Source organism: Chenopodium quinoa, unplaced genomic scaffold (genome assembly GCF_001683475.1).
Source record: "Chenopodium quinoa cultivar QQ74 unplaced genomic scaffold, ASM168347v1, whole genome shotgun sequence".
NCBI lineage: Eukaryota > Viridiplantae > Streptophyta > Magnoliopsida > Caryophyllales > Amaranthaceae > Chenopodium > Chenopodium quinoa.
Genome location: NW_018742577.1, coordinates 4,039,787 through 4,111,875, shown reverse-complemented (window position 1 = coordinate 4,111,875; position 72,089 = coordinate 4,039,787). Strand labels below are relative to the sequence as shown.

General features: G+C 40.2%; 1 protein-coding gene, 1 long non-coding RNA gene and 2 pseudogenes across 4 annotated transcripts; 1 reads left to right on the top strand and 3 right to left on the bottom strand.

The window, feature by feature from the left end:
* Window positions 1–20,161: 20,161 nt before the first annotated feature.
* LOC110721040 lies at window positions 20,162–28,998 on the bottom strand (annotated as a pseudogene).
* Window positions 28,999–29,813: 815 nt separating this feature from the next.
* LOC110721038 lies at window positions 29,814–30,663 on the top strand. The gene has a single exon (XM_021900162.1). It carries the CDS (start codon window positions 29,889–29,891, stop codon window positions 30,576–30,578), a length of 690 nt encoding a protein of 229 aa, XP_021755854.1. The 5' UTR covers window positions 29,814–29,888; the 3' UTR covers window positions 30,579–30,663.
* Window positions 30,664–30,755: 92 nt separating this feature from the next.
* Window positions 30,756–54,950, bottom strand: LOC110721037 (annotated as a pseudogene).
* Window positions 39,483–41,537, bottom strand: LOC110721039. Of its 3 annotated transcripts, none has more exons than XR_002511390.1 (4): window positions 41,332–41,537; window positions 40,150–40,184; window positions 39,841–40,060; window positions 39,483–39,744 (listed from the first exon to the last, which is right to left on the bottom strand). It is a non-coding gene; the product is annotated as an uncharacterized LOC110721039 (long non-coding RNA). The 3 variants fall into 3 exon arrangements; XR_002511391.1 differs by having other exon boundaries at window positions 39,841–40,038; XR_002511389.1 differs by lacking the exon at window positions 41,332–41,537 and having other exon boundaries at window positions 39,841–40,515.
* Window positions 54,951–72,089: the final 17,139 nt, after the last annotated feature.

Below are 72,089 nucleotides of genomic sequence, written 5' to 3'. Positions count from 1 at the left end.
TCTATCAGAACACTGGCGGTACGTTTTTTCCCAGGAGGAAAAGTCGGCATTGGGGAAGAGGCGGCCCCAAGTCATGCGCTGGATTTGAGCAGAGTCTTCCATCATCTCCCGGACCAGCTCTTTCTTTTCTTGCTCGGCCTTTTTCGAGAGCTCCTGAGTAAGACTCTTCTCCTGGGTCACCAGGCGTTCCTTTACGCTCGCCAAGGATTTCTCCAAGGTTTCGTATGAGAACATCTTTTGGCGAAGAGGTCTCAGCTCGGCCTTGAGGTTGTTGATGGTCGCCTCCAGCTCGCTATTCCTCTTTTGGGCCGCCTCTAACTGAGCCCGGATAGCGGCGGTAGCCTACGCCTGATAATAAAGAATATCAATTGTCAGAACTTCATTTTGGGCAATTTGAAACATTGCCTTATCACAGTCAGAGGCGGCCATAGCTTTTGCAGCCTTTACCTCTTTGTTCTTTCGGTCAAGCGGCTTGCGAAGGCCGTTCACTCGGAGCAGGGCCTAAGTAAAAAGGGAACATGCGTCAGTTTCCAAACAAAAAAGAAAACAGGCGTCCTGGAATTCAAATACTCAAAAATATGCTAAGTATACCTCAGCAAGGACCCCTGCAATCCCGTCTAGGTCAAGGGTGCCGACACCCCTGACCGCCTCCCTTTCAGCTGGAGGAACGACCTTGATCATAGACTTAGCCACCTCGACCAAGTCAGGCTCCTGAGGGCCGGCTGCATCAAGCATAAACAAACGGATTAGACCTAGTAAAGAAGGGAGCAAGTCTAAAATTTACAAGGACAATTTCATACTTCTAGGGGGCCCAGCTGGAGTTTTAGAAGAAGTGGCCGGCTGTTTCTCAGCCGCCGCATGTTTCCTGGCAGAACCAGGAGAGCTCGCAACAGTAGTCCTCCGGGCCTTGGGGTCCGGCTGTTGGGAAGAAGAAGCTCTTGGAGCGCCCGTCTAAAAAAGAAGAAAAGAGTCAGTATATACATAAACACAACTCCAAAAAGAGGGTGAAAGGTTCGAAGCCCACCAAGGGTGCCCCCTTGTTGGGGGAGTCGGTTGGAGACTGTTGCATGATGGAGGCCCGCAACATGGCCGCCGCAGTCTTGGAGGCGGTAATTTTGCTCATGGCGTCCGCTGCAAAAACAAATAGCAAAGTTAATAAAAGTCATAACAAGAAATGCACGGAACAACAGAGTATTCGACAGGCCGGCTACCTCTTGAGCACCGACTGTTGAGGCCACAGGCGGCCAAAAAGTACTCGTCGTAGAGCCATTTGAAGCTCGGGACGCAGTGCAGGGGTACTTGCTCTCGTACCCCTGAAGTAGAGTTCACCTTCGACTCTACTTTGAAGAGTCCTTTATCTAGGATCTCTTTCTTAGCCTTGGGGGGAACAGGCGGCATGCTGCGGCCGCCAGCAAGAAGGGGCGGATTCCTGTTCCACCTGTTGAAGCGCTTGTTCAGCTCTGTGTCTGAACTCTCAATGATAAGGAAGGTGCTCCGCCAGTCCTTCCATTTGTTTGCTTTACTTCTTGTCATGAGGTAGCCCCTGTGGCTCGTCAATTGATACCAGTTGGTACCGCCTGCCTTAAGGGTCCGGCTGAGGTAGTTCATGTGGGCGAAAGCCTCGAAGTTCGGCTCCACCCCGTGCAGTTCGCACCCGGCCACATAGTCGAGTACGTTGACCCAGGAGTTCGGGGCTAACTGCCATAACCCCAACTCATACCCATCCAAGATCCGCTGAACAGCCGGATGTAGTGGGAAGCGCAGCCAGCCTTGATGGCCGCCTCGTAGCAGCCAAAGCAGGCGCCATCATAACTGGTACCAGCCGGCCAGACGACTGTGTCTTCTGGATCCGGCACGGATACTAAAAAGCCGGGGCCCATTGTGTGGTTTGCGATAAAGCTCCCCACTTTCTCTTGCATGGCCGTGATCCGGCCCCGAGGTACCGTGCAGTAGTAGGGGGTATTTTGCTCTCGGTGAGAGGCGGATGGCTCCGCCCAATCGTCCCCCTTCTCAACTGCGTGAGAAAGCCTCGCCTCTTGTAGGCGACTGTTTTTCTCTTCTGTGTCCAGAGAAGCATGGCTAGAAGAGCTAGACTCGGATTCGTCCTCTGACGAGTCCGAAGAGGACGACTCCTCCCCTCTCCCGGAGGGGCCCGCCTCCTCTCCTTTATAAGGAGCAGGAGAGAATGTAGAATTGTCAACTGTAAAATGGGAAGGGGTCACTTTGACTCCTCCCTCAGCACTGCCGGCTTTCAAGCCGCTTTGTTTCACTTCCACATCTGGCGCCATGTTTCACTAATCGGCACCCTGTGGGAGGAGCCGTCTGAGTTTGAGATCCTGGCAGTCTTTTTTGTTCTGGCCATCATGTTCTGCATAGACACAGATACAGTCGGACTTTGTATAAAGGGCAAAGATGGGTCCAGAAAAGGGCAGGCGGCACTCCTAGTCCTAGATTCAGCCGTCCCCGGTGACCGGCTAATCACTAACCTAGGTCGTGTCGTGTGCTTCCGTGGTGCCATTTCAAAAAAGAATAAAGTAAAGAGAAAATTAAGAGTAAGAGAACCGACGGTTACCTGAACGAGTGACGATTGATGAAGTTCTGAAAATACTTTGCAGTCGGCTTGTCAGAGCAGGCGGTAGGCGGAAAAGGTCCAAAATGTCAGAGCAAGTTCAGGGATCCGAATGTTCTCTCACAAAGTTTTCAAGTGTGAAAATGACCGAAGTCAACACTCCTTTATATAGGCAAAGTGAGAAGGCGAAGGGTCACTTCCAGAATTCAAAATTTTGGCGGGGGAATCTCTCGGCCTTTCGCCGAGTGACACCTGTAGCAGGCCGTCGCCTGTTACAGGGCGACACCTGTCACAGGTAACACGTGACCAGTCACGTGCCACCTGTGAGGGGCAAATGATTAGGGGATTTTGCTCCCACCAATCGGAATGCGCCACGTGGGCCAATCAGGTCCTGCCAAGTGTCCCCCAGTTGGACCTCTCAGGGCTTGCCACGTGGCACACGCTTATTCGTCCACCCTGGACCTATTATGTCATGACACGTGGCATACTTCATGCCTAATGGAGAAGTCGGCCACCTAGGCCCAACTTCCGAGGGAAGCCCAATCAGCCCAAGGTTAACCTAAACCTAGATTGGCACGTTTCCCGAGGTTATAAATACCTCCCTTAATCCTCATTAAGGGAGATGACGCAGATTACACACATTAAACACTCTCACCTAGAGAGACCCAATCACTTTAATTTCCGCATTAATTACTCCTTAATCAAGTACTAACTTGACCGTCGGAGGCGGATCTCCAATCATCCGGGGCATCCGTTTGTTTTGCAGGTACAAGCGTCCAGTTTCAGTCTCGGAATTGTAACTCTCCCGCAGGACATCAGAAAACCCCGAAACATAATTGATGCAGGATTATGGTGGAGACGGAAATGATTACAGTGGGATATTTGGACATGATGGTCCATTCGAAGATGCTCAACAAGCGATTGATTGGGCAAAACAGGTTGCAATTACAGCTGGATTTTGCTTGGTAGTAGTAACTCATAAATCTCAACGGGATGGTAGAATGGATCACATTTTGAGATGCGACCGTTATCGCAAAAGAGAAGAAAGAGATTTTCGTACAGCCACTCGGTTTGATACAAAGCGGAAAGGTTGTGGGTGTGAGTTCAGAGTAAAGGTTCGACAACTACGGAGTCGTGACGGTTGGGAAGTGATTGGTTACTCTAAATGGGGGTATCACAACCATGAGATGATAGTATATGAAGAGGGTCATCGACAGCTGAGCGGCTTAAGTCCTGCTGCAAAACTAGTTGTCAAAGAAATGAGTGATGCTCAAGTCAAGCCTGCTAAAATATTAGCATCTGTGTTAGAGAAATTTCCAGAAGACCATCCAAACCGAAGACACATCTACAACGTCAGACAACAACTCAGGTTTGAACGGTCAGAGGGAAGGAACCCTATACAGCAGCTGCTACACCAGGCACAATCACGTGGTTACCTGTTCTGGTTTGATTCTGATGAAGATACAGCGGAGGTGACTCATCTTTTCCTTGTGCATCGTGATTGTGCTGATATGATCAAGTCTTGGCCATTTGTGATTTTGATCGACTCAACGTACAAGGCAAACAAGTACAAGTTCCCACTGTTTGAGATCATGGGGATGACTCCAACGAACCAGAACTTTCTGATTGGTCATGCAATCATCAAGGATGAGACGACTTCAAGTTATTATTGGGTCTTGGAGAAGCTGAGAAACTACATCGGGCCTAATGTTCATCCAGCAGCCATCGTCAGTGACTGTGAGGTAGGTCTCTTTGCCCCCATTAGGGAGTTGTTTCCAGAGTCGAAGCACTTGTTGTGCACATGGCACATCAACAACTGCGTGAAAGTGAAAGCCTACAACCTTTTCAACAAGAATTTGGAAATGGCAGAGACATTGGTGAATGGTAAGTGGCGGAAGATCCTACAAGCTACCACAGAGGCAGTGTACGAGCGAGAATTGGCTAACTTCAGGGATTCGTACCAGTGGTGTCCGGCACTGGTGGACTATGTGATGCAGCAGTGGGTCCCTCACAGGGAAAAGTTTGTCAAATATTGGACAAACCAAGTACTTCATTTCGGGAACACTACAACATGTAGAGTTGAGAGCTCTCATAGTGCTACCAAGGACTGGATTGATTCTTCCACCGCTGCTTTGGATACACTGTTCGATAGACTAAACAAGTCAATTGAAACTCAGAAGAACGACATCAGGAACTCTCTAGAGGACTCTAGACGGCAACATGGTACGATGTATAGCCATTTCATAGTTAAGATTCTCCATGGTCGTGTGTCACACTACTGCTTGGGGTTGATTCTGACTAAGGTCAACAGGATGAGGGACTTGGCTGATGAAGTGTATGTTCGGTGCGGGTGTGCTATTTCAGTAACTCATGGTTTACCTTGCGCATGCACCATTCACCGCGTTATTACAGAAGAAAGGGCGTCGTTACATGTTGATCAGGTTCATTCATTCTGGAGGACGCTCGTTATTGGTGAGCATGCAGATACTCAAACGGTCGACCATGAACAGGAGGAGTTGGACCAGTTTCGTTCGATGTATGACCGAGTGTCCTCCAGTCATCCTTCTATTATTCGTGACGCTACTCATGTACTTCATGACATGTTCAACACGTCTTGCTTAGATTATGAGGAACTCGAAGGGGTTGAGCGTCCTCGAGGTCGCCAACGGCGAAACAGGAGTGCGTTTGAGTACATTCGTGGTCTTGGTCGTGGTCGTGGTCGTGGTCGTGGTCGGACATCGTCATCTAGTCGTAGTCATTCTTCTTCGTCTGTGAATATGCCCCTTAGAATTGGTACGGTTGCTTACTTTAATTTACATTGTACATTGTTTTTTAGGTTACTTATGCCTTGTTAACTGTGTTTAATTATATGTTGAATAGGAAGAAACGATATTGATCAGTTTCCGTACAAGGACATGATACCTAACATCATCATGCCGTACTTGGAAGGGTGGAATGATGTAGTCGGAGATGGTAACAGCGGATTCCGGGTCGTGGTTGATGTTTTTCAAATGGGTGAAGACAACTACGGTTTAGTGCGTCAGTTGATGTACAACGAAATTGCCTCTAACCGAGATGTTTATCGTCATGTGTACCAGGATGACTTGGATAGGGCTCTGCGGCGTATCCGGTGGGGAGGTGGACCTTGCGGTCAAAATCATTATTTTGACGCGCCACTAGATCTGTTTGCCGTTGCAAACATTTACAAGTGTACAGTCATGCATTTCGGGCTGGGATTGCATAGTCGAGCTTATTATCCTTGTACCACGGTTCTCCCTTGGTCTTCGCGTGAGACTGTCACTACACCGGTCAGAGAGGTAGCTATTGCTTTTCTTGTTCGTCATACAGACACTTCATCCGACTAGACCTATCATTCGATTTTCCTGTGCCACCGATTATACCTCGGTGGTACACCATTCGCACAGCGAGCGTAGACGGTTGGGATGCGCTATATCATGACCGGATCCACGAATGGAACACCTAGCTGCCTTTTAGTTTTTCTGTTTACATTGTTTCTATGTAACCTTATTTTTACGTTGCTATTTTAATGAGAACATTAATTTTTTATATTGTATTGCTTACTACATTTATATGTTGCATGGGTAAGTTGCGCGTTACAAAGTTGAAAGGTAATGTCAAAATTTAAAAACAGCAACGACAATGTTGTCAAATGTTGAAAGCTAACACAATAATCTAAAATGTTACAAACTTAAAACATAATGTCCAATTTAAAAAACTGAAATGATAATGTTTAAAATGCTCTACAAATAAAATGCCAAAAACATCAGTAATCCCTCTTGGACGCCGTTTCCCAATGCGCAAGGGTCTGTTCCAAACTATCAATAGCAGCTCTCACTGTTGCACTCATGATGTCCTTCTCCACAGAGTGTTTTTGTACGTCTTGCATTATCTTTCTCATCCACTACATACAACAAAAAATAAAAAATGAAATACAATAACAACATATAAAACTTAATTAAAAAAACAACGATAAATGTTTTATGAGACATACCACTTCCACGGCAGTAGGTGGTGGCATATAATCAGCATCGCTGTGGTCGAGGTCTGCAATCAACCTCGGGTGCGAATACCGGTTGAACCATTCCATGTAGTAATGGTCACACATGGGAGGAACCCCAGATGGCGGCCTCTGCAACTCCGCAGTCCATAAGCGGGCAACCATCGGAAACTGGTCCCACGTCCCAGTCATGATATCCGGCCAATGCACGACGTAGTCCTTCGACGATGTAGATCGGACCGCCTTCATCGGGCATGCTGGGGGAGGAGGGACAACTTGGACAAATCCAAGCTGGCGAAGACAACGCTGGGGCATGTACGCCTCCACGATCTCACGATACTGAATGAGTCCCGTGTACAGGGTCCTAGGTACCCTATTACTAGGGTTCGGGCCGAAAGGCATCCAGTTCACCTTCATATAATTTTAAAATTTAATAACATTCATATAATAAATGCATTACTGAAAAATTGTAGAAATAATTTATAAACTTTACCTCTAAGGGGGACATCCTGTCAAGCAATAACCGTATCGATCAGAGGCGGTCAACGGACTTCTTCTCCGAGCGCGGACTCCACGCACAAGCACGCGGCACCCCCTCATCAATAGGAACCGGGTCACGATGTGGTCGCAATGTAGGAAAGTACTCGTATATCCAGGTCTGCAATAAAGTCAGACACCCAGTGATACCTGTCGCGTTAGCCCGACTCGCAAATCCTAGTTGGCGATACAAATACGCCAACGTAGCCGATCCCCAAGAAAACTGGCCTACACTGTCGGGGTCACACGCCTCAACTATGTCGCGTGGCCTGAGCTTGTTTCCGCCACTCTTATCCGGAAACAAGGTACATCCGAGGAGTAGAAAAACATAAGCAGCCAACTGTGGGTCGTGAGTCCTACGTGCACTGGGGTACAAACACCGCTGCAACACGGATGCGATCTTCACACCGCCGTGTTCCCAAACACCAAGCGCCTCGGTGTACAGTGCAGCCCTGTCCACCGCCAACAACTTCGCCAACAAATCTGCCTGACCTGCATCAGTCACAGCACAAAGTCGTTTACCCTCAACACGAATCCCAAGAATGGCCTCGACTTCATGTAACATAATCGTCATCTCACCGAACGGAAGGTGGAAAGAGTTTGTATCCGGCTGTCATCGCTCAACGAAAGCCGTGATCAGCGTAGTGTCAATCTTATCGTGCATGGTGGCATGAACGTGATTCACCCCAGTGCCCTGCAATCGCTCAAACATCTCGCTCTCCACCGGCCAAGCCTCAGCCCATGTACGCAAAAAGCTACAAGTCTTTTCCCGGGTATGACATTTCAACAAGCCCGTCACTGAAGGCCTATCCTGGTCCTCGCAAATACGGGTAGCTATGTGTCCTAGAAAGCTAGGAACCACACTCCCGTCTACAGGCCCACCAGGCACCTCACTCCTAACAACCCAAGAATCATTAACGGCCCTCGATCGTTTCCTGCTTGACCCAGACACAGTGGACGCAGATGATGTGCCAGATCTACAAACAAACCTACCACCCCTACCCTTACGCACCTCTACCATATGTGTCTCGTACATGTCATCAACCCTCTGACTGAATGGACCGTAATCATCATACGGTCCACTCCCATCGTCCACATCCTCATCCTCATATGCGTCCTCCTCCTGCTCCTCCTGGTCACCCTCCTCAACATCATCATCGTCATCCTCATCCCGACGGTGGATCCGTTCTCTACGAGCCGAGGCCAAAATACCACGGGATCTAACATGTCTATGCCCCGACCTCTCCACTGAATAGCTTCTACTAAGAAGGTCTAGATTTTTCCCCGCACCATGACGACCTAGTGAATTCTACAAAAAATTAAAAAATATATAAACATACAAAATTTTTTTAGAAAAATAAATAACTACCTACACATACAAAATACCAATACTTAAAACATATCGTCATGTTTATAAACATAAAATTAATAAAGATTATAAAAAATCAAACACATAATAAATAAATAGGACACAAAACAAAAATATTTAAAGGGGATACAAAATTTCTGATTTTCAAAAAAAAAAATTATTTCAAAAAATTAAACAAAAAATAAATAAAATATATTACATATACACAAATACACACATAATACCCTAATGTATTACACATTTAAAAAAAAAACAATTACACATTAACACAAAGAATTTCCACATACTACATAAATTAAGACAAAAAAAAATTTTACACATCAAACATAAAAAAATTAAACATTAACACAAAAAATAAATGTGATTTTATAAAAAATATATATATTGGATTTATAAAAAATAACACATAAAATTAATAAATATTAAAAAAAAATCAAACACATTAAAAAAAAATTGTTAAACATCAAACATACTATATAAATTAAGACATAAAAAGTTTGTTAAAGTGAAAGCCACATACTACATAAATTAAGACATAAAAAAAAATTTACCCATCAAACATAAAAAAATTAAATATTAACACAAAAAATAAATCTGATTTCATAAAAAATATATATACTGGATTTATAAAAAATAACACATAAAATTAATAAATATTAAAAAAAATGAAACACATTAAAAAAAAAAATTAGACATAAAACAAAATTATTTAAAATTAACACAAAATTTCTAATTTTCCAAAAAAAAAATTAATTTACAAAAAAAAAATTAAAAAAAATATATACGGCAGGTGGGGCGCCTGGCCAGGACGCCCACCCACTGGCGGTGGCGCCAGATTCGGCAGCCATAGCCAGTGGGAAGGCGCCTGAACTGGACGCCCACCCATAGGCAGAGGCGCCAGATCTGGCAGCCAGAGCCTATGGCCTGGCGTCTGGTTTGGACGCCTCTCCAGTGGCTGGGCTTCCAAGCCAGACGCCACGCCACCGGCTTTGGCTGCCGGAGCTGGCGCCCCACCTTCGCCCCTTATTTTTTGTTTTTTAAAAAAAAATTATTTAAATAATTACCTTGCCACCAGGTCGCCGCCTTTCCTCCGCCGCCGACGCCGCCACCTCTTTCCCTTGCCGCCTCGACATTGTCGTAAATAATTTTTTTTTAGAGATGTAGATTTTCTGATTTTTTTTAGAGAGATGTAGAGAGTGGTTTTTTATAAAAACGAAAAGGGCAATAAAGTCACTTCAATACAAATTTGTGGGCTTTATGTGGAGATTTGTGGGCGATGTTTAGCGATTCAAATTTCTAGACTCTTCTGAAAACCACCAAACAGTAACCCTTCAAAATTTTCCATAATCAATTCCACCGTCACAACGCACCCTGTATGGCTACTGACCCAGCCACCTCCGCCGGCAAAGCTACCCGATCTTCTTCCGACCAAAACACTAGAACAGCCACAAAGGAAACCACCACTAAAATTTCCCGTGTAACCTCCTGAACCGCTGCATCCGGCGCCACCTTTCTCTAATATTGCACCCGGCAGACCACCTATAGAACCACCTGTCTTATTTCTCAACCAACTACTTTCAAAATTATTGATAACACCACCAGAAAAAAACGCACCACTAGTTTCGCCGGTGTGATCTCCTCGACCTCCACCGGTAAATCCACCTGCAAAATCGCCACACCTTACTCCTATCCATGGCAGTGGGAAGTCATACCTGCTGCTAGTGCCTACAAAGCCACGCCAAACCTTGCCAGTGGCTACAAAAAAATGAAAGCCACCGAGTAAGCGGCCTTCTCCAAAATTATTGAGAGTGTAACTGCCACTTGTTCGCTTAAGATCTTTCAACTCCGCCTCCTCTATTGTCTCCGGCCCGGTTGAGGTAGCCACCACGCGAAGGTTGAATATGCCTCCCTCACCCATGGGAATGGTGGCTGTGTGCAACTCTTTGACGACTTGGTTGTGCTCTGGCCCTTCCTTCAGAAAGTCTGCTTGGTTCTCTTCTTCCTCAAGCTCCTCTTTCATTTCCTTCAACTCCAATTTCATGGAAGAAATCGGAGAAAAAGCATTATCTTCTCCAGATATCGTTGAAGGTTATCAACAATTCTCTTCGTGGTCTCCTCCATCTATTTAGAGAATTCCTTCATTATCTCCTTCATTTTATGCTCAAGTGATTGTGACAAGTTGGAGCTCCAACAACCACCATTTTTTTTTCTAAAACAGAATTTCAGTGGCTTAATCTACCAGGACAGAACTGCTCTGATACCAATTTGCTAGGAACTGAATTCTAGCTACTGGAAAATCAGAATATTAAGGATTATAAAACTGGATATTTGTATTGAAAAGCTATTAACCGATCAATACAATGGTGGATTCCTTCAATTCGAGAAGAAGGATGATCTCCCAAAATAAGCCTAAGATTAACAACACAATTCTCTGGATATCCTACTCTATACCCATGCACCTATATTTATATTATTTAGAGCTTCTACAAGCTTCCATTCTACACTCTTCCTCCTAACAAACTTAGATTCCCTTAATAACAGAATTATTGAATTATGAACTAATTAACTAAATAGAAATTATTTAAATGTAATTAATAAAGCAACCATCTAACTATTAGAGTAGCAATTGTCGTGGCCTTGCATGCATATGACGCCACCACCGAGGACCTGATCTCTTGCAATCCAGGAATAGTAAGTCTAGCAGCAAATGTATGTAAGAGCCGCAGCAATAGCTCTGTTGCTCGTGTTATACTTCAACTCTCATGTTATAAGGCATTAATAGGTCTTGTTTAGTTGTAAAAATTGTTTGGCTCCTACGATTTTCAATTTGAAATAACTAAGGTATAAAACAACAAATGGTAGATCACTAAAGCTCCAGTAAAAACATACAATGAATGGTGAAAAGCTCTTTCTAAGGTCTTGTTCTATTGGCTGGAAAAAAAAAAGATTCGAGTCTTAGACCATGTTCTGAGTCATTTTCTAAGAATAAATTGACTAGCAAAACTCTTTGGCAACAACATTCTTATAGAGACCAATATAATTCAAACATTCCTATTCTTAACACTCACTAAGTCACCAACCATCTTCCCTCACTCCTCACCCCTCACCCCACCCACCCTCAGAAAACATGTATTTATAACTACCTTACAGGTGGGGCACACTTAACACATAATTTGTTTAAATAAGACAATAATTAGTCAGTTATATGATCCCTTAGGAGCATAATTTGATACGATCTAATGAGAAACAAGAAATAACCTTAGTTGATAACAATAAGATATAACCTTGACAAAATGAATCACTTAGAAAATTTTGTCTTGTTAGCATCCATGAACATATTACTGAGATATTAGATAGTTTTAAGCCTTTCAATAACCATACCAAAAGAAAAACTTCTGATCCTCACTACTAACCATGCAATACAAAGAATATCTAATAACAGTCCTTTGAACAAGGACTAACCACATGATTAACTTTGTAGAAAAAAGATGAGCACATAATTTTGAGAAGACGAATGATGACTTCTTTGCTGTTTGTGGATTACTCTATTTAATGCTAATGGTTTAATGGAATGTCACTTGACACACTTGAGCTTAATTAATCAAATTTTTCATTCTGAAGGAGCTTGTTTAAAATTGTAGATATATGTTGGAAGGGTCGAAAAAGATTATCATCTTCCCAAGCTTAGCAATGGTTTATGATCAGACTTTTCAAGATGCCCCTACTCAACTGTTAGTGAGGATGAAAATAAATAGTCCAATGCAAGGAATCGGCCTAAACCTAATATCCGCTTCACTTATGCTAGAAGGCCCAAGAATTAGCTGGAAGAATGCTCAGTTGTAAGGTTGTTAAATTCAGTTTGGGGAGAAGGGTAAAATAGTAATCTCTAGATAAGTTTTTTATGAGTTTGTTATTTTTTGGCTGGCATGCTTAAGGTGTGTTTAAGTCTGTTTTAGGGATTAATTTTGGGGTACTAATAGGTGATTGGTTAAAGGGGAATATATCAAGAAATTATTTAAGAGATTTGTGTTGGGAGAGCTCCTTCCTCTCGAAAGAAGGTCTGTATTGTATTCTCTGTTCAATAATACTTCTATCATTCCCTTGGTTGCCATTGATTTTATCTCTCTAGCTTGCTATCTTACTGTTTCTCATACTAATATCTAGCAAATTGGTATCAGAGCAGTGACGTTCCAAGCCGAGAAAGAAGATGGCCCGCTGAATCACGGTTGGACTTGTTGGAGCAAGAGGTCGCGTTGCTCATGAGATCACCACTGCAATGGCAGCATTCAAAACAGACATCAACTCCCAGATCACGGCTAGGCAGGAGAGAATCCGTTCTGAATTTCGTTCTTCTCTAGTGAATGGATCACAAAATCAATGGGATAATATGTTCTCATCTCAGCCTCACTCAGATTACGGTGACGGTGGCTATCAAGGTGGGCAATCGAATTGGAAGTTGAGGAAACTCGATTTCCCTATTTTCGATGGTACTAATCTGGATGGGTGGATCCTCCTGATAGGTTCTTCCATTTTTACCAGCTTACTGAAGATCAATCGGAGGTCGCCGTGGTTGCGCTAGATGATGATGCGTTGCTGTGGTATCAATGGGAACATAGGCGTCAACCCTTGCTGACTTGGGATGCGCTTAAGAGACTCCTTCTCCGCCGTTTCAGAACCACCGCGACCGTTTCCTTACACGAGCAGTGGCTCGCCATGGCGGAGTATCGTCGTCGATTTATTGAGCTTTTAGCTCCGATTGATGGAGTGCCTGAGGATATTGCGAAGGGGCATAATCTCAATGGGTTAAAAGAGGATATACGGGTCAAGGTCCGGCTTTTGGACCTGGTTTCCTTGGACCATGCCATGGATTTGTCGATGCGGGTCGAAGAAAGTTTGAAACTCAACCCAAAGCCCAAACCCACTAAAAGCCTACCCACTTGGAGAACTCCTAATCCGTTCTACCGACCCAACCCAAATACCAACATAAACACCAGCAACCAAAACACAACAACCCTAAACACAAACCTGAACCACCTTAACCTAACCGAACCACCTTAACCTAACCGAACCACCACTAACACCTTCACACCGGAGAAATCAGACGGTTGTCGGAAAAAGAGCTGGAACAGAACCGGTGCTTCCGTTGTGATGAGAAATGGACGATGAACCATCGCTGTCAACGCCGAGGTTTGAGTGTTGCTCACGGTGGATGAGGAGAAAGAGACAGAAGCCGGTGATTTTTCCCCGGTAGTGACGAACCCAGGTGACCTCGTTATACCTCTACCAGACCTGCATTAGACCCCAGAAGTTTCCCTGAGCTCGGTCATGGGACTTACGAGCCCGAAAACAATGCGTTTGGCCGGAGTTGTAAGCGAAAAATCTGTGATGGAAATGATAGATGTCAGGCGACCCATAACTTCATTTCCACTTTAGCAGCATGGAATTTGGGTATTCAACCCACGGAGTCGAAGAGTTTCGGTGTGACACTTGGAACCGGTGAGGCGGTGCAAGGCGAGGGTGTGTGTAAGGGGGTGTTGTTAGATCTTCAAGGTGTGATGATTTTGGAGGATTTCCTCATTCTTCCCCCGGGTAGTTCGGATTTAATCCTTGGCATTCAATGGTTGGAGAAATTGGGTACAACCACCACCAATTGGAAGACACAAACTCTCAAATTCCAATTGGGTGGTGATATGGTCACCTTGAAGGGTGATCCTCACTAAGCCATGATCAAAAATTTGCAAAAGGAAGGTCAGGGGTACTTGATTAAATTGAATCTGTTGGACAAGTCAGAAGAGATGGCGCCAGATATCCCAGTGGCCTTCCAGCCCTTAATTTAGGAATTCAACCATATTTTTAACATGCCTGAGGGACTTCCCCCGCACCGTCAGATTGAGCACACTATTGTGCTCCGTAGTGGCACTAACCCAATTAGTATTAGGCTATACCGGTACCCACAATCACAGAAAGATGAGATCGGGAATTTAGTCTATCATTCAAACGCAACCTCTGTGAAGAAAAAGGATGGGTCATGGCGATTCTGGGTGGACTATAGGGCATTGAACAAAGAGACAATTCCGGACAAATTTCCAATCCCTATCATTAATGAACTGCTAGATGAATTGGGTGGCTCGGCTATATTCACGAAACTTGATCTGAAATCTAGGTACCATCAGATTCGGGTCGGGTCCGACCTGATGATGTCCATAAAACAGCTTTTTGCACCCATGAGGGCCATTACGAGTTCCTCGTAATGCCCTTTGGGTTGACCAACGCCCCTGCTACTTTTCAGTCACTTTTGAATGAGATATTCAAGCCGTTCTTGCGGAAATTTGTTCTCGTCTTCTTTGATGACATTCTAGTTTATAGCCCTTGTGTGGATACTCATGTAGCACACTTGAAATAGGTGCTACAGACCCTTGCAGACCATCAGCTGTATGCCAACTTCAAAAAATGTGAAGTGGGCAAGGCTAAGGTGGCGTACTTGGGCCACGTTATTTCAGCAGGATGGAAGTGGACTTTTCTAAGGTCCAAGCATTGTTAGATTGGCCCCCTCCCTCAAATTTGAGAGAGCTCCGAGGCTTTCTTGGTCTTACAGGCTATTATCGCAAGTTTATACAAGGCTATGCGATGATTGCACAACCCTTGAGTGATCAATTACGCAAGGACAATTTTGGATGGACCGACTAGCACAGCTTTCACAGCCCTCAAGTCTGCTATGGTGAGTGCCCCGATCTTGGCTGCTCCAAATTTTTCCTTGCCCTTTGTGGTGGAAACCGATGCTTCGGGGCATGGTTTGGGTGCAGTTTTGTTGCAAGCAGACCATCCGATAACCTACTTCAGCAAAATCATAGGCCTAAGAAATCGTGACAAGCCTATATATGAAAAGGAGTTGATGGCTATAGTATTTGCCGTAGAGAAATGGAGACATTACTTATTGGGTTGTCACTTCATTGTTCGTACTGATCAGAGGAGCCTCAAGTACCTGTTGGAACAGAGAGAAGTGGGTCAGGCTTACCAAAAATGGATAAGCATGCTTTTGGGGTATACTTTTGAGATACACTACAAACCGGGTCCTACCAACAAGGTTGCGGATGCCTTATCCCGCCAATTGAGCTCAGATGTGGAGTGTTATTCCATGGTCACTTCATGTGGCTTGCGTTGGGACTACGTGCAATCATTTATACAGAAGGATCACTAGACGAAAAGGCTAATTTGGCACCGGTTCAAACCCCTCCTAAGGCACCGGTTTTGAACCGTTGAGGATTTGAGGGGTGCCAAATCCCCAAAAATTTGGCACTGGTTCAAAACCGGTGCCAACTAAAGCAATTGGCACCGGTTAACCGGTGCTAACTACACACTTTGGCACCGGTTAACCGGTGCGAAATGTTAATGCGCGCTGTTTTTTTTTTCAATTTAAACTTCAATACGCCTTCAAACAGTAAAAAAAAAATTATTTCAGCATAAAATTTATTCATCAATCCAATTTATACATTCAATCCAAAACTTGAAATCGAACAAGCTAAGGCAATATTCATCAAATAAATTGTTTTTTTTTTACAGTTTATTAAAAAAAAAAAAAACAGAAAAATTGCTGAAAAATAAATTACAATCCAAAACCCAGAAACTTCGAACATCAACTCAACAAATTCACGTCCTTCAAATCTGCATCAATTGAAACAATAAAATCAGATAAATTCAACAAAAATCGAACAAATGAACCCACAAAATCGAACAAAAATCGAACAAATAAACCCCAAAAAAATCGGAAATCAATAGAACAAATTAACCCAAAAAATCGAACAAAAATCTATCAAAAAAACCCCTTAAAAACGAACGATTAAGCTAGATAAATTGAACAAAAAAAACCAAAAATAAATAGAAAAAATAAACCCCACAAAAATCGAAAATAAATCGAACAAATAACCCCAAAAAATCGAACAACGCACTAAGATTCAACCCAGATAAATTCAACCAAAAAAACAAAATATAAATTGAACAAATAAACCCAAACAAATCGAAATACAATCGAACAATTAAACCCAAAAAATCGAACACAAATCGATCAATCAAACCCCATTAAAAACGAACGATTAACCCAGATAAATTCAACCAAAAAAACAAAAAATAAATAGAGCAAATAAACCCCAAAAAATCGAAAATAAATCGAAGAAATAAACCCAAAAATCGATCAAATAAACCCCTTAAAAACGAACGATTAACCCAGACAAATTCAACCAAAAAAACAAAAAATAAATAGAACAAATAAACCCCAAACAAATCGAAAAAAAATCGACAAATAAACCCAACAAATCGAACAAAAATCGATCAAATAAACCCCTTAAAAACGAACGATTTCGCACAAAAACACCCTCACAGATTCAACCCACAAAACCCATAAACCTAGAATCGTGAAAAACTGAGCCAAAATTGTGAAAAACCCAGAAACCCTAACCTCAAATTTGACGGCAGCAGCTTGGTTGTTGTGTTGGCTGTTGTGCTTGGTTGGAGAGAGAAGAACAGAGATGAGAGATGAGATCAGAGATAAGGAAGTGAAGGAGAGAGGCATGCATGCATTCAGAGATAAGGAAATTTCAGAGAGCTAAGAGAGAGAGAATGAAAAATAAATTGAAGAAGAAATGAAGGAGTTAAAACCCAGAAACTCGGCATATATAGCTTTGTTTTAAACTCGTTTTATTTTTTTAAAATAATCGGTTGGCACCGGTTAACCGGTGCGAACTCTATTCTTTTTTTTTTTTTTTTTTTTTTTTTTTAAAAAAACAGTTGGCACCGGTTTGAACCGGTGCTAATTAGCGTAATTGGCACCGGTTCAAGTAAGAACCGGTGCCAACTCTGAAATTTTAACTCGCGCTCGTTTTAGTTGGCACCGGTTTTCATGATCCGGTGCTATAGGGGGGGTGCCTATTTAGTTTTTTCTACTAGTGGATGGGGTGCTTCAACGCTTGATTTCTCAGCTTCAAAACGCAGGTTCACCTTTGAGAATGAGGTGTTGAAGTACAAGGGCCACAGGTAGTGATTCCTAGGCATTGTGAGCTGACTAACAAATTGCTGAAAGAGTACCATGACTCTCTGGTTGGGGGGCATGCGGGTGATCTTAAAACTTACCACAGGCTGGCTGGTGAGTGGTTTTGGTTTGGGATGCGTAAGGATGAAGCTAAGTATGTGCAGCATTGTCACGTTTGTCAGCAAAATAAAAATTCAACCCTGTCTCCTTTGGGGCTTCTCCAACCATTACCAATTTCGGAAGAAGTGTGGTAGGACATTTCAATGGACTTCGTAGAGGGATTACCCAAATCTTTGGGTTGGGATACCATACTTGTGGTGGTAGACAGACTCACCAAGTATGGGCACTTTATCCCTCTTAAACACCCTTATATTGCTTAGAGCGTGGCTCATAGCTTCGTGAGTGAGGTGGTAAGGCTGCATGGGATACCAGGTGTCTGATCGTGACAAGGTTTTTCTGAGCATTTTCTGGACTGAACTGTTTAAACTTCAGGGTACTCAGTTGATGCAAAGTACAGCATATCATCCCCTGACGGCCAGACAGAGGTTGTCAATAAGGGAGTGGAGTCTTATTTGAGGTGCTTTGTGAACGGAAACCCCATACTTGGGCTCGATGGCTTCCATGGGCTGAATACTGGTACAACACTTCTTTCACACTGCCACTAATTACACCCCTTTCAAGGCTGTGTATGGACAGGACCCTCCTCACTTGCTGCGATTTTCAGCAGGCACTACAGCTGTGTCCTCTGTAGAAGAGCAGCTGCAGGAAAGGGATGCTATTTTAGATGACTTAAAGTTTCATTTGGTGCAAGCACAGGTGTATATGCAGCAATATGAGAATAAGGGAAGGCGTGAGGGTGATTTTCAGGTTGGTGAATTGGTGTACCTCAAGCTGCAACCGTACAGACAGAGGTCATTGGTTAGAAGGTCCAATAACAAGCTGGCTCCTCGTTTCTATGGGCCTTATCCAGTTGTTCAGAGGATTGGCAAGGTGGCTTACAAACTGCAGCTGCCACCAGGGTCCAAAGTACACCCAGTCTCCCACATTTCTCAACTGAAGAAAGCTTTGGGTGCTGGACATCGTCCAACCAGCCTCCCTGCTCAGTTGACAGCTGACTTGGTGCTGGAGGTAGAGCCGGAGGCAGTGCTGGGTGTGAGGAATTCACAGGCTGCAAGGGAGGTCTTGATTCATTAGAAGGGATTGCAGGAGTTTGAAGCCACTTGGGAGCATTTTGAGGAAGTTAGCCTCAGGTTTCCTAGCTTCCACCTTGAGGACAAGGTGAAACTTTGGGTGGGAGGTATTGCAAGGAATCAGCCTAAACCTGATATCCGCTTCACTTATGCTAGAAGGCCCAAGAATTAGCTGGAAGAATGCTCAGTTGTAAGGTTGTTAAATTCAGTTTGGGGAGAAGGGTAAAACAGTAATCTCTAGATAAGTTTGTTATGAGTTTGTTATTTTTTGGCTGGCATGCTTAAGGTGTGTTTAAGTCTGTTTTAGGGATTACTTTTGGGGTATTAATAGGTGATTGGTGAAAGGGGAATGTATCAAGAAATTAATTAAGAGGTTTGTTTTGGGAGAGCTCCTTCCTCACAAAAGAAGGTCTGTATTGTTGGATACTCTGTTCAATAATACTTCTATCATTCCCTTGGTTGCCATTGATTCTATCTCTCTAGCTTGCTATCTTACTGTTTCTCATACTAATCTCTAGCATCCAACTACTAAAAAATGCTCTTCAAATAAAACCATGACATATACTTACACTATAAGAAAGTAATACAATTTGCAAATCATTTCCATATAAAGGCAGTACTATCTTATATAGAAATGACCATCAATTAATCTGATAAGAGATAAGCTTACAGCAAAATTTGCACAAAAGGGTTAGCCAAAAAAAAAAGGGCAGCTTATCAGGTTTTCCCTACTGTGAGGACTTTGATTAGGAAAAAATTTAGAATTATCACTGATCAATAGAGTTAGAATGGAAGCATCAAGGCCATAAACCAGTTACTGTTACCTTGTTTTATAGGTATACAGGTACCATCTAGGTAAGAGACACGTCCCTGTATACCAAGAAGAATGCACTAGTTGTCACATTACAACATGTCTGATACACAAGAAAAATAGATGGTGAGCAGTCATTTTATTAACAGTACGCGCCAAGAAAAACCGGAAAATAATAATGGGTGTAATGGCAGAAAAGCATACCTGTGCTGTGCAAGGAAAGAGATCCTCGCTCGATTCCTTTTTGCCAAATAAAGAAGTCCAGCAAGGTTAATGATTCCATCTAGGTAAGAGATCCTCGATCGATTCCTGTGCTGTGCAAGGAAAGAGATCCTTGATCGATTCCATTTCGCCAAATAAAGAAGTCCAGCAAGGTTAATGATTCAAGAGATGGTTATGCAAATAAACATATAAGTAAAAAGTTACGACCGACATTATTCTGGACTGCAGAACCTATAAAATCCTACAAGTGAAAACTTGGCTATAAGCAAGCACCGTATTTACAGTCATCGTTGAGGAATCACAATTTTGAAAGCATTTAGTTATCACAAGAGAAAATTCACAGATGAGGGAGGAGGACGAATTAAGGATGGAACCCCTTTGGTCACCAAAGTTAAAAGGTATACCATTGTGAAATATATGAAATAATACAAATAATATACTTTGTATAAGTTGGGAGAAGTTACGAAAAACAAGAGAACAATTCCATGATGAGAAATTATAAAACACTCTTTCTGAGTTCCTGGTATAATGAAGGGGTCAGCCAGCTCTCTAATATCTATTACAATCATCTGATTCAAATCTACAGTCTTCCTAGCACTGACCCCAAACTGACCCAGAACCCCACACTCAAACTAGCAGACGAAAGATGTATCCTAATACAAGGTACAACATTGCTGCGCTGATACAAATAAGATTCAGAACATTCTCCGATTGAGCTACCTATTCATGACAGAATCACAGTAACATATGACTCCATATATCTGCTTATACATTTTGCCTCCGCAATTGTTGATCTACCGTCACAGCTCTGCCAGCCTTTGGTGTTGCTAATGGTTCTCTTCATTTCACAGAAGTGGACATATCAGACTTCGTTCAGAATCCTTCACGTAAACAGTAAATATAAATTTTAGTCATACGTGAAATGTTCTCTAAGAACATAGAGAAAATAATTTACCAGAAGTGAATAAAATAAGGTTTACTATGTTGAAAACCACCTTATAAAATATTATAATGATTTTTAAATAGAAACAATATATATATGCCCCCTCTAGCAGCTGTTTCTAAAATAACATTACATATATATTTTCATGAAAACCATAATTTATGAAGGAAACTTTTACTAAAAAATTAACAAACAAATCCCAATTAACAGGATAGAAAAGATCTCCCATCATTAAATCTCAGACTCCTGTTGGTTGATAACTTCATGTAGAATGGGAAATACTTTCTGCTTTAATACAAGTATAAACTTTAAAGACTATTGATTATCTCCAGCTCCAATACAACACCCCCCCCCCTCCTCAAAGATGAGGTTGTAACTGTTTGCTGATGACCATTGCCTGTCCTATAAAATAGCACCATAACCTCATTTTCCCCTTCATATCTTTGCTTTATTACATATTAACAGTTCAACTCTAAATCAACAGTAATGAATAATCATTCTTGCAAAAACACTTTAGCACCCACCTAGGTATATATCACATTCACATCCTTCCCAAAATTCAAGCCACAAATCCCAAGTCTTGAACCATGATGTCAATTCCTTCATGTAGACTTTTGTAGATGACTCTCAGATTACACATGCATGAATTCATTTCAGACTGTGATGTGTCCATATACTACCAGACATTTCAGATACTCCTAACCAGTGTTACCTAATTCGTAATACACTCTAATACGTGGAGCAAATATGAATATGCAATACGCTAGGTGAGAGTATTATAGTAGGTTTCAGGGTTTTTTGTAATACGATATTTTGGGGTCATAATACGCTAAATAATAATACTAATTTGCTAATTAGTTCTTTTAATAAAATTTTTATAATTCCAGAACTTTTAAAATATACCCAACAACAATCATAGCCTTAGTTCCAAAAGATGGGATCGGCCAACTTCATGTTTTTCTCAATTTTTCCCATCTAAGTCAATTTTTGTCTTCCTCAGCCTCTTTTAAGATCCCTTGCTCCCAACTCTTACTGGTGCGCCTTCCAACTATAAAATATCCCTAAATCATCAAAAATTAGATTTAAGTCATTTGTTTCATCTCCATTGTAAAATGAACATAGTTCAACAATGGATTATGTAAAACCCTTGCTATATCCTCCATTCCTTATTTCAGGATGTAACAGGTCAATCAAGGCAAGTGTATTACTTAGGACTAGGAGTATAGTTGCATACATTTGACATCCCCATCCAATTCAACTCTCAATGTAAGCCTAGTGACTGAATTAAACGCCGGTTATGATAACGGAAATAATACTTACCCGTTGTGTTATTTTTTTATTCAGCATTTATCCTGATCAAAATACTCAATATTGCCACATTTTTAGGATATTTAGGTCTGAGTACCACAACCAAATTATTGAATGTACACTTCTAATCAAAACTAAACAGTAAAATCTTATAGCACATGAGCAAGTAATACACAGGTCATATGCACTGGAAAGCGGGCTAACCTTTTAACTTTTATGGTAGATTGGAAATATTTTTACAAACAGCTTGCTTAAAATCTAAGAAGATACTGCATCCCATCGCCAGATTGTTCCATCTTCACAGCAAGCTAGAATAGTGCTGCAGATGAAAGATCATTTTCAGCATATTTCATACATAAAATATATCAGGAAGTCAATTTTTATTAAAGATTTGACTACGAAGTTCTCATTACCTTCCATCAAATGACATGGCAGTTTGTCTAATAGGTGATTTTGATTGGAGATGTGAGAGCCTGATAGAAAAAGAGAATGTTGATGATGATGAAGAACCAATAACTAGCACGATAAATTCATCCTAGAAAAACCAACATCAAATCTACAGAAAAACATACTTTGCAATCAGAACAGGGGGCAGGATTGCAGCTCCCAGATGTAGATCCTCCCTTCCCTATTGCCTGGAAAAAAATATTATTAATGACCTAGAAAAACAGAATATGATACATAAAGACTATAATAGAAATAAATTAATATCAAATCAGCAAAACTGTACAATCTGTCAACAATAAGCACTTGAGTTATCATCTGTTTATTTGTAACTATTATCCTACGCACCCCCTCCACTTCTACCTCCCCCCAACCCCACCCCCACCCCCCGGCGGCAGGACGGGGAGAGGGGAGGAGGTGAATTCAATAGGAAGAAAGGACAAGACAAAAACTTGTTAGGTTTGGAAGGTAAGGAGAACGGTTCAAGGCATAAGGATGCAAAGATTTGAAGTTAAGCTATGGGTTGATTGCTTGGTGCTAAGCAATGATGGATAGGGCAAAGGGCTGACTTCAAATTAGCATATCTCAAAATCTAGAAATGATGTTGAGAAGATTCAAGTTGGAGGTGATAGCTTCTCTCAAGAGCTTTCCAACGATTGGTCATAAGCTCGATTTGAACAAGAAACAAGAAAGTATGGCCGTTTTATGAAGAGTTGTCTGCCTGCCAAAAACTTTGGCCCAACCTGTGGGAGGCTCACCCAAACTGTAAGAGAAAAGCGAGTTGAAGTCACTAGAAATAGATTCAGCCTAACCTGCTTGGTGGTTTGCCCGAACTAAGCCAGGTTCGCCCGAACCCACCTGCCCCTGTTTTACCTGGTTTGCAATTTCGTTCTTTGCGATTTAAGGATGTAGATGCTTTATGACCGTAGGGATGTTTATTATGCCTTGCACTGTATATACTCATGTTATATCATTAATTAGGTCATGATGTTAGATTGATTAAGAGCAAAAAAAAAAAAAAAAGCCTCTTGCATTTATTCATACTTTTAGGGTTTAAAAGAGGTAATAGAGAGAGATGTGAGCTTTCATGGTTGTTTGGGAGCTTGTAATCATCTTCATCATCAAATTACTTCATACTGGATTGGTGGGTTTTCTCCCGGCACTCAGGTTCCCACGGTAAACTCTTTCTTTTTTTTGTTGCTTACTTGTTTTTGCTCTTCGTTATTGTTGATTGTCATTAATCACATTCATGTTAGCACAAACGTTAATCCTTTCAAAATTATGCTCCAACTCAAATAAACAAATTGATGAAAAGAGAGCTAAAAAAACCTGCTGCTACAGCATTGTAATGAAAATCACATGAGAACTTTATGAACCAAATATCACAGTCGGGAACAGGATATTTCTGAAGAATGTCAACTGAACCCTACAAAATATTGAAAATCAATCATTAATAATTTTCATCAAAAGTCAAAATCAGGGTCCGGTCAAAGAACATCAAGCTATTTTAAGAACCAAAGAATGTCTTGCAATAATGATAGATAATAAATGGTGGACAAATCAGCCTTCTGCAAATATCACATTACAAAGAACATCAGCACATATACTGACCTCGCCGGAAGATTGCTCCTTCATAATTGGCTCCCACAATATAATCTCATTGTCAACACTCTGATCAACAAATAAACAACATAATCAGCAGAAGATTCGCATTACAATATTACATGCCTATTCCAGCCAAGATAACATTATAGTTGAACTTCTCACATCATGTATGATTGGCATATTTTAAAGAAGTTTGTCAGATCCCTTCATCCAAAAAGTCTAATCTCTTTTTGTTATTTTTTTTAAGATTGCAAAGGCTAATTAGAGGAGAGAGGGGAAAGCACTAAAATACATTAACAGAATGTACATCTACAGTGTCATCAATACATAATTTCAGGACAATACTATTCATTCATCCCTGTAGAAGATTTTTTTTTAGAAAAAAAAAATAATAATAATAAAAAAAAAATTAATTTTACAGTCAAAATTGACTAATCAATATTCATAAAATTTACGATTAACTTGGTACTTGACAGAAAGGAGAGGGAACTGCTAAAAAAAAGAGAGGAACAGATGGGAAGACTCCTAAAACTCGTAATTTATTTCTTTCCAATTATTGGGGGAAAAAACCTTCATTTTCCTCCGATTTCTTTACAATTAAAAACCAAACAATGCAACCCTTTCAGTTCCTAGTCCTTCTAATTATACTATACAATTCACTTTCTTTCCTTCACTTCACTTTTATATATCCTATCCAACATCCAATTAGATCTAAACTTACACAAATTGTTAGAAAGATGAAAATATATGACATATACAAAACACTTACCTTAGAAAGGACAAAATCACCAAGCCACCTTGTACAGTCAACATAATTTGTATGAACTGAAGCGATAAAGATCTGAGAAAAAAAAAATGTGATCATGTTAGGTCAAGATGGAAACATTCAGAGATGACGGGGAATAAAGCAAGGGAGGACACGTATAAATAACAGCAGGTAGATGAAAGACAACAGGGATTGGAGACTGGGTATACAGCAATGATGGGAGGGAGGGAATCATCCACTTACAGGGAATTGCACATATTTTGTAGGGAATTTTGATGGAAGATCTGTCCATGTGAAAGATTTTTCCACATATGTCCAAAACTCTGCAACAAAATCAAAGGAAAAGAGGGTAAAAGAACTAAAAATAACAGTTTTGGAACAGCAAAAAATATATGCAACAGTTGACAGACAGAAAACACCACACACACTTATGTTCTGGTTCCTTCTGTTTTGCAGAAGCACAAAAGACTTTGTGAAAGTAGATTACTATCATTATTTTGAGCAGGTTCTAGCTCTAAATTTTCCTGTCCTTCCTTCTTCACCTAATAGTCTTTTATTTTATCAGCCAAAAGTCCAAAACATATGCCCAGCAGACAAAACTAAAGATAATACCAGGCCGAGCTGGCCCAAGGTATGGCATGGCACATTACTGAGCATGTTGGGCTGTGGGCCAAACATAGGCCACTTTTTGTTGAAAAGTTCAACATGGCACAACTATGCATGGCAAAATAAGAACACCGCATGTGCTAAACCTAAAATCAGGCATCCAAGCCCGGCATAATGGCATATGCCTTTCAAGGTAATTTGTCTGTAAATATATCACACACATACTTCAGGTTGACCTGATATCCCATAATTTTCTATTCACTCTCCTAATCCTTCTACATTATTTTTTTTAACCAATAAATGGTTCAAAATAATGACATGCCCAGCAAAATCTCACACCCTTGTCCACATGTCAAATGTCACACGTATATTTAAGATATAATGAAGAGTTGGGAAACCTTATCACATTTTATAACTTATTCGCCTATAGGGGAAGGGAGGAGACACATAATAAAACTATATCCGTGCTATAGATTACAGGAGATGCACGTGCTTTCATATTACATAGCGTCAAGAACATAACTGAAAGGAACTGGAAATGATGAAATAAAGTGGATTATCAAAGTAAGGATGAATTAAAGAATGCTGTCCATGTTTTGCAGAAGGAGGTATTAAAACTGGTACATTGTAATATGCATCATTTGCTGAAAACATAAAAATTGGATGAAATAGAGAAAATTGTGGTTCTTTTCTAAGATCAACAACCGTAAATGACCAAGGAGCAAGCAAGCAGGCTACAAGTGTGCTCACTAAAGCAAATCTACAGTGGTAGGTCAGCAATTGTTTGTCTCAAATACATCATCGAAATATCCTTGGTCAGCACAACTTCATCTACCACAGTACCACTATCCACTAAGTACCAAGGACCTGTTTCAAACAGACAGATTCTGAGAATGCCGACGCTCTGGAGGAAAAGTATGCCTTAAACCAGCTCTAATTATATCATAACAGAAGAAATAAACACAACCACAGTGCTCCTACAGTCCTACCACAGAGAACAAACAGTAAGATACAATGTGAAAAGAGTATGCGATTTTTCTCTATTATTGACTCCTCTCTTCTCTTCTTCCCCCTTCTTATATCATTATTTATCATAAACTTTGATTTCTTTTCTTCAAATTTCAACTATCATTACCGATGGAGTGCAAGAAATGAAGAAAAGCTCCATTACCATTCAAGAAAATTGGTTCAACAGTTATACACTTATACTACTTAAAATTATTACCATAATAATGTCATGAAGAGATAATATCAGAGAAAATTCCATTACCCTTCATTGACCAGATCTTAATAGTGTTGTCCATTCCACAACTTGCAATCCGATAAATATCAGAAGGGTGGAAATCCTAAGCAAAGAACAAAAGAAAAAAATCACTACGAGAATCATTTGTTTCATCATCACAACAGAAACTGCAAGCCAATGAAAGAGGGAAACATGTGAAAAGAGAACGGTCCAGATCATCACACCAAAAACTCACCACACTCAAGACTTCATTACGATGACCCCCAGCTCCAGCAAATACCAAAATGCATATTCCAGTATGAACATTCCACAGACGAACTGATTCATCCTGATTCAATTTTATAATAAATTATAAACTCTAACCAAGTCAAAAATTTCAACTTTCCAAAGTACTCACTTTGCTGGCTGACAGTATAAGCGATGGTTTCAGGGATTGAGTCTTGATTTCATTGATGGAGTCTCCATGACCAACGTAACTCTGTAAACATTCAAGATCATTGAAAAAATTAGCTTGTGAAGAATATCTGAATGAGAATGTCTAGTGAGATAAACCTAAACTACAAACATACCACCCCCAACACAAATAACAGCAAAAATTAGATATATTAAGGGAAAATTTACAAATAATTAGGAAAATTACAAAGATATTGGCATCACTCAATCCAAGCAGGCAAATTTTCACAGTTGAAACTGTAGAGAAAAACCAATGCCCAGCATGCAACAGATCATGATCACTAATCCTTATAAAGATATCTTTCTCCAACTCCTAGTACAAATCATAAATTATGACCAATATCAAAAGCAGCACTTCATGAAATCGAGTTAATCAACCCACAGCATATAAAATTAATTATTGTTGCACGGGGTCAGGTTCAAGTACTAGTGTACTACTCCAAATATTAAAAAAAAAAAAAGCCTCACATTCAGTACATAATACCTTATGTATCTTCTCATGTGCAACATCAATTACACGAATTACGCCATTGCTACCACCAGCCACTAACAATGGAGCACGATCAACATCACAAGCCCAGCTGACAGTATAGAAAGACTCCTCCTTCTGATCAATATGGAATATTAGTTGAGAGTTAAAATGGATAAAATAATCAAGTTAGGTGCAAAAGAGTGACTGTTCTTACATCATCGTCAACATAGGATTGGAGAACAGCAATTGTACCACCTTCAAGGCATCTATAAATAGTTACCTGGAGAAGTATATGGATTTAACACTCACTGTTAATAAAGAATAAACTACAAACTGCAATTGTGAAGTGTATAAAAGACCAACTACAAAGATTCTCACAGTGGTCAGTCAAAAGTAAATCTTGTATAACATTTTAAAAACTAGTTAAAATTACATCAATAAATAACGTCCTATTTATTTTCCATACTCTTCCTTTATGCTGAAATTGCCAAAATATATTAATTAACAACCAACAGATTAGAATTTGGCAAATGTGTTTCCTATGACAAAGACTAAAACTTATGATCAAATTCATAACAAAATATCCTAAATGGAATTTTCATCATGAATCACACCATAATTAAAGCTTTACAAATGACTTACATTAATTTTAGAGTAAAGGCCTCTCTCCATTATTACAATTTATTATCACCTACCAAACAGGCAGTCCTCAAGTTGATTAGGCCATCGATAATTTCAACCCAAAGTGGGTAAAAATAACCTCCCTTCCTTACCACCATTTATTACCGCCTACCAAACACTCAAACCGGCGTTAGCACCGGAGTCGGTGTTGCCATCATAATTTGAGCTAAAAAATAGACTAAAGCAACCTATGTCCCTTACATTACCACCATATAATTAAAGGGTCAGTTCAACCAATAATTAAAGATCAATAATATCAACCAATTCACTAATTCAATCAAATCAATCAAAATTGGGTAAAGGGGTCTAATTAATTACAAGAAAATACAATTACACAAAAATCAAAATCAAATTTTAACAAATCAAAAAAAGTAAAGGGTTACCCTATTGCCACCAACAGTGGCGAAGACATTGTAGAAGCGGGAATCGATGAAGTTGAAAACGACGGCGTATAAAGGGCGTTTGCCTTCTTGAAGTCTGTTAGTGACTCTGTAATCTTTCTTCTTTGGAGTGTTGAGAGAACCTACCACTGGTTCACACCCTACTGGAATTTTAGCCATCTCCAAATGCAATAATTATGATTATTACCTTTAATTTTAATTGAATTTTTGTTGAAAACCTTTTTGCAATGTGTTTCTATGAAATTGCAATTGGGAAGAACAGGAAGGAAGGAGAGAGAGGGAACAAGGAGACAGGAAATATAAACTTTGAAGAGCATGTATTTCACTTCACTTAATGGTCAATAAATTGTCAATTCGGGTATTTAAGTAATTGCCCTCTTTGTGGATTTAAGTTCTAGAAAATGGGTCAATTTATTACTTACCGTACGAAGTATTACTTTTTCTATTCCTATTTTTAAGTTTATAATAATGATTCTTTTTTTTTGGGAGGAACTTTTCTCCTTCGGAAGAAAGGGATTCTGATCTCCTTTAAAAAAACAAGGGTTTTTCGACCTCCTTCGAAAGACAAGGTTTATCTCCTCTTTTCGGAGGAGAAATTTCTTACTTTTGTATCCATTATATTAGATCTAATGGATTGTCGTGAAATTATTTCATTGGTGAAAAAGTTATCAAGTTTTCGAATACAGACAGATGAATCAGATAGAAAACATCCTCACGGCTACAAAGGATCGTTAGATTGTCTCTCCATTAAGGCTGTATTTTCCAGCAATATAAGCGGGAGATGTTGCACAGTGCAAGATTTACTCGACGATCGTAATTTTTATGAAGGAAAATTTTATTTGATTCAATATCTTATATATTTGTTAACGTCGAATCTCTATTTTAAATGTCGTATGACTTTAAATTAATGACATATTTTGCTATTCAAAAAAAGGAATAAATGGAGTAACACATTTTTTGATATGCAGGTACAAACCTAATACGAAGATTTTTGTGCATGAAGGAAGCATTACGTAATGTTTAGAAGAATGAATATACACCCAGTTAATGCATCTTCTACCGATTGCATCATACTACTACAATAGTATTCTGTATGTATTGGTTAATTTGAAAACATATCAGTTTGGCAATTAACCCTTGGCCCACAAATAAAAGCATATGGAGATATACAAATAAACCTTATCTTAGCCAATTACTATTATGTTTTGGTGCATTTCATCAACAAACAATGGCTTCCTCCACTCTCCAATTCATCTCCCAAGCATCCACCCTTCATATAAACCTCTTTCAACACCCAAATCAAATTTCCCATAAATTTTCACATCTATCACCTTCATTCCCAATAATACATCAGAAACTTCATTCATTTTCAATAAAATGCTCTACAAACTCCTCACCATCACCACCTGAACCGGTAGCAGCCGACGACTTTCCAACACCAAGCCCAGAGAATGAGGCCACGACACCTGCAGACAAGTTTCCCATTGAGAAGAGAAGACGGTCTGAGATAATCCGTGATCGAAAGGCTCGAAAAGAACTCGTAAAACCGGAACCTCCCAACTTTGAGATAGGGTGGAAGAGGACTAAACCCATCAACCTAGAGAAGCCTACAGGATATGTGATCATGGATTTTTTGGACAAGTTTGAAGGGTTGATGAGTCGAGAATTCGGGTCGACAGAGCTGCTGGCTAAGGCAGGAGAAATTGTAGCAGAAAGAGCAAGAGAAGAGGCAGAAGACTTGAGAGATGAAGGCAAAGTTGAAGATAGGATGGTCACTGAACTTTTCAGAGTGTTGAAGTTAATGGAGATGGATTTAGCAATGGTTAAAGCTGCTATTAAACAAGAAACTCTTAATGAGAGGCTTGAACAAGCTAAAGCTAGGTGTAGGCAAGCTATTCTGGTTGCCAAATCTTTTTGATAATTGTTTCAATAGCTAGGAGAAATTATGTAAATTGACAGTTGTAAAATACAATTTGTCAGTTAAATTACAGGAAATTGTTGCTCCGATTGTGTTTTCCTTTGTTTTGGACAGTAGGTAATCTTAGGGATTACATTGCATCTCGACATTTTAAGTCAGAATATGAATTAGGCAAACATAGTAAGATGGAGATATGAAGAGCTGCATGCCAGTTTCATACCCAAAACGGGTGAGGACCTTTGAGGTGGTAGAACCACAACATTGCTCTCCTCACCTTGGATCCGTTTAACGAGCAATGGAACCTCATTAGAATCACTCGCCAGAGGGGAGGGGGTGAATACCTGTACAGATTTATGCGAAGAATGAAACAAATGATCATTTTTACTGATCTCAATATGATGTTACACTTGCCAAATTGGCTTCAAGGTTACAAGACAGGAACGTTAGCTTGGTAAACAACTAAAGACCTAATTGGCTATTTCTGTATTTCATCATATGTTGATGATGATACCCCAAAAAAATGAATTTTCACAAGTAGAAAACACTTCAATTATCTGTGTACCTTCTTAAGGATACTTGGACAGAAGCCAAGTTCACATTTTTGGAGCTTCAACAGGAAATAGTCCCAGCTACAAGACTACAGTATGAATTAGTACGTATCATTATCTGTGTGCGACGTGACACCATTTGGATGATGAATAATAGTATTAGTTCTCCACACAATTGAGGCAGCCTCAAGCTGGAGCTAACTCAAAATCTGGATCAGAGCTCTTCTCAATCAAATCAAGCCATGGAACCTCTGTAAGAGCAAGCAGGACAAGAAACAGCCTCGGGTTATCTTGACCAATCGCTGAAATTTTGGGATCTTGAAATGAGATATTAACAAGCAACAGAGCTTGACCTCATGCTGAATTATTTCAATTGGACATTTTTTATGATCCAATTCATCCCTCTATTCTTCCTCTTAAGTTTTCTCTTTCTTATTCTTCTTTTTCTTCTCCTCTTTGGGCTTTCCATAAGTTATACGGCATGCATGGAGCACAGACCGAACATGGGGATCATCTTTTGGTATATTACTCAGAAACGCGGTGGCTGCTTCCATATCTCCTGCAGCTAGATATGCCTGGTACATCCTGTGTCAGTCAAACCATTCATAAGATGCATGGTAAGCATAAAAACATGTGTATAATAAAGCTAGTAAAACTGGGAACTCTATGTAAATAGTCTGTTAAGAATGGGGCAGGAAACTGTTCTACATAATTTTGCATGGCATCAGAAGGAATTATGTTGGGGCAGTTTGATCACTAATTGCCTTCTTGATACCATGATAGTTCTGACAAAGACACTGCTCAGTGGTCATCACCATCTATCTGTCTTTCTCACCTTCTTGACCTCATACCACCTAAATGCGGCATGTAGAACATTTGGAATGGATCAATACCATATTTTGAGTGCAAAATGTGTTACACACTTGTACTTTCTGCAAATAATCATTGGTGGAACTACACAAACATAATGCTCTTTATTTTATTTTATTTTATTTTTCTTGAAGTTGGACATTTGATGCATCTGATCCAAATTCAATTGGTATAAATATTAATGACAAATGAATACATAAATTGACAGAGCATAGCAGTTCTCAGCAAAGTGGACAATGTTACCTTAAGTAACTTAAAATGTTGTAAGGTAGGCCAGTTATCTCATACTCCTTCCAAACCAAATGAGCTTTCTGTAAATCCTTTCCCTTGACACAAGCACTAAGGAGAAAATCCAGACATTTCCGTGAAGGGTGCAACTTCAGATCTTCCTTGATAGCTTTAAGCAAGCCTAGGCCAATCTTCAAATTGGGACTTTCCATGTCAGCAATTTGTGAAAATACCTGAATAGACATAAACAAGATTAATAACATCAGATAAACTCTAGGCTATGGTATTCATTTGATTGGTTTCGCACTCTTTTCTAACAAAGTGTATAGGGCTAGACATTTTATTTTCAGCAAGATGCTTATGGAGGAAGGAAAGACCTCATCGAATATAACTTCTCTAGCAATATCATCATCCCGGAAATCATTTGAGAGTTTCTTTAGCAAATCAACAGCAGGCCTACGCAAGAGAAAAGGAATTTGGCCATTAATCACAAGTTTTCATGAGCTTGATCAGAGGAAGGTAGTAATTCGGCATCAACTGACCTTAAAGCCTTGTTCCTAATACAGTATAAGATGACTCTGCAGCAACCATCAGTCCAATAGTATGGATCATTCAATTCCTCAAGTAGCTGAAGCAATAAATCCAACTTTCCTTTAGAATGCTGGCGTTCCTGCAATAGCATGCAAACAATAAATTGTTAGATAAGTTCAACACTTCAGGAACCTTAAAACATTGTAAAAACAACCAAAAGAAATCTAAGAACTTACAATGAGGGCTATAACAGCCTTTGGCTCCAAAGAACAACCATTTTGTTTCATTTCCTTGTAAATATCCAGGGCATCAGATATTTGGCCATGTAATGCGAGGGCTGAGATAAGAGAACTTTTGATTTCATTTAAGAACTTTACAGGTATTCCTTTGTCTAAAATAACCTGACACAATTAAGACAACAAGAGGAGTCAGCAAGTATAGTTAGTAAGAAGTTCAAGTCGCAGGAGAAAGTGATACAAAAGTGCTGAAATCTATATCATTTGCTTGATATGCAATAAGAAGACTCCATATCTCAAGTTTACATCTGAAAATCACAGAGAGAGAGAAACTGATAGAATGAGACAAGAGTCACAAGAATCAAACCCTGCACACCCACAGCCCCACAGAGATGATGAAAGAACACCATCCTTTTGCTCCGGAATATTAGCAGTGATTACCTATTGCCCAATCATAAACAACAATGGAATCCTATTCTTTCTTTAATTTTTGGGTCTCCAATCCAAAATTTGTTTCACCCAAAATTTTAGATACCATTAATATAACAACCAGTCAATCATGCCCTCAAATCCAAGAGCATCATGAAGACATGAATGACAAAATACAGTGACATCTGACATGAACCATATTATTACGTAATCTGACACATTCTGATACTAGCTCAAGGAACCTTGCACTTGCAGTATACTCTGGGAAGCCAGCACCTGGATTGATGCATATAAAAAAAATGACCAGCATATTCATTTTTCTTCCAAATTACCCCATTGAAAAAAATAGATATATTTTTTAAGTTTTAAACTAAATACTTGGTTCTTATATCCCACCCTCAAGCTGTAGTTTCTATGTGCAACAAAAATTATAAGCTAGCACTTAATACTTAGATGTTCCGATGTTCCTAGGAGCACTCATACTTAAATGTCCATATGTTTCAGAGATCTCTTTAAAACATACAGTAAAGAACTAATATTTAATAACATGTAAGTACTAATATTCAAATACGTATCACTGCAAATAACATCCATTGACATTATTCTTAAGTTTACAGAGCAATAGTCAGTTAATTAAAGTTTGACACCTATGTCAGGGAGTTCATGATTGCATATAAACAAAGTATATTACTTTGTATAAATTAAACATTAGAAGATCAAATTTAAATATAAGTTTACCTCCTTGGCCTTCTGATATTGGCCAGATGCAGCATATGCATTTATTAGTGCCATAAAAATATGCTTTGTAGCTTGAACACCAGTGCCCTTTAGCTGTTCATAATACTGTATACAGAATAAATAGATAATGGTGAGCAAAATCAAAGTTCAGGCATACACAATAAGAGAGGAAAAGATTAATCATCTTGGCAAATGTTTTAAATTCTCCCTCCCCCGCTCCTGCCTGGAAGACTTGAATGTAGTAAATGCTCGTAAAATGGACAAGGACAGTAGATGAAAATATCACATTAGATTGTGATCGGTTACCATTACACACCTAGATGCTCTTACTCGACAACTAACTGTTTTTACTGAAGCTCCATAAGGTCCCCCTGTTAGGTTTGACTTACGAAGATTTATATCAGACTAAATAAGTTAAGAGATACAGATATATTCAGATAAATACAGTCAAAATATGTTTTTTTAACGACAAAATAAGTTTTTATAGACAAAATAAGTTCACACAAGATAAGTTAGGACAATATAAGTTGAAAAGGCAGAGCCTAAGACTAAGTATATGTCAAAACACATTAAAGTTAAAATCTATGCTCACATATACAGCTATTTTTATTATTAAAAGACGAAAACACGAATAAATAACATTATATGGGACAGCAAGAGAAAAATACAAACACACACATACATAGGAGGAACATTGTGGGAGGATAGTTTGCCATCTCAGCATGTCATATTTACAAATTCATGATAATAAAATTACATCGATTGAGGGAAAGATAATAATTTAACACAACATTCACATTTTAAACTACACAACACATAAGGCAACACTAAATCTTTATTCACCCGTCATGCCAGATAGATCACAAAGCATAAAATAGCACTAAGCGACCAAATTCTTTATGGTGATATGTGAGAAAAATAAATTTTGCACTACAGCATGAGACAACCTTCATAATATCTTCTTCACTTGAGCAGTTGCTTATCAGATAGCCAAAAGTCTGAGAATTTGGTTTGACATCTGCATCTTTCATTTCTTCGAGGACCCTCAGCACACCATCCATGTTTTTCTGCAGAGACATAAATGAGGGTTATTGGCTTATTGCTTACATCCTTCTGTAGTAGATGGACATCCATCATAAAAGTTGTAGCTCAACAACCAAAGAGAGTTAGAAATTCAAAGGAAAGAAGGTGAATTTGGTCAAGTGATGCATACAAAGAAATTACCATTCAGGAGAAGGGGGCTGGAAGATAGGTCACTTAAAAGTCAAAGACAAATCAGAAAATAGAGCACAAGCATCATTATTTCTACCTCCCCACAATACAATTATAGTCAAGACAACTCAAATTATTTCACTATTAGACCATGGTATCTTCACCTGATTATTATTGAATAGATTTTTTTTTTAAAAAATCAAATGTTATCAAGTAAATATTGTTGAATTCGTCTCATATTTTATAATATAAACCAATTTCTCCACTTCTTTTTAGTTGTTATGTTTGACTTTGGGCACTATTCACATAAGTTAGTTTGACTTCTTTTCATTGGACCGGGGGTGTGTGTGTGTGTGTGTGTGTGTGTGTGTGTGTGTGTGTGTGTGTGTGTGTGTGTGTGTGTGAGTTAGATTCATCTCAATGTCATGATTTACAAGAAAGACAGAAAAACTAATTAGAAGATTGACTCCAACTGGACGCCTCCCTTTACAATGTAATGCATCTAATTCTATATGGATTATTCATAATACCCTATTACTTGTGTCAAACACTCTGCATTCACACTTCATTTCATTACTATGTATGTTACATTAATTCTTCTATTTGCCGTAAACACTTATGTAAGACACTCTAACAAGGGTACAAATTTCGCCAAATGGTTCAATTTTCACCCAAACACCTCAATTATCTTGATCCACACATTCTCGAAAGAAAGACTATCAAAGTAGAAGGAACGTCAAAAGTAACATATGTATTCACTATTGGCCTAGAGATAAAAATAACAAGGTGCAGCAATCAGGTCAACCTATATCATACACTACGTGTCCTTTAACTGCTAAGTGACATATAGGTCTTTTTTATCAAGATCGGGAATATGCTCCATCAGATATCATGTTCTTACAAGTTACAACCATGTCCAATATTGGGAAAAGGTCAATGTGTCTGAAAATCTGAGCCTTGGCATGTTTTACATTAGAGATCTACCCGTATCCAACTGAAATAGACCCAAATATAGGCCGACCCATACAAGTGTATACCCGGAGGGCTAAGAGGGGCAAGTCGAGTCAAGAGGGTCAAGAAGGTCAAGGAGCGGCAATCGATGAAGGCAAAGGATGATCAACGGTCAACTCTAACAAAGAACAAGATGACAAATTTAATTAAGAAAAAGAAGGGGAAAGCAAGCTACTAGTTTCTACAATGTCTAATTTGTGTTTTGCCAAATTAAGCTAAGTCTTCACATGTATTTTCTTAGTTGCTTAGTATAAGTATGTTAGGTAGTTCTATGGAAAGGGTATCCAGAAATTGAGTGAAGAACTCTTGAGAGTAGTAGCCTAAAGCTACCATGAGATTGATGGCTTCAAGCCATTAACTATCCTTGTAATCGTTTAATTCAATTAATCAATCAGTAATCAAGCTTTTCCCTTTTATTCTTGTCATTAATTAGCTTAACCTTGCTGTGAGAACCCGGTCTTTGACAACTTGGTATCAGAGCGGTCGATCATGGTGACCCCCGCGTTGACTCAACGCACCGACGCGGTGGATGAGACGCTAGAAGAAGTCGAGTCGAGGCTACAAGCGATTGAAGGAAAATTGACTGACTAGGGGACAGCCCTCAGTACAAAGGTGGTGAGCTTGGCTATGGTCGACACCCAAAAGGCCATAACCGACCACTTCACGACTCTTTTCGAGACAGATCGGAAGCGGCAGGAGGAGAACAGGGTGAGGCTTGAAGGAAGAATAGATCGCTTTCGAACCGACCAAGACATTCGGGCAAATATGGTGGCGAGGGAACATGAAAAGTTCCGGAACGAGATGCGCGCCGCCGTGACTGCAGCCACTCAACCCAGACCACCACCATCCTCACCAGTCATTCCGGTGGTCGATGAAAACAATCAGAACCGTGAAGAAAACGACTAGCGAACGCCGCGTGGAGGCGGTTTCGGTATGCCGGAGTGGAGGAGAAGGGACCCACGGGGGTGGCCGGAGGAAGGCGGCGGCGACGGGGGTCAGTGGAAACACAAAAAACTCGACATGCCGGTGTTTGAAGGGAAGGACCCGGACAATTGGGTCATGAGGGCAAAAATGTACTTCGATTTCTACCAGCTTTCCGATGAAGATCGCGTGACCGCGGCGGTGGTGACGATGGACAGTCCGGCATTGCAGTGGTACCACTGGGAGAATCGGAGATGACCCTTCGCCAATTAGACCGATCTACGCTGCCACGTCGTGAAGGAATTCTGGGCCACTAACTCGGGCACCTTTCAAGAGCAGTGGTTGGCCGTGACGCAGACAACCACCGTGGAAGAATACTGGCGGAAATTTATCTGGCTTTCCCCTTGGAGGATATTCCGGAGGAACTCATGAGAGATCAGTTTATAAACGGCCTAAATGAGGAGATTAAGGTTGAGCTGCGTCTGTTGGATCCGGGTACCCTTGAACGGGCCATGGACCTTGCGGCCCGTTGAAGAGAGAAATCGAGTCAGTGGTGGTAATAGGTTTGCTGGACCTTGGCGGGTTGGGCCGAGCGGAGCCAGCCCAAGCAAAGGGCCTAACTAGCAGCAAGGTTGGAGGTGGGATGATTTCCACGTATGGGCTCCCAACTAATGTTGGCTCAAACAAAAGGTGGGCTACGCCTGAGTCTCAAGGGTCTGTTAAACTCAATAGACCAAATTCCAGCGAAGCCACAAAATCCATTTTCGAAAGGCTCACTGAGGCCGAACTTCAAGAACGAAGAGCAAAGGGACTTTGCTTTCGATGTGACGAGCGTTGGGGTGTTGGACATAAGTGCAAAAGGAAGGAGCTTAGTGTTTTAATGGTGGCCGAAGGGCCGGAAGTTGAGGATGAGAGTGATGGGCAAGAAGAAGAAGAGGCGGTGGAAGTCTCTTTGTGCTCGGTGGTGGGGTTGACTAATTCGAAAACCACGAAACTTAAAGGGATGGTGCACGGCAAGGAGGTGATAGTGATGATAAACCCGGGGGCCACACATAATTTCTTGTCACATAGGGTGGTAGAGGTTGCTAAGGTTCCATTGGAGAAGGGTGGGGAGTTCGATGTGTCCCTGGGAAATGGCGAAACCGTGAGAGGTAGTGGGATGTGTCGAGGGGTGAAGTTGAAGATAAGTGGAGGGGTAACCTTGGTGGAGGATTTTTACCGTTGGGGTTGGGTAATGCCGATGTTATCCTTGGGGTACAATGGCTTGAAAAGCTTGGTGCGGTCACTACAAATTGGAAGACCCATGTAATGCACTTTGAGGTGGCCGGTGACTTTGATGGGCGATCCCACCTAAGAGAAAACTCAAATCTCCTTGAAAGCTATAATACGTACTCTTTGTAAGAGTAAAGGTGGGTTGTTGGTGAAAATAAATTAGGTGGAGAAAGAGGAGAAGCCGAATGGGGCAAGTGAGGTGCCTAGCTTCATGAGAGATGTAATCAAGGAGTATAAGGGGGTTTTCGAGATGCCTGATGGTTTACCCCCAAACCGTGGGCACGAGCACTCCATCATACTCAAAGAGGGAAGTGACCCCGTGAGCGTGCGACCATACCGATACCCCCAAGCCCAAAAGGATGAGATAGAAAAACTCATCCGAGAGATGTTGGATGCCGGTATCATACGACCTTCCACTAGCCCTTTTAGTAGTCGGTTCTCCTTGTGAAGAAGAAGGATGGTTCTCGGCGGTTTTGTGTTAATTATAGGGCTCTTAACAAAGAAACAGTGTCGGATAAATATCCGATACCGGTGATCGATGAGCTACTTAATGAGCTCCATGGGGCAAGGGTCTTCTCTAAGTTGAACCTTAAATCCAATTACCACCAAATTCAAGTAAGACCCGAAGACACTCACAAAACGGCGTTTAGAACTCATGAGGGCCATTATGAGTTCCTCGTCATGCCTAGGGCTGTACACCGGTCCAAAACCGGACCGGACCTGGACCGGACCTGTTAGGACCGGGACCTGAATCAGCCAATTCTGAGGACCGGGGACCGGACCTGATTCAGCAGGTCCGGGTCAGGTCCAGACCTGAGCAATCAGGTCCGGGTCAGGTCCAGACCTGAACAGACCTGTTTTGTGTGTTTTTTTTTTTTGTTTTTTTTTTAAAGAAAATAAATAACCTGTTGGACCTAATTATAGACCTGTTTACATAAAATCTTAAAATATCAATGACAAAAACTACATAAAATCTATAAGTCTCAAATATAACAAATAATTCATTAAATTACATAAAGTCTCTAAGTCTCAAATACTAGAAATACATAAATTATCCAAAGACAACTTGAATTTTGGCGAGTTGCTTTCCCTTTGATTGCGTGATTCACACTAATGAGTCAACGAAAACAACTTCATCGTCTCCATCGTTAGATACATTATGTTGCACCTCTAAATAAAAAAACATTATAGAATATATTAATGAATGATAACAATGAAATAATAAATTTGGTTAACAAAATTACAAGTACATAAAATTAATACTACCTTTCTCCATTTCTTGTAACTCTTTCAAATTTTCTTCCATATCCTCTTACTTTTTCTGTTCCATATGTATTCCCGCCCCGCTTTTAACTTCTTATCTGGAGGCAAAGTAGATTGCAATTCTTCCATATCCTTTTCAAAAAGTGGCTGTGACATTTCTTAAGAAAAAGCAGCAGATCTTTTGGATTGAGAGCTCTCCATCTTCAATATAATTATACACAATCTTCAATATAATTATACACAATATAAGTAATTTTTAAGTAACAATTATAAACACATAACATTTTATAAAAAAATGTGAGAACAACTTACATTGCAAGAGTAAGAATCCGTGGTTCTTGTTGATCCTAAACATATAAAACGATAGAATTCAATTACAATTCAAATTGAATTCACAAAATAAACAGAATACATACAAATATACAATACACCAACAAGGCAGCAAATTCTACAATATGAACTAAATTCGAAAGAAACAGATTTTAAACAGATTTATCAATCTACTTTAAACAGATTTATCAATCTTTTCTGATTTATCAATCTACTCCCAGCAAATTCACGGAATAAACAGATTTTAAACACACAAATCGAAAGAAACCAAAATTCAACATGCATTCGAAACAAATGAACTAAAATAATTAAAAAACAGTTACTTAAAATAAATAAAAAAACCTCAAAAAAAATCATGAATTCGAAAAAAATGAACTAAAAAACAGAACTTGCAAACATCAAACAATCATAATAAGCAATTGAAATACAAAATACCCAATTCAAATATAATTAGATTTAATTTAAAAAAAAAAAAAGAACTTACAGGATACCAAAATTCAACATGCATTCGAAACAAATGAACTAAAATAATTCAAAAACAGTTACTTAAAATAAATAAAAAAAACCTCAAAAAAAAATCATGAATTCGAAAAAAATGAACTAAAAAACAGAACTTGCAAACATCAAACAATCATAATAAGCAATTGAAATACAAAATACCCAATTCAAATATAATTAGATTTAATTTAAAAAAAAAAAGAACTTACAGGATACCAAAATTCAACATGCATTCGAAACAAATGAACTAAAATAATTCAAAAACAGTTACTTAAAATAAATAAAAAAAAACCTCAAAAAAAAATCATGAATTCGAAAAAAATGAACTAAAAAACAGAACTTGCAAACATCAAACAATCATAATAAGCAATTGAAATACAAAATACCCAATTCAAATATAATTAGATTTAATTTAAAAAAAAAAAGAACTTACAGGATACCAAAATTCAACATGCATTCGAAACAAATGAACTAAAATAATTCAAAAACAGTTACTTAAAATAAATAAAAAAAAACCTCAAAAAAAATCATGAATTCGAAAAAAAAATTAACTAAAAAACAGAACTTACAAACATGCAAACATCAAACAATCATTATAAGCAATTGAAATACAAAATACCCAATTCAAATATAATTAGATTTAATTAAAAAAAAAAAAGAACTTACAGTGAGATGCAGATGCAGGGTGTAGTCGTCGACTCGTCGTTGCAGGATGTACAGCGTGTAGTCACTGCTGGTCTGGACGTCTGGTGGGCGGTGGTCTGGAGGGAGTGGGTGTTGCCGTGTTTGCTTGTCGGCTGAGAGAGAGAGAGAGAGAGAGAGAGAGAGAGAGAGAGAGAGAGAGAGAGAAGTGAGTTAGGGTTAGTGTGTTAACAAAAATGAAACGGACTTCTTTTGAAATTTGGGATTTTTTTTTTTTTTTTTTTTTTTTTTTTTTTATAAAAAACGCATTTTTAACGGGTTTCAGGTCCAGACCTGAAAACCCCGGGTTTGGACCTGATCCGGACCGGGACCGGAAACCTTGATTTTCAAGGACCGGGACCGGACCTGAATCTACAGGTCCGGGTCAGGTCCGGTCCCAACAGGTCCGGGTCAGGTCGGTTTTCAGGTCCGGTCCTGTTCATGTACACCCCTACTCATGCCCTTTGGCTTGACTAACGCCCCGGCTACTTTCCAATCGTTGATGAATGATGTGTTTCGTCCTTTTCTGAGGAAGTTTGTGTTGGTTTTCTTTGATGACATTTTGATATATATTAAGAATGAAGGTGAACATCAAAGTCATGTGAAGATGGTGTTGGAAAAATTAGCCGAGCATAGTTTGTATGCAAATCTCAAAAAGTGTGAGTTTGGGAAGGGCAAGGTGGCCTATCTTGGCTATGTAATTTCGGCAAGAGGGGTGGCCATGGATGAGGAAAAGGTGGCAGCCATCATGAGGTGGGAAGAGCCGAGAAATTTGAGGGAGCTACAAGGATTTCTTGGGTTAAAGGGCTATTACCGTAAATTTGTGGCAAATTATGCCCAAATTGCGGCCCCATTAACATCACAATTAAAGAAAGATTGCTTTGGGTGGACAAAGGAGGCAACGTGTGCTTTCAAGGCTCTTAAGGAAGCTATGATTAAGGCACCGGTCCTAGCTATGCCCGATTTCACCAAGGCAATCATGGTGGAGACCGATGCATCCAGGTTCGGTTGGAGCGGTCATGTCACGAGAAGGAAGGTCGATTGCATATTATAGCAAGTTACTTGGGTGAGAGCAAGGGAGAATTCCATTTATGAGAAGGAGCTCATGGCCATTTGCTTGGCTATCTTAAGGTGGAAGCATGATCTTTTGGGTCGACATTTTGTGGTTAGAACCGACCAACAAAGCCTTAGATACATCACCCAACAAAGAGAAGTGGTAGGTGAGTATCAAAAGTGGATAAGGAAATTGGTGGGGTTCGATTTCGAAGTGCAATACTAACCCGGGGCGTCAAATCGAGTGGCCAATGATCTGTCTAAGATGGATCAAGGAAAAATTCTGTTAAGTGCCTTAATTCACTCACAATCGGTGGATTGGAGTGAGCTAGAAGAAGAGATTAAGAAGGACAAATGGCTACCAAAATCAATTGGGACTAGAGAAGGGGGACGTCGGGCCAGTAGGCTACCATATAGAAGGGGGCAGAGTAATGTTTAAAGGGAGAGTAGCTCTACCCAAAAATTCAATCTTTATACCCAGGATGCTGCATGAGTACCACGACACCACCACCGGCGGTCATGGGGGGGGAAGTCAAGACGTACCTGAGGCTCGTCGCCGACTGCTTTTGGGTCGGAATGCCGCGCAGTGAGTAACTATGTGCGGCGGTGCACGGTGTGCCAAAGAAACAAGACCGCGCAACGGAGTCTGCTGGGATTATTACAACCGCTTCCAATGCCGGTGGCGGTTTGGGAAGACATCTCCATGGATTTCGTGGAGGGCCTCCCAATATCTAAGGGTATTGACTCGGTGTTGGTGGTGGTGGACCGGCTGTCCAGATACAGCCACTTTATTTGGCTGAAACACCCGTTCAACACCCTTAAGGTGGCCGATTACTTCGTTCGAGAGGTGGTGCAATTACATGGGTTTCCGACCACCATAGTCTCGGATCAGGATCGAGTCTTTATGAGTATTTTCTGGCGTGAATTGTTCCGATTGCAGAGGACGAAATTGAAAAGAAGTACGGCTTATCATCCGCAATCGGATGGGCAGACAGAAATTGTTAACAACGGATTGGAGGCGTACCTCCGGTGCTTCATTGCCGACCAACCCAGAACGTGGGCAAATTGGCTTCATTGGGCTGAATTTGCTTACATACATCCCCCATACATCTTCCAAACTCACGCCATTCAAAGTAGTGTATGGCCGAGACCCGCCAAAGCTTAGCGCGTGGGGAGTGGCCACACTCCGATAGACAAGGTTGAAGAATGGTTGAAGGAAAGGGACAGTATCTTGGACGAATTGAAGGTTAATTTGCTCAAAGCTCAGCAAACAATGAAAGAATACGCTGACAAGAAGAGAAGAGACGAGCAGTTTGAGGTGGGGGATGCGGTGTTCTTGAAACTCAGCCATATCGACAAAAATCTCTTGCAAAAAGGCCAAACATGAAATTAGGGGCTCGATTCTATGGGCCTTTCACGGTGGTCGAGTGCGGGGCAAGGTGGCGTACCGTGTGGACTTACCGCCCTCTTGTAAAATTCATCCAGTATTTCACATCTCCCGACTTAAGAAGATGATTAGTTCAATGCCGGTTAATCCTTCAATTCCCGAGCAATTGTCCGCCGATATGGAGATGTTGGTGGAACCCGATATGGAGATGTTGGTGGAATCCGAGGAAGTGCTAAACGTGCGTACTGCCACGGTGGGGCGAGAGGCCAGGGTAGAAACCTTGATCAAATGGAAAAATTTTCCAGAAGCAACTTGGGAAGATGGGATAGCATTGGCTAAGCGTTTTCCGACTTTCCACCTCGAGGACAAGGTGAATCTCGAGGCGGCGGGTAATGTAATAGACCCAAATATGGGCCGACCCATACAAGTGTATACCCAGAGGGCTAAGAGGGGCAAGTCGAGTCAAGGGGGTCAAGAAGGTGAAGGAGCGGCGATCGACGAAGGCAAAGGATGATCAACAGTTAACTCCAACAAAGAACAAGATGACAAATTTAATTAAGAAGAAGAAGGGGAAAGCAAGCTACTAGTTTCTACAATGTCTAATTTGTGTTTTGCCAAATTAAGCTAAGTCTTCACATGTATTTTCTTAGTTGCTTAGTATAAGTATGTTAGGTAGTTCTATGGAAAGGGTATCCAGAAATTGAGTGAAGAACCCTTAAGTGTAGTAGCCTAAAGCTACCATTAGATTGATGGCCTCAGGCCATTGACTATCCTTGTAATTGTTTAGTTCAATTAATCAATCAGTAATCAAGCTTTTCCCTTTTATTCTTGTCATTAATTTACTTAAATTTGCTGTGAGAACCCGGTCTTTGACACCAACACTTGTAGCCTTTCAATGTAATAACATAGCAACACATATAGGGTAAACAAGAACTAGAAAACAAGTCAACCTAAATGCAAAGGCTTTACTTGAGAGGAATAGAAGAATGAACAAGAGTACACAAGTGGTGAGAGCAATCAATCAATCGATCAAACAAAGCCTTAATCCTATAAGTGGGGTCGATTACATGAACCAAAAGTGACTATTTCGTATAGTCATCCACAAAAATCTTCCTCTTCCATCCCTTACGATTGATTGATTGATTGCAAATTGCCAAACACAGTATGGTGAGAGCAAACTGTAGGATTTTCCATCTCTTAGTATTTCTACCACCATACCTAGCTGACAGCAGTCTGGAACGTAGGCAACTTAAAAGGTCTCATAAGCACCTTGAAATAAAGGAATTTTGAAAAATTACAAAGATATAAAATAGGTAAAATGAACACTGCCTAGAATGAAAGAACTTGGGTTTAATGAAACTAAGCTGAGATGTCAACATAATAATCCAAACTCGTGCCTAAGCTACATATGCAGATAGAGCAAAAATAAACATTACTTTCTTCTATAATATATTTCATGCCCACATTACATTAACTATACGCCAATTGCCAAACACAGTATAGTGGGAAAGCAAGCACGTAAAAGGGAGGGGAGGGGGGGGGCGGGGGGCACCAAAGACTGGAAAATTCACCTCTCAGTAATAACCAGCCAATATAGCATTGTACATACTTGCTGAAGGAACTATCTTAATCTTTCCCACATCCTTCAACACGTCATATGCATTATCAAACTGCAGAGAGCAGCAAAAGATGAATTGGTAAATGAAGCAAAAGTAGACTGAAACGGGGAAATGAAAAATGGAGAATGGTGTGCATTTTAAAAACTCACATCTTTCATTCTAACGTTCATGTTGATAATGCTTCTGACTGTCTCACTATTTGGCTTCAACTCATGACTACTGAGCATTGAATAGATCCGACGAACCTATTACAGAAATATTGACAGTAAAAAATACTTTAAAAATCATGTACAAGATCAGGAAATTAAAACCAGACGAAGTTATGCAGCATGCCAAATCCCAATAAGGCAATAAAATCTTTGGTGCAGGCGTGCAGCAACCACCCCATGGCCCATGCAAATGGCTCTGACCATCATGCACCAACAATTGCAGAGAATTGTACCCATTATACCTTTAATGATAAGACTTCATTACTGCTAAACGAATATATAAAGCAATGGCATATAAGATACAATCATAGCAGTGATTTAAATTACCAAAAACAGTCTCTAAAACCCACAGATGATCCTCCAAAAATTATAATGTTCTTCCACACATTTCACCATAAGTTTAACAATCAAAATGATAAGATCAGCAGCACAGAAACCTCTCTGTACTACAACAATATCATTACCAGATCCAACCATTACATTACTTCACATAAACTTAGCAATGAATTAAATGAAATGACCATAGCTGGCATAAAAACTACAGCTTGAAAGAAAGCATACCAATATAAATTCACAGCTCTCCTCACAAGCATGACATATGGCATTGAGTGCTCCCGTGGATAAAGATAAACCTGCTTCACACATCTCATCAACTAAATCCAAAGCCAAATGGACCTATAATTATTTTTCAGGGAAGAAAGGGAGGAAATCAGACAAGCTGATTTTATAATACAATGCTCAAATGGAGATAAACGAGAGATTGGGAGAAGGTAAAAGTATACAATTGCAGCAGGACAACAATACTATAAGAAGAACCATCTCAGTACTCTATGGTTTGCGCGTACCTTAGCAGAGTCAAGACAATATTTAATGAGATTCTCATATGATCCAGGCAAAAGTGCAAGATCCATTTTTCCATGCATCTCTTTGAATTTCAAAATAACATCCTCAACCTTTAAAGAGAAACATTAGGCATCTTAGAAAGAAGTCGAATCAGTATATATCCAATCTTAGCATTTAAGGATCAATAACAGCAATCACTTTAAGGTAAAAAGCCATGAGTTTTCATCTTTATGGAGGAAGTTAAGAGCACAGCTATCACCATCAACGATTAGGACTCATATTTTCTACATTGCATATGACAATAGTCGTCCTAACGCAGCAGAATTAAACTGCATAATACATTAAGTCTCTCAATTAAGGATGAAATTTTAATCTCAAAAGAGAGTAATCTACCATGAAGAAGGCCTATCACTAGTCGGAAGCCACAGAACATTGTAGTTTTCATGCCACATAGGCTAAGATAGTGAAAAAATTAAGCAGCCTTTGCCCATACAGAGACCGTAGAGAGCATGATCTTCTAGATGAAGTGTTTGTCACTTTATCTATGTTTATTAAGTTAAGAAAGTTCTGGCATTACTCTCCATCTAAAAGCCCCTCACTCCCACATATGACCAGTGATATACTCAGCTTTCACCGCTCTTTTTGTCTAGACCTAGTCACACAAAGAAACTAGTTGACTACTATGACCTTTTGCTAGTATGTCGTAAAAAATGTAAGTCTGATGGAGTTGGTCCATAATTCTTATTTATAATCATTGATCCTTGTTACATATGAATAGAATATTAGGTAGGGGACAAGGAGGGAAAAGGTGAAAGCGTTGGGCTAGAGAAATATAAAAATGTTGATGTGATGGAGGCAAAAAAAAAAAGTTGATGTATAAGTAAGAAATTTATTTTAGGGCATCCCAAAAAGAAACATGTGAAATATATTTAGGAACAGATGGGACTATTCAAAAGCACACAGTGCTGGCTACTGCTTATAGGGTTACGGGACAAGTTGAACAATCTTTCTCTTGTCATAAAAGTAAAGTTAATGCAAGATACAATGCAACCCTCCCACCCTGTCCAAGATGAGAACCTCAACCGACACATGGGTGATGCAGATACTGATCATGTGAAACTAAGAGAGAGAGATCAAAAATAAATTTTTAGCTATCTCAAAGGCCCAATTGTGCCCAACTAGCACAGCTTGCATCTCCATCCTTGCCACCAACCTTCAAAGGAAACTTTATCTTCGTCCTATGTGCAGCCCACATATCTCACTGGGGCATGATCAATAAGGCTCCAAGTAGAGCAAGCTTTTTCCTGAATTACCAACCAATATCCTCCATAAAAACTTAGCAACATCCAACTGAAGGAAGAGAATATTATGGAGGATAGTTCGGTAAGAAGTAAAAAGTGGGAAATAGAAAATTCTAGTGGAGAAGGCACAAGATGAATAGGGAATTTTAGAATGACGAATATCAAGCAGAGCAACATTTTTCTTAAACATATCTCAAAGGAAAACAGTATCTTCTCAAACCACATTCTAAAAGAACTTGAATAAGGTGCCCATGTATGTGGGTAAGTAAAGAAAAAAGTGTGAACAGCTTCTTCTAATCAAAGGGATAAGAATCATAAGACCACATACATCTTTATTTCCATGCACAACAACCCCCCCCCCCCCCCCAAAAAAAAAAAAAAATCCCAAAACCCTTAAAAAAGACGAGAGCCTCATGAAAAGAGAGCTGGGCAATGGTGTGGTATGCACAAAAGCACAGATATAGACATTCTAAGGAAAGGGCATAATAGGGAAAGTTCTGTAACAATTTGGGTTTTACCTTGATCTGTGTGTGCCAGTTAAAAGGTATGGCAATTCCAATATTAAAGTTTGAACATTAGAAAGTAGTTGATCTCCTCACCATCAGGTAAAGGTGAGGTCAGGTGTAAAACACAAGCTTCAAATAATCAAAATGGATGACTCTAAGAGATATGACTTCTGAAGGTTTATCTATGCATACAGCCCAGTGGACAACTTAAAATATAATTAAATTTATTTTCAAAATGACACATCAGGAGGTTTTAAGGTAGAAGCTCAAGTTTAAAACTTGAAAGTCAAAATGACCTACTAATACAGAAGCAGATTTTAGCCTCAAAATTTAATAGGGGACATTGACAAAAACACACAAAATTCCTATGGTAACACACATGAAGTAAAGCCTGAATAAATCAAACCTAGTAGTGGCAGATAGCCACCAAACCCACTTTGTAGTTGGCCCAAGGCTCCAGACAACAGGTGGTCTTCTTATTTAACAACAACAGGGATTTAATAATGCAAATTAAAGTTAGGGATGGACAACATTGATGATGGAAGCTAACATTGAAAATCCACAGAGCTAATGTCAGGTAGCTACTTTGTTGTTGGTTGGCCGAAGCCCCAAAGTCCCAAACAACTAAAATTAAGATCTACACCTGCAAATGTGATGTGCTCCCAAAAGCACAGTGTAAAATAAAAGAGCATATCTCATGTTCACTCATCAAATTCTGGTAAAAAATAACATATAATAAAAAGGCATGGAAGTATTATGAAACAAAATTAACAAGGGAGAATCATGAATATCATGCAGATAGGTGTTAGAGGTAGACACCATGAATGATGGGAGGCAGCACTAAAATCCAAAAAAGTGATCACAAGAGATGCCCGAAATCGAAAAGGAAGTTTTCTTCAGTAATCACTAAACACCATCAGCAGATAGCAAGTAAACCAAAGCTTTCTATTTGAAGGTAATGAAAAGAAAAGAAGGAAAAAAAAAAAAAAAAAAACTTAAGAAAAAGAGAGGTTTTATAATGCTTGTGCTACCTGTGAAAATAGAAAAAAGTCATCCTTGACTATCAGTATCAGAATAGAGGTGGCCACTAAATACACAAAAATTTACAAAACTGCCCAACGAACGGACCCAAAGGAAATTACCAGTAAATTCATGAGAAGTTCCTCACCGCTGTATTTTTTAAGCTAGATGCATAGGAGAAGATCAAATTTGAAATACTTTGGGCCTTATGACCTGCAAGGAAAATAAATATAAACATGACAATACAGAATACACTCTACAGAGTCTACACAAAATAAACAGCATTGCAGTGATTTTTTATTAATTAGACAAGTGTTTAACTGATAAACGATGAAAGGAAGACACAATTTAATAGTTAGGAAAGCTAGCATCTAAATAAAATTCCAAAAGTCGTGAAGCTGAACAACAATAAAGTGCCATAAACCACAATATCAGCAGATTTTGTACAATACTAATGCACATGAAATCTAGCATACACAGTTCTCTAAATTCGCGGATGCAATATCAACAGTCCATAATTTGTTAAAAGTAATATGGTACTATGGCATAACTAGTTCACAAAATGTTGCAAAGGAACCGCCAAAACTTATAGCATAAAAGCAAGAAAAATGTCACTACCAACAGAACTCATCCCTCTCTATACTTGGTAAAAACACAAACCTTAAAGGACAAGTGTCATCATTTTTACTTAAATTTCATCTTTTATAACTACTACTTCCTCCGTTTTTTGATACTCGCAACACTTTCCTAAAATAGAAATATCACAATACTGGCAACATACTATAATTGGAAAGTTTTTTCTGTGGTAAAAGTTGTACCATTACACCTTATTTAAAGCTCATGGCCCACTTAGAGCAAACAAAGCTGCTTTTTTAATCAACATCCCTGCAAATATAACTCCACGAAAGTTGCTTTACAAGTGCAACAAGGAACATATAGAGGTAGTTATGTGCTTAGCATGCTAAATTTTTCACCCCAAAAAATATATCTATGTTGTGTTAATCTGTTTAGAGATTTCAATGACTAAATGAGAGAAAGAAGGAAGGAACCAGAAGAGCATGACATGATGATTAAAGATAAGCAACTGAAGGTAATGACTAAGCACCATTGCATTTTATTACCCATTATTAACCTAGAATATGGTATATATGTCGCCTTTTATATAAGAAAATCACATTGCAGGAGCCTTAAGACAACATAAAATAAAGGAACATGCTTGCAACAGATTTGAGATTGCATTAAAAAAAAAAAAAAAAAAAAAAAAAAAAAAAAAAAAAATCAGAGGCAAATTTAATTGATTTCCACTTTCGTTTGTTCTATCACGGGGGAAATTTAATGTCGCTTGACCTTTTGTAATTATTTATTTCCCAAAAGATGTTAAGAAAAAAAATATATCAATGTATCATGGAATTCAAACTCGGCTGTTATGTAACAGATTTTGGATTTGTCAATCCGCGAAATCCTGTTACGTAAAGCAGCAACCAAAAACACCGCCTTCTCCCCGCATCGTTTGTTACGTAACAGTAACTCGAAGCATTAAAAATTGACCAAACAATGATTCCATGATACAGGCAGCCATTGGCCCAAACAGTAATAGAGGGGATGAAAGCAGGCAGCCATTGGCCCAAACAGTAATAGAGAACAACCCAGTTTTAATTCAATGATTGAAACTTAATCCTCCACCCCCCCCCCCTAAACACACACCAAACCTACATGAAGACTATACTAGAGAGTTCTTAAGTAAATGAAAAACAGAACAAACGAAAGATCAAAATATCATTCCACTAGAAGTCTGGAACATACCACAATCTTTCAATACCAAGAGAAACAATTCCGCAAAAGCTTCCAATGATAATCGCCCCAGAGATCTGAAAATACAAGCTACATTATCCAATGATGAAACTCTGGTTATGTCTATGATATCTAGCAAGTGAAGAAGCTCCTCCTTATCTCTTTCACACAGTGCCAACAAATAATTTTCTGCACCACAAGGCAATTTAATGCAATTAGAACCACAGAGAAAGTCATGGAGAATTAGATACCTTCTTAGTAAAAAGAGTTTCAAAATGAAATAGTCATCACTCTGAGTTCTTGCTAAAAACAGGCAGCCATTGGCCCAAACAGTAATAGATTCATCATTAAGACCAAATCACTGAAGACAATGGTACGTCCTTTCAATCAGCAAATAAAAATTAAATATAAACTACAATCATGTAACTTCATATGTCAAATAACAAAAAGATCCTCCCCATTAGGTGACAACAAGTGAGGATAGCTTGCATAATTCTATAATACAACTTCCCACAGTAAAGGCAATAAATAGACCTCATAGAGGTTGTATTAGGAATTTATGATTTAATTCAATAAAGTCAAGCAAGAAAGTTGATGGTTGTCACATCCAAATGCAGGTAGGTAGTCGTTTTTTTTTTATATAATAAAAAACAGATTGGAGATAAATGAAAGAAGCCAAAACCTGTGAAAGTAAGAAACAATGCCATGAAATATTATAAGGAAAGATGCTCACCGTGCAATTCAGACCCCATTTCACTCTCACCAGAAGCAATTTGCTGGCAAAACTCATGAATCTTTTCTTCATTATTCATCTCAATCCAAAAAAGCATCTCATAGTAGCCTAATCGTGGATGTAAACAAGGATCTTCATCTTTGATGATCTCAAGAAGAATTAAAAATTGGTCATCCATATGCATGTCAATCAGAAACATTAAGAATGGGCCAAATGCATCCTCTTCTACCGGAAAACCCCGTTCCTTCATTAATTGAAGCAGCCGGTATGCCTCCAAAATCTGTTCTATCTGGAGTTTCTCATCTTTGAGACTTCTAGCTGTCTCTATGCAACCTTTTATGAAAGCATTATACTCTTTCAAACCTGTCCCTCGGCCTAATTTATATAACACATGAAAAGTTGAACCTGATCCCACTTTATCCAAGCACATATTAACCAACTTATCAAAACGCAGCTTTTGAGTGTTCTTAAAGACCCATTTATTCTTTCGATCACGAGATAACTCTTTACGACGTAGTGGCGTGCTGCTATTAAACAATTCAGAAAACCAACGCACATCAGAATCATCCTCCAATGATTTGTCATCATTAGCCACTTCTGAGTCAGATGGGTCATCAAACTCCCAATCATCGATACCTGATAAATGAGACATTACAAAAGCTATCTTTATAAAAGTAAACCAAAATCCACTTTTTTCTCTTAAATTAGATGGTGAGAATGGGGCAGGGTTAAAATAGTAATCATTTTTAAGGCCATTGGGTACACAAGATGGAGGAGGGGTCCACATTAGACAAGGGTCACAATTTCTCAAATCAAAAGAAAGCCACTTCTGCCACTATCACTAAGAACAGTACAGGCTGATATTGGGCAGACGATTAACCTTTAACACAAAATCTCTCTAAGATTTATGGTAGAGTTTCGGGCTTTCAGCATAAAAAGAAGAAAAATAAAAATCATAGTTGTAGACTTGTGGTTTCCATCGCAGTGACAGTAAAGAGTGTTGCAGTAGTGCCATCTACGCTAATTCACACTTAAAATATCATGCCATTTTTGTAAGAATTTGAACAATTCCGCTTCACAAGTATAATCCAAGAAATGTGAATGTATTAAATAGATTATACTTGAAGTCTTGAACATGTAGAGTTAGCATCTTTGTTATTTTGTAACACGCAAATTAAATATATCTGTAGGGACTCAACATGAATAGCTTTTATTATAAAGGAATCTGAATATTATCAACGATTCAATGCACATAACAGCTCTATGAATTACAGCAATGCTGCAACTTAGGGTCTAATGAATATGGCGGCATATCTTGTAAAACACGTGTTACAGAATGGCTGATCACAAGAAGGGTTTTCCTTACCTTTAAAAAAATAATAGTAGAGTAAAAGACTCACAGGTCAAAAGAGCAACCAAATTTCAAAACACTTGTACAAAAACAATAAGTAGAAATATTAAAGTACTAGCTCTTGATCAACTTCAAGCCTAAATGTGAGATATAATGTAATGGTACTAACTTGTTTATTTCTCTAAAGTATCAATGTTTTGCATATATTTGTGGAAAAACTGACTGATTCACAACTACCTTAAAAAATTTGCCAAACAGGTCAAGCCATGATATAAATCATCATAGGGGCATCACATATTCACATCATTTCTAAACCCATGAAATTGGAATAGTTTCTGAAAGTAACAATTCTCTAATATGCTGAAATCGCTAATTAACTGAATGGCTGCTAATAGCAACATTGAAGACCTAGTAAAGACGATAACACGATAACAAAAGAGCACTAATTATATCACAATCGGGCATTGAGTAAAAACATACCACACAATATAGAAGATATGTCCTGCGTTACTTCCTTAGCTGAATCCCCTAAACAATATAAAACAAGGCCCGGATTAGTACGAACAAGATACACACCTCATTTGAAAGCAATATAGACTAACTAACTCATCATAGCTTCTGCCATGAATAATAACTAGAACAAATCACAACTTCATCAGTCTTTCATACGACTATCAAATATCACGCAAATAAACCAAGCAGACTTCGTTCCACAACATCAAACCTTCCACGAAGTATAATACAAAAACTACGTTACTCGGATTCTTTATTCTCGCCTCAAACACCCACGCCAGATACTTGACATTGACAAATGCATATGGCTACTCAAACACTTAATTATCACCCAAAACAAGCAAAACCTCCAATTAATCAAGTCCAACACATGAATACATATCCACGACATAACCTAAGTTGAGTTACCAATTGTACAAGCCTTGCAATGATACAATCATAATTTAGAAACAACAACGCCTTGTCGCCGCATTAGACTTCCCACTCCCACATCATGTCCAATGCATTAACCTTGTTACTCGCACCATTTTATCAATCTTAGTTCATCACATAAAGATATTGTGAACTGGGAGCAACATTAAACAGTATAAACGGTACATTACCATCATAATCCAAACATTTCATAAAACTTAGAATAAAAAAATATCACATATCATCACATTTAGAAATGCATAATAAAATCACAACACATTATATAATATCCACAATTTAAACATCAATAACTCAATTAAACATACAATAATAACATAAATTAACATAAAATATGACAAAATGACATAAACTTCACAAATATAAGCTAAAATTTCTGTAAAAAAACACACAATTTCTCAACAATAACAAGTAAAGGAGAGAGAAAGAGAAAGAGAACCTTCAGCAGCGGTAGTTTCGACGACGGTGGCCGGAATATTCTGGAGGCGAGGCTGCTTGCGCAAAGACGATTTTGCCCTCGAAGAAGGAGTAGGAGAAGGAGAAGAGCGTAATTTCTTCTTGGAGGAAGAAACGACGGCGTTTCTGACGGCGGCGGCAGCGGAGGAGGGAGAAGACTCGACTTTAGCGACGGAGCGGAAGAGGGAGCTGAGATTCTTTACCTTGATGCGGGGCATTTCCGACCTTTCACCACCTTCTTTGATGGTGGTGGTGCTGTTGTTGGTTTCAGGCACGCTGAAATGGTGGCCGTTTTTATTTGTTTTGAAGGGGGTTTTAAGGAGGTTTTTATTTTCACAAATATTAAATACAGGACAAAATAAGCTAAATGCATAAATTAATTAATTAAACGAAAATAATAAAAAGATTGAAATACCCTTTTTCAAAATGAAAAAACTGATTCGCCATTTCACCGGGCTTTCATTTTTTACATTTTTCCTTTTGCAATTCATTTCATTCGCTATTTTTTTCCATTTCATTCATCATTTCAGTCGCCATTTTTTTTGTAATTCATTTCATTTCACCATTTCCCTCAAAATTCTTCAATCTGAGCCCTAGAGACGAAGAAGTCATTCACCGCCGGCTATGATTTCCTAGGGGTACTATTTACCCCCAACTATGATTTCCCGGGGGGGTATCGTTTACCCCTGGCTATGATTTCCGGGGGGTACTGTTTACCTCCAGAAATCTTATTCGGGGGGTACTAAAGACCCCCGGAAATCTTATCCAGGGAGTAATAGAGACCCTGAAATCGTATCCGGGGGGTGCTGGAGACCCCCGCAAATCTTAGTCGGGGGTACTGTTGACCCCGGCAACACAACCGGCACCGTGATACGTGCCCCGGATACGATTTCAGGGTCTCTATTACTCCCTGGATAAGATTTCCGGGGGTCTTTAGTACCCCCCGAATAAAGTTCCGTTTCAGATGGAAATTTTATTTTGTTTGATTGTTCATCTATAACTTAGATTTTGCGGAAAAAAAAATTACAGCACGTAATTTTCATACCTCAAATAAATCGTCGTAGTGCACTTCATTATTATCCATGAATTTTTATAGTATTGAATATTAAATAGGATACAAGGTTGAATACATTAGAATATGGATGTAAATTAAACGGTAGGGATGTTTATATAATTAGGAGTGTAAAGGATTTTATTTTAATCCTTTAAAAAAAGTGTAAAGGATTAAATTAAAACAAGGGCAAATTTGGAATATAATCTTTTTTAAAAAAAATAACTCATTCTATATTTAGGTAAAATTGTCCCTACACTTAGTACCCCCTTTATTTTTATTTTTATTTTTATTTTTTTTGTGGTTTTGTTATTGTTGTGATTATCTTTGGGAGGGCAAGTCTTGTATGTGGCTAACCACACGATGTGGGCACATTGATTTATAAGAGTAATCTACATTTATATGTATGAGTAACCTTATTTTTTCATATGAATAACCCCATGTTGCCCATAAAAGTAACCCAAATTCATTATACGAGTAAAATCAAGTAATTTAGAAATAAGTAACTTCATTTGTTCATTCAGTAACCCCTATTCTTTTGTTTAAAAAATAAAAAAGTAATTCCACTTATTTAAAGAGTAACCCCGTTTTCTCATTTAAATAACCTACATATGTTAAGGTAACCCCATTTGCTCATCATCGTGACCCTTTATTACTTAATTAATTGTCCTATATGTGATTATGTGAAGTGGCCACACCGTGTGGCTAGCCACATATAAAACTTTGTGTATTTGAAATCTGTAAACCCAATAAGGTTTTACACAAATTCTTGATTAAGGCGGATTTTCATAAAGGTTATTATAGGCGGATTTTCATAAGGTGAAAGTTAGCCTGAATGTATTTAAAGTTACCCTTAGCTTATATACTACAAAAAATTACCAATTTTTTTATAACATAAACTTTACCCTTAAATACACTTATAATGTATTAGATTAACCATATTAGCCTTCATAGAATGTATCCATAAGAAATTACACATTTAAATACTCTCAAACTCATTACAAATTAAAAATTACCCTGTAAGGAATTAAAGTTGCCATAAAAATTGTTAAAGTTACCCTCTAATTGATAATAAACTAGCATAGTGCCCATGCAATGCACGGTTTATAAATCAAATTATAAATTATTAATCTTGTAGGGAAAAAAAAATCAAAGATAATTCAATTAGTAATAAAGGGCTTATTTACTAATGGTAGATACAAAAGTAAAGGGATGTAATTTGAATAGTTTTGTAAGTTATTAGTATTTTTTTATAATTTTAATTTATTAATTGAAAAATAAATGAATATTGCTCCACATAATTACATAAGATAAGTAGATTCCTTCATTTCTATCTCCCGTAGAAAAAAAAAAAATTTCTTATCATACCTTCTGCTTCAGTAGCTACAATCTTATACAAAGTATATATTTTACCCGTCGTATTCACCAAAATCTTTAATTATTATTATTCTTATATATTTAACATAAATTTTGCTTGAAAAATATTTTTTTTAACTCTAAAATGTATTTTTTTTTAATATAAGTTAATTTAATTTTACTTTAGGTTTGTATGTTAAACATTTGGAAACTCTATATTTATTTAAAATTACATTAGATAGTAGTCTAAAATTACATAGCTAGAATGGAAAATGTTAATTACAGAAATGGAAAGTAAATAAATCAACAATTATATGATATGATTTGGTGAATATTTTGTATATAACTTATAATAGGTAATTAATAGCATTGTCTGAAAAAAAGGAAAAAAAAAATAAGAAAAAAGGCGAAGGGGATTTTGGAAGGAAAAAATAGTACTGGGAAATGACACATGTCATTCCAAGTGTCTGTTTTAGTATTATGTTATGGATGATTAACGTAAGTTCGCCTTATACTGGAAAGGCAATAATCACGCCTGCTCGTTTGATCAAATGTTATGGGCTTATGAAACTCATTTTTTTAAATGATTCCTTGTAGAGATGTCAAAGGCTTCCATTCATCTTACGGAGCTTGATGAATTAAGGGGCCTTTTTTATTTCGTTTAATTTATTTTTAGGACGCAAAGGAAACCCTAATAACTACTATTGGAATCCCAAATCTTCCGTTGCCGCATATGTTCTCATCAGACTTCTCATATTGTATCCAAAAAAACCTCCTGAGTTTCTTAGCAACAAGGTAACTAGGTAAGACACTAAGACCGTTAGATAATTGTTGTAATGTATATATTGATATTATTACCTCTATTTCATATTATTTGCAACTATTAGACACTTTTTACTCACACAATCACACTTTATGTCAAATTATTTCAAATAATATGAAACAGAGATAGTATTTGAAATTATTTAAGGATTTTTTCACAATTACCACCTACAGTTGTTGTTGTTTTAGGAATTACCACATACAATTTTTAATTTTGAAATTTACCACCTACATTTTTCCAAAACACTAAAACTTCCCACCACTTTGACCAACACCTCAAAGATGACGTCATCCTTGCTATTTTCCTCCGTTTTCTTTCTTCTTCACTCGATTCTCACTTCCCTCTTCTTCCACTTCCATCTAAATTAAGGCATAGCTTGAAATCAAATTGCTAGAAACCCTAATTTTTGAAGATTCGAAGCAAGAACAATGAATTTTGAAACCCTAATTTTTTATTTTAGCAATTTGATTTTAGTATTTGTGCAAAATTAAAAAGGAAATGAAGAATAAAGACTTAGTATCGAAAGAGGAAGGAAAGAAAAGGAGGGAAAATGAGGGAAAGATCGTTTGTGGTCCCCACTGTGACGTCATCTTTCAAAATGGTGGGAAGTTTTATCATTTTCGAAAAACGTAGGTGGTAAATTTCAATTTTAAAAAAAAATGTTGGTGGTAATTCCTAAAACAACAACAATTATAGGTTGTAATTGTCAAAAAATTCATTATTTAATAATAACTCCGTGAAAGAATCTGATCAATTGAATTCTGATTTAGATGAAGATCGGAAATACATTTCATGCGATAGCTAGGGAAGCCGACTTCTTAAAAATAACCATTGTCCTGTCTCTTGAAGTTTATGTATAAGTACTCGATGATTAATATTTTTTATTATAGTCCCAATTACCCGATTTATTAGTTTTTTTATTCTTATTAATATAATACTTTTGTTGTGTAGGCTTTCTTCTATCTTTCCCCTTCACCTTATGGGGTTTTTGCGACACCTATGATTAGGGAATTTCTTCAACAATAATATAGAAAGGGAAAAAAAGAAAATTAATCTATGATTTTCTTAATGTTAATTAGCCGATTAGTTTTTATTTTATGGTTTCCAATTCCCAATGCAACCTTTATAAGTTCTATGCATCTGAATAATTAAAGTTAAATTCGATCTAATATATGTAATTTTATTTATTTATTTTGATGCATCAAAACTTCTTAATTATTTCGTTTTTCCAATCCATCTAAGTATAATGGTGTATTGGTGATGGTTTAATTTATTCTATTTGTTGATCTGATTATAATTGTGTTGTTTTAACTTAATTACGTTTGTCAATTTAATAATGTGTGATTGGATAAAGAAAGGAGGATAAAAACAGGAGATAAAAAAAAGTTCATAAGTCTGAGATTAGCAGGTTTTGTGTGTGGCTGGCCACACCGTGTGGCCCGCTAACACACTTACACACAAGTAACCCCTCACTGACCTGGTAACCCATGACCGACTTAGTAACCCCGACGGACCTAGTAACCCCGGACCAACCTAATAACCCCTGACCAAGTAACCCAAAACAAAATTCTCTCCATCCTTCAACCCTAATACCTTACTTCAAATCAAAACAACCAACAACAAAAAACCCCAATCAAAACAAGTTGTAGTAGCCACCACCTTCGCACCTCACAGCAACTCCTCTACCGCACCTGACCACTGCAACAACCTTCTCCTATTTCACACATCCCACCTACCTCCATGCCAATTAACAGCGGAAACTCGCCCATCAACAAGAACTGATATAGTCGAAGAAGAAAGATTATGGATAGGGTCAAAATTAGCAAGGTGCGGTAGGTGCATATCATCAGCATTTGTGGCTTGAATCTTAAAATTTGGATATGTCAAAGAGTCCAGGTAATTCTTTTCCAACTCATTTGATACCGACATTACAAACGACAACAACTTTTTATGCATTGCCCATTCTTTTTGGCAAAAAGGAGAGAGAAAATGGGTGGAGCAGGGGTACGGTTGTTGGTGATGCGTAGTCTGAGATTGCTTGGAGAAGAAGAAAAGAGGAGAGAGAGAAGACTTGTGGTTTCAGATTTTTTTTTTTATAAAAAAAATAAAACGTTGTGGCTGACCACATCGTGTAGCCCGTCACATATGAAAGTTTGTGGTCTGAGATACATCACTTGTATATCTAGGGGTAATAATATCATTTCTATCATTTATTCAATCCTTGTAGACGTCTTTTATATTTGTTCTTCCTTTGATGTAGTGTAATGCTTCTTCTTGGGGTCGGTTGGCTTCCGTTTGGGGGGCATATACAAATACGAGATTGACTTTTTCCATTATTCAATTCATGGATAAGAAACCTAAACACAAAAACACAACTCACCATTTGAGATTTGAACAGTTCTTGAGTAATTCACTCTTCGGGTTCGGGTGCACGAATTACGAGGAGAGTTGTGTTAAACTTGTAGGGCGTGCGTCACTAGGATACTTATACCTGTGGTGGCGTATTTCGCTTCTAAGACAGTGAATTCTGTTCCACGGCGCGATTGTGAGTTTGAGATCTTCAATTTAGGAAAATTCTAATTGTTTATTTATTATTGATTTCAACAGTTATTTTACCAACAAAATTTGCATGAAAAATAAACATAAATTTAATGTATTTTTTTTATAAGAAACAACAAAAAAGTTGAATAAGGGAGAAAATGCCAATTATAAAAAAATTACAATTACTATTTCTTCTCGCTTTAGACTTAAGTTTAACTCCCTTATTTACCAAACTACCCTTGTCGTTGACTTCCAAATCAGCTCCTACCAACAAATGGTACTGATAAGACCTCTATACTGGTTTCATGTACCCTTGTTAGCACCTCCACCCTAAACATCACTGATGATGCCGTCGCCACCAGGCCCAACCCTTGGCATGTGCAGGGTGAGCAATTGCATAGGGCCCATAAGTTAATAGGGCCTCAAATCAGTTTAAGAATATATGGGCATTGATTAGGGGATTTTTCCCACCATTCACCATCTGACAAGTGGACTAATCAGGTTCCGCCATGTGTCCGCCACATGGGCCAATAGGAGCCTGCCACGTGTCAGGCTTTGATCTGTCCACCATGGACCAGTTACGACACAACATGTGTCCTTCCCTATGCCAACTAGGCAAAATGGCCACCTAGGCCCAATCCTTGGAAAAAGCCCTATCAGCCCTAGGTTTAACCTAAACCTAGCATTAGGCACACATCCCATGGCATATAAATATAATCATTAATCCTCATTTAAGGGGATTACGTTCATTAATTACTCTCACCTAGAGAAAACACTCTACCTTTTTCCGCATTAATTACTCCTTAAACAAGTACTAACTTGACCGTTGGAGGCGGAGCTCCTACCACCCGGATTCTCCGTTGTTTTGCAGGTACAGGCGCCCGATTCCAGTCTCGGAGTTGTAACTCTCCCGCAGGACATCAGAAAACCCCGAAACATTTTGGCGCCGTCTGTGGGGAGAGTACTTTCGAGATGGCAACAAAGTCTGTACCAGAAGAGAGGCGTCCAGAGGACGACCCTCAAGTATACTCAGACCATGATACTGAGAATGAGGTTGAGGTTGAAGCACACACGGCCTCAGACGGGACCCTAAGGACCTGACGCACTCGTCACACCGAAAGGAAAGAACGGGTAGATCACCAAGCTGGACCCAGCAATCCAGCGGGCCAACCGCCTGAACAACAACAGGCGGCCGAAGGGTCTGCTCCCATTACAAGAAACGAACTCATGACCTTCATGAGGGGGTTCAAGGGGGAGATCCAAGAGTTGATCAATAAAAAGACGCCTGCTCTCTCTAAGGAGCAGTCGGCCAGAAAGCCTTCTCATTCAGGAAGAAGGAAACCTATTCAAGGTCGAGAGGCGACCCCCCACCCTAACTCTAGGAAGTGGGAGCCGCCTGTGATCAACTTAACAAGATATCATTTTCCCTCACCAGGGAAGAGAAAGCCCATTCGTCATATACAGGCGGATGGGTCAAAGAAAACATACTCAGATGCTCGGCTACTGCTAGTGCAGAAGAAGAATGACCGACTGTTAGAGTCGGCCTCCACTTCAGACTTCCAAGATAGTCTACACAATAACTCTATGAGGTATACTCAATCAAATCATGAGAGTCAGACAGGCGGTACCTCCCGTCGGTCTGGATTTCATAAAGAGCAGGCAGTACCAAACATGCCATACGTACCGCAACAACAATACTTCTTGCAGCCTCCTCTGTTTGGAGGACAGCCGGCAAAAAGCGTCCACCCTTTGGACTGGCAACTGCGGTTGCTAAGACTTGGAGAACAACCGTCCGCTTTCTCCAAGGAAATTACAGAGGCCGCCCAGCCGGCTAAAGTTAAGAATGTATTAGTAGGCGCCTATGATGGCACTACTAACCTTGAAGACCACTTAATGGAGTTCACCAACCTAATGTACCTTCAAGGGTTGGATGACCCCACTTGGTGCAAGTGTTTTCCAGCGACTCTCAAAGGAATCGCACAACAATGGTTCGGCAACCTGCCGACTGGTTGCGTGAATAATTTCAGGACGCTTGCTTACTTGTTCACCTCCAATTTTGCTATGAACATTCCTGCAAAGAAGACGACCCTTGATTTAGGGACAATTCAGTAGGGTGAAAAGGAGGGGCTCCGTTCATACATCAGGCGATTCAACCTGATGAGAATCCAAATTCAAGGGCTGCCGGATGAGGTAGCCTACACTGATTTTTTCAGAGGTCTCAAGGATGGGTCGACCTTTAAGTTTGACCTAGTTCGAAAGAGGGTTGCGACTCTCCAAGAAGCTTTGATTGAAGCGGAAGCCTATATACAGGCGATTGACCTCTGCAATACTACGAAGCAGTTGGACGGACGGAGGTCCGACAAAAAAGAAAGCCGACCAAAGCAGTCGGCAAACAAAGATGAGAAAAAGAGAAAAGAAGTCTGGGCGGCCGATTCCTCTAAACAGCCGGTCTAGAAAAAGAAAAAAGAGTTCAGACCATACTCTTTGAAGTATGTGTTCAGCAAGGATAGCCAAGCTATCCTCAAAGAAATCAAGAGCCGGATCTCAATCGAGAAGCCGGCCCCCATGAAGGGTTCTGCAAGCAATTGGAACCAAGACAAATTCTGTCATTATCATGAAGACGTTGGTCATGAAAGTCTAAGGGGAACCCTTCCTCAAAGAATAAGCAGTCGGCCAAAAAGAATCATCAGACGACCGACAGTTCTGACACTGATGACGTAGTTGTCTACACCATAGCAGGCGACTTCTCAGGAGGCGGCCCCACTATTAGGGGCAATAAAGACAATATCAGGCGGCTACATGTTAATTCTGTTCACCAAGAATAGACCGCCAAGAGTTCATTCCCAGAAATCGTCATCACAGAAGAGGATATGGGAGGGGTAAAAGGGCCGCATGATGACCCCATTGTTATTGAGTGCAAGGTGGCCAACCAAAGAGTTGGCCGAATCCTCATAGATACCGATAGCTCCTCTGATCTTATCAGCAGAAAGTGCCTGGCAAAGCTCAAGTACAAGACTGATTGCATACATTCGGTATCCCACCCTCTAGTAGGGTTTGGAGGAGGAGTCGTACACCCAGTAGGGCGAGTGGATTTACCCATCCGCCTGGGTGAAAAAGGGGAGGGCCGTCACATGGTGGTCCGGTTCTTAGCGGTTGAGGAACTCTCGGCCTACAACATGATACTAGGACGACCAACCCTGAACAATTCAAAAGCTGTCATTATCCCCTCTCTTATGCTGCTCAAATTTGAGAAGGATGATGGAACAGTCGGCTCCCTAAGTAGAGATCAGAAGATGGCTCGAGAGTGCTACCTCTCGGATATCAAACCCACTGTGGTGGCTGCTGGCCCAAGTGGTGAAAAAACGGACCTTGACATTATCAAGGAGCATGCGCCTGCTCAGAAACCAGGCGGCAAAAAAAGAAAGGTTGCCCAATTGGGGGCCGAAAGAAAAGAAAGAAGATAGCAATCACTGGCAGAGGAGCGGTCGGATGAATTCCGCCCTCAGCCAGCTGGTGAGCATACGGATCTTGTGCTAGAAGACTCGCGTCCTGACCGAACAGTCAAGGTTGGGACGACTACTCTTAAAATTCTGGGTGAAGATTTTCATCAACTTTTGAAGGAATTCAAAGACATCTTTGCATTCGAGGTTCATGAAATGCCAGGCATCAGTCCTGACCTGGCAGCACATAAACTGGCTGTGGATCCGAAAAAGAAGCCGGTCAGGCAAAAGAAACGGAACCATGGCGAAGAGAGGAGTCAGGCGGCAGCCGCCGAAGTCAAAAAGCTGCTTGATGCAGGGTTCATTCGGCAATGTTACTTCCCAGACTGGGTTGCAAATGTTGTACTTGTCAAGAAGCCGAATGGTACCTGGCAAATGTGTGTGGACTACACAGATTTGAACAAGGCGTGCCCCAAAGATAACTATCCTCTGCCCAAAATTGATAGTCTGGTCGACTCTACAGCCGGCCATGCTTTAATGAGCTTCATGGACGCTTACTCTGGCTTCCATCAGATTCCTTTGTGGAAGAAAGATCAGGAGAAGACGACCTTCGTCACTAATCAAGGACTATATTGCTACACGGTCATGCCGTTTGGTTTAAAAAATGCCCCGGCCACCTTCCAAAGAATGATAAATACGGTTTTCTTTGACTAAACTGGGAGGAATGTCGAGGCATACATCGATGATATGATTGTTAAGTCCAAGCTTCAGACAGACCATCTGGCGGACCTCCGAGAAACATTCACCACACTCAGGCGGCACCATGTCATGCTCAATCCCAAGAACTGTGTTTTTGGGGTTGAGTCTGGGAAGTTTCTCGGATTCCTCATCAATCAGAGAGGCATAGAGGCAAACCCTGAGAAAGTGCAGGCGGTCATTGACATGCAGTTGCCTCGCACCGTCCGAGAAGTTCAGAAGTTAAAAGGTTGTCTGGCGGCTTTGGGAAGATTTCTCAGTCGGTCAGGTGACAAGTGCCTTCACTTTTTCCAAGCAATAAAGAAGAAGGCAAGGTTTGAATGGGGGCCGGATGCTGAGGCGGCCTTCCAAAAACTAAAAGTTCACTTGCATTCCTTGCCAAGGCTGGTCAGTCCCTTGCCCAAAGAAGTACTTTACATGTATCTGGCAGTATCTGACCATGCTCTAAGTGCCGTCCTCCTTGCTGAAAGAGACGGCTGCCAGCTCCCGGTCTACTTTGTCAGTCACGTGTTGAAAAATGCCGAGTTGAGGTATCCCTTAGTGGAGAAGTTCGGTCTTGCTCTCTTCATGGCCGTTAAAAAATTAAAGCCCTATTTCTTGGCGCATGCAGTCGTTGTGTATACAGATCAACCGATCAAGCGGCCATTGACAACCATGGAGTCGTCAGGCCGGATGATCAAATGGGCAATAGAAATTCAGAGCCTCGAAATCACATTCGAGCCCAGGAAAGCAGTAAAGGGGCAAGCCTTTGCTGACTTTATTGTAGAAATGACTTGGCCCTCAGATTCTCAAATTCCAGACTTGTCTATGTGGACGGGAGCTCCACCTCAAATGGTTGCGGAGCAGGCGTCATATGTCAGTCTCTAGAAGGCGACATGTATGAGTATGCTCTACGTTTCAACTTTCAAGCCTCAAACAACGAGGCAGAATATGAAGCTTTGCTAGCCGGAATCCGCATGTGCAAGGCGGCTAGGGCAAGAAAGATAGACGCTTGTTCTGATTCGCAATTGATAGTGAGTCAGTACAATGGCGAATACAAAGCAACTCATCCGGCCATGATCAAGTATTTACAGGCGGTACGACAAGCAGTCGGACCCCTTGAAGATTTTCATCTGACGCAAGTACCGAGATCTGAAAACAACCAGGCAGACTCTCTTTCAAAGTTAGCATCCTCGGCCTCCTGTGACACTCCAAGAACCGTCTTCTGGGAGGTTATGGAGAGAAGAAGTATTGAGGAAGACCCTATTGGAATTCTAGATCGAAGTTCAACCTGGATGGATCCAATAAGGGCATATTTAACAGACGGCACCTTGCCGGATGATCATCACCAGGCGGCCACACTGAAAAAACGAGCGTCCAGTTTTGAAATGATAAAGGGAGAACTTCATTAGAGAGGGTACCTCTAACCCTTCTTGAAGTGTGTTACTCCAGAAAAAGGACGAGAGGTTTTAGAAGATCTTCACTCTGGCCATTGCGCTTCCCATGTAGGCGGCAGGTCGCTTGCCCAACGAGCAAGGCGGCAGGGTTATTTTTGGCCTACTTTAAAAGCAGATACAATGGAGATGGTGAAAAAATGTGACAAGTGTCAAAGGTTTGGCAAATTAATTCACCGTCCGGCTACTGATCTCACCGCTATCCATAGTCCACTACCGTTTGCTAAGTGGGGCATGGATATCCTGGGTCCCTATACGCCTGCTACAGGCGGCAGGAATTACATACTTGTTGCAGTCGACTACTTTACTAAATGGGTAGAGGTAGAGGCTGTCAAGGGAATCAAGAAGAAGGATGTGATTTCATTCATCTGGAAAAATATCATCACTCGGTTTGGGGTGCCCATGTCTATGGTTTTTGATAATGGTCCCCAATTTGAGACGTCTGTTCTAAAAAACTGGTTGGGAGACCAAGGCATCTCGCACTGCTTTACATCAGTCGGCCGTCCTCAAGAAAACGGCCAAGTAGAATCTTTCAATAAAATCATCTCAGACGGTCTTAAGAAGAATATTGAACGAGCAGGCGGCCTATGGGCAAATGAACTACCGCATGTTCTCTGGGCCATTAGGACGACTGAAAAAGGGTCGATTGGAGAGACTCCATTCCTCCTAACCTATGGTGCAGAAGCTGTTCTTCCAATTGAACACTATGAGCCGACTCTTCGAATAATGTTGTATGACGAAGAGGCGAACTGGGAGTCCATGCGCCTGGCTTTGGACTCACTTCCAGAAAGAAGGGGCAATGCAGTCCAGCGCCATAAAATTTACCGCCTGAGAATGACAAGATCATAAAACAAAAGAGTACATAGGCGCCCACTCAAAGTGGGTGACTTTGTGCTAAGAAAAATGGAAGCAGTCGGTAGGGCTAATGAGTCAGGGAAACTAACTCCCAACTGGGAAGGACCCTACCGAATTTATGAAGAGGTTCGAGACGGTACCTACCGCCTAGAAACACCAAATGGCCAACCCTTGCCTCGAACCTAGAATGTAGATAATCTCAAAAAGTATTATTTTTAAATGATGTAAATAGCCGAGTGCTACTAATAAAAAGTTTGCTATTTCACTTCATTTATTTTGTACTAAGAGGGGCACGCTTACTGGTAAAACAGTCGGCTACTCTCCATACTTTGTAAATACGCATTCAATAAAGAGGGGCATGCCGCCTGTTTTATACAATCGGCTACTCTCCCATGCTTAGTTCACCAAGAACTACCTTAGGCCTATGGCCGAAATGATCAGACCAGGCGCCCAGCCAACTGATCCAATTTTTAAAACTAATCCGACCTGTCCCAGCATCATAGCAGGCATCCGACGGCATCCATCTGGATGAAATTCGTCGCAGAGAGCAGCTCCCTTTTGGGTGGAACATTGTTCTATAAACTAATTACACGGCACCTATACGATTGTCCACTAAGACAACCGCGTAGCCGTTTTTGAGACAAGGATAACTCTATCACTGACCCAACAAGTGCTAGTAGTTAACATCCGCGTCGGATAACCGACTGTATTACTTAGGATAAGTACAGCCGGTACCTTTTGAGTTAATAGCCAACAAACATTGACGAATAAAGGGGTCCAGCCGGCCTCCGCCACCTGGTACCTCTACTACTCAAACAGAAGTGATGGCGACTAAGTAACATCAATGTAAACTTATAGTCACTCCCTAAAACTTGGTTCGAAATCTAAAAGGTTTTTGAATAGACCGCCTGTTTCTTAAACAGGAGCATTCAAACCCCTGTTCTTACTAAGTTATCACATCTTGAGTAAATAACCAACAAAATTTGGTGAACCAAGGGGACTAGCCGGCCTATGCCGCTTGGTGCCTCTACTACGCAAGCATAAACATGACGGGTAAGTAGCCTCCAAGATTACCCCTAATCACTCTCATACATAGCCAGGATTCAAAAGGTATGACGAGACCGCCTGCCTAAAGGTGAACCAGAGCTCTTGTTTCGGGGTTTTCTGTTGTCCTGCGGGAGAGTTACAATTCCGAGACTGGAACCGAACGCCTGTACTTGCAAAACAAACGGAGACTCCGAGTGATTGGAGTTCCGCCTCCAACAGTCAAGTTATTACTTGTTTAGGGAGTAATTAATGCGGAAAAAAGGTAAATGAGTCTCTCTAGGTGAGAGTGTTTAATGTGCGTAATCCCCTTTAATGAGGATTAATGAAGGTATTTATAACCTTGGGAAGCGTGCCAATTTCTAGGTTTAGGTTAAACCTATGGCTGACTGGGCCTTCCACGAGAATTGGGCCTTGGTGGCCGGTTATCCCATGTGTCATGGGGTGGACACGTGTCGTGTCGTAATTGGCCCATGGTGGACAGATCACTACTTAACACGTGGCAGGCTCCTATTGGCCCATGTGAAGGACACATGGTGGATCCTGATTGGTCCACTTGTCAGATGGTGATTGGTGGGAAAAATCCCCTAATCATTTGCCCCTCACAGGTGGCATATGACTGTTCATTTGTTACCTGTGACAGGTGTCGGCCTGTAACTGGCAACGGTCTGCTACAGGTGTCGCTTGGTGAATGGCCGAGGGTTTTTCCCGCTCAAATTTTGAATTTTTGAAGTGATTCCTCGACTTCCCATTTTGCCTATATAAGGGCGTGTTGACTTCAGATATTTTCACACTTGAGAACTTTTTTAAGAGAACACTCGGACCCCTGAATCTGCTCTGACATTTTGGACATTTCCAACCTACCGCCTATTCTGACAAGTCGGCTGACACTCAAATTACTTTCCAGATCGTCATCAGCTTCTCACTCGTTCAGGTAACCGTCTGTTCTCTCATTCTTTTACATTTATTTATTTTCTTTTCTTTTTTGAAATGGCACCACGGAAGCACACGACACGACCTAAGTTAGTGATTAGCCAGTCACCGGGGACGGCTGAGTCTAGGACTAGGAGTGTCGCCTGCCCTTTTTCGAGCCAATCTTTGCCCTTTATACAAAGTCCGACTGTCTCTGTGTCTATGCAGAACATAATGGCCAGAACAAAAAGAACTGCTAGGATCACAAATTCGGGCGGCTCCTCCTACCAGGTGCCGATTAGTGAGACATCTGACCAAGCGCCAGATGTTGAAGTGGACCAAGGCGGCTTGGCTGCCGACAGCTCTGAGGGAGGGATCAAGGTGGTCCCTTCCCATTTTACCATAGATATGTCTACATATTCTCCCGCTCCTGTTGAAGGAGAGGAGGCGGGCCCCTTTGGGAGAGGGGAGGAGTCGTCCTCTTCGGACTCTTCAGAAAAAGAGTCCGACTCCAGTTCGTCTAGTCACCCTTCTCTAGACACAGAGGAGAGACACAACCACCTACAAGAGGCAAGGCTTTCTCATTCAATAGAGAAAAGGGACAATTGGGCAGAACCATCCGCTACCTATAGAGAGCAAAACACCCCTACTATTGCACTGTTCCAAAAGGCCGAATCAAGGCCATGCTAAAGTAGGCGGCTTCATGGCGGACCATGCAATGGATCCTGGCTTTCTAGTTTTTGTGCCAGATCCGGAAGACACAGTTGTCTGGCCGGCTGGGACTAGTTATGATAGCGCCTGCTTTGGCTGCTATGAGGCGGCCATCAGAGCTGGGCTGCGCTTCCCCTTACATCCGGCTGTTCAGCGAATCCTGCACGAATATGAGTTGGGGTTATGGCAGTTATCCCCAAATTCCTGGTTTAATGTTCTCGGCTACGTAGCCGGATATGAAATGTATGGGGTAGAGCCAAATTTTGAGGCTTTCGCCCACATGAACTATCTCAGCTGGACCCCTAAGGCAGGCGGTACCGGCTGGTACCAATTGACGAGCCACAGAGGCTACCTCATGACAAGAGGTAAAGAAAACAAATGGAAGGATTGGAGAAGCACTTTCCTCATCATTGAGAGTTCGGACAAGGAGCTAAACCAACGCTGTAATAGGTGGAACAGAGACCCGCCTCTTCTTTCAGGCGGTCGCAGCATGCCGCCTGTTCCCCCAAAAGCTAAAAAAGAGATCCTAGACCGAGGAATCTTTAAAGTAGAGACCAGGGTCGACTCTACTACAGGGGTACGAGAGCAAGTACCCCTGCACTGCTTCCCGAGCTACAAATGGCTCTATGACGAGTACTTCCTGGCCGCTTGTGGCCTCAGCAGTCGGTGCTCAAGAGGTAGCCGGCCTGTCGAATACGCGCCTTTGTGGAAATTATTTTTATGAACTTTCCTAACTTTCGCATTTATTTATGCAGCGGAAGCCATGAGCAAGATTACCGCCTCCAAGACAGCGGCTGCTATGTTGCGTGCATCCATCATGCAACAACACTCTCCAGCTGACTCTCCCAACAAAGAGACGCCCTTAGTAAGCTCCCAACTTTCGCCTTTCCCTTTTTTGTTAAAAGTTGTGTTTGTACACATACAAACCATTTGTGATGTTTTTTTTTTTTTAGACGGGCACACCAAGAACTTCCTCCTCCCAACAGCTGGACTCCAAGGCCCGAAAGACGACTGTGGCGAGTACGCCTGGTTCTGCCAGGAAGCAGGTGGCTGCGGACAAACAGCCGGCCACTCCTTCTCAAACTCTCAGCAGGCCGCCTAGAAGTATGAAAATGCTCTTCTAGACTTTGACCTACTTTTCTTTCGACTTGTCTAAAATTCTTGTTCACTCTTGATGCAGCCGGCCCTCAAGAACCGGACCTGATCGAAGTGGCCAAGTCCATGATAAAAGTCGTCCCTCCAGTAGAGAGAAACGCGGTCAGGGGTGTCGGCACCCTTGACCTAGATGGCATTGCAGGGTTTCTTGCTGAGGTATACTTGGCATATTTTCGTTGTTTAATTCCAGGACGCCTGCTTTTCATTTGAAATCTGACGCCTGTTTTCTTTTATTCAGTCCCTACTTCGAGTAAACGGCCTTCGCAAACCCATTAGTGCGAAGAATTAAGAGGTAAAGGCTGCTAAGGCCATGGCCGCCTCTGACTGTGATAAGGCAATGTTTCAAATTGCCCAAAATGAAATTTTGACAACTGATATTCTTTATTATCAGGCGCTAGCCACTTCTGCTATCAGGGCCCAGTTGGAGGCGACCCAGAAGAGAAATAATGAGTTGGAGGCAACCATCCAAAACCTCAAAGCCGAGCTGAAGCCTCTTAAGCAAAAGATGCTCCACTACGACACCTTGGAGAAATCCTTGGAGCGTGTGAAGGAGCGCCTGGTAACCCAGGAGAAGAGCCTCACTGAAGAGCTCACGGCCAAAGCAGAGCAAGAGAAGAAGGATTTGGTTCGAGAAATGATGGAGAACTCGGCCCAAATCCAGCGCATGACCTAGACTCGCCTCTTTCCAAAGGCCGACTTTGCTTCTTGGGAAAAACAATTTCGCCGATGCTCTGAAACGTACAACCAAGAAGTCCTAGCGGCTGCTCAGGAGGAGGCGCTAGAGGAGGAGGAGAAGGAGCCGGTAGTGGCCCTGGTGCCGAAGAGGGGTGCAGCTGATGCCGAGACCAGCAAGAATGCTTCTCAGAAGCAGGCGTCTCTTGATGATCAGGCGGCAGTTGTTGTTGAAGATCTGCCCCCATCTTAAGCTTGTCTTCTTTTTTCTTCGGCCTGCGTGCCGTCTGTTTCTGTTTTACCCGACCAAGGGGTCGGGGACTGAATATTTTGCCGGTCTTTTATGGCCGGCTTATTTTTGTGTCTTTACCCGGCCAGGGGGCAAGGGTCTTGAATATTTGTGCTGGTCTTTATGGCCGGCTGTTAATAGAATTTCGGCGATATTTTTAGGTCGCCTTATCTGCCAAATTTCGAATTGTGCTCTTATTTTATTTTTGCCAAGTGTCGAAACTCTGATATCCGCTTGCATGTCATACCGACTGTTTTGCATGGCCGATAGTTGTAGAGAGGTACAGGTACAATGTAGGAGCTGCCTGTGCCCCTGGACGACTGATTGGCTATTTCCAGGCTAGGCAATCAGTCGGCCATTTATCCAATCAGTTTATAACGTATTTTGACGACTGGTTCACCTTTAGACAGGCGATTATTGTTTAAGTAGAAGAGGCACTAAGCGGCGTAGGCCGGCTGGTCCCCTAACCAAATTTTGTTGGGTTTTAACTTTGG

Excerpts from the sequence above, each read along its gene's own strand:
- LOC110721038 (XM_021900162.1), top strand. The coding sequence starts at position 29,889 with ATGGCTTCCTCCACTCTCCAATTCATCTCCCAAGCATCCACCCTTCAT.